The following is a 72,089-nucleotide window of genomic DNA, read 5'->3' on the forward strand; positions in this document are numbered from 1 at the left end:
TCCGGCGCACCGTTTGGGGTTTGGCTCTCGCGAGAGTTCCAAGAGCTCCTCCCGCAGGTCTCTCTCTGGAAATTCCGCTCGCTATGCATAACCACAGGCAAGAATGCGTAGGGCGAGTCATGTGTAGGTGGCAGGTATTTTTCCGTTTTAGCTAGGATGATTTTTTTCTTAAAAAATTTTTTTAAATTATTTTTTAATTGAAGTATAGTTGCCGTACAATATTATATATTACAGGGGTACAATATAGTGAACCACAATTTTTAAAGGTTATACTCCATTTATAGTTATAAAATATTGGATATATTTCTTCTGTTGTACAATATATCCTTATAGCTTTTTTTTTTTTTTTTTTTTTGCGGTACGCGGGCCTCTCACTGCTGTGGTTTCTCCCGTTGCAGAGCACAGGCTCCGGACGCGCAGGCTCAACGGCCATGGTTCACGGGCCCAGCCGCTGCACGGCATGTGGGATCTTCCCGGACCGGGGCACGAACCCGTGTCCCTTGCATCGGCAGGCGGACTCTCAACCACTGAGCCACCAGGGAAGCCCTTGTAGCTTATTTTATACTTAAGAGTTTGTACCTCTTTTTCCCTTGCCCCCATGTGGCCCCTCCCCCTCCCCTCCCCCCACTGGTAACCACTAGTTCTCTGTATCTGTGAGTCTGCTTCTTTTTTGTTATGTTCACTAATTAGTCATATTTTTTAGATTCCACATATAAGTGATATCGTACAGTATTTGTCTTTCTCTGTCTGACTTATTTCACTTAGCATAATGCCCTCCAAGTCCATCCATGTTGCTGCAAATGGCAAAATTTCATTCTTTTTTATGGCTGGGTAGTATTCTGTTGTATATATACACCACATCTTCTTTATCCACTCATCTGTTGATGGACTCCTAGGTTGCTTCCATATTTTGGCAATTATTAATAATGCTGCTATGAACATTGGGGTGCATGTATCTTTTTGAATTAGTGTTTTTGTTTTTCTTGGATGTATCCCCAAGAGTGGAATTGCAGGGTCTTATGGTACTTCTATTTTTAGTTTTTTGAGAAACCTCCATAGTGTTTTTCACAGTGGCTGCACCAATTTACATTCCCACTAACAGTGTAGAGGGTTCCCTTTTCTCCACACCCTCACCAACATTTGTTATTTGTGTTCTTTTTAATGATAGCCATTCTGACAGGTATGAGGTGATATCTCATTGTGGTTTTTATTTATATTTCCCTGATGATTTAGCTAGGATGATTATTGAGAAAGGGACACTGGAGCAAAGCCCTGAAGCTGTAAGGGAGTTAGAAATCTGGCTAGAGTGATCCATGCAGAGGAGGACCGCCGGTCAAATTGCCTAATTCAGAAGCACACCAAGGGAGTTTGAGGCTCAGCTCAGAGGCTGGTGTGGCCGGAGTGGAGTGATGGGGAGGGTCAAGAGTAGTAGTAGCGATGAGGCCAGAGAAGTTATGGGGGTGAGGCATGGAGGGGGTGACCGTGGAAGAGGAAGGGCATGGAGGGACTTTGGGGCGGCTTGGAAGGGTGTGGCTTGGATCAATGGGATATGGAAGAGGGTGGGGAATAAAGAAGGCAGATCTTTTAATTTCTGAGTGAAATGGGGAGTCATTGGAGTGTTCTGAAGAAAGGATGACATGATCTGACTTACTTATAAAAAGGACCTCTCTGACCACTTTGTTAGAATAGACTGAAAGTGAGGTTCAGAGGCAGAAAGAAAGCCAAGTTAAGAAGCTCCTGAAGCAAAACAGGAGAGGAGATGATAGTGGCTCAGCCTGACGTGATAGCAGTGGAGGGAGTGAGAACTGGTCAGATCCAGTGGATGGAGGGTGTGAGGCAGAGAGGAGGCAAGGATGACCCTGAGGGTCTTGGCCTGAGTAATCAGAAGGATAGAGTTGCCATTATCCAGGGTGAAAAATGCTTGGGTGGAGCTGGTTTGGGGAGAAGACCAGAAATTCACCTTTTGTCATGTTAAGTCTGAGGTGTTTATTAGACAAGCAAGTGGAAATTTCAAGTAGACAGTTGATAATAGTCTGGAGTTGGAGAGGGAGGGTCTAAAGGAGAGATGGATTTAGGCGGGGGACCAATAACAATAAGGGTCTCAAGCACCATCGCAAGTCAAGCTGCCACCCAGGAACTGTGGGACATGGATTAGGCATGTTTGTCATTTCATCGTGGCCTTCTCTAAAGTGTGGAAAGGGAGGTTTGGACTAAGGTAAGCCTTAGAAGCCACAGTCTTCACCATAGTTCCCTGTGTTTAGCCTCACATTGGCACAAGAAGCACTAGCTGAAAGTTGCTATTGAATTTTTTTCCTGAAACAGCACGGACAATTCTCCAAAGCTGTGTACCAGAAACCAAGAATCTAGAGAAGGTGGCAAGCACATCCTTGGAAAAGTTAAAATCTCTGAATGAAACCAAACCTTTACAAAGTTAGGTTGACCTTTTTTTTTTTAACATGTTTATTGGAGTATAATTGCTTTACAATGGTGTGTTAGTTTCTGCTTTATAACAAAGTGAATCAGTTATACATATACATATGTTCCCATATCTCTTCGCTCTTGCGTCTCCCTCCCTCCCAGTCTCCCTATCCCACCCCTGTAGGTGGTCACAAAGCAACGAGCTGATCTCCCTGTGCTATGCGGCTGCTTCCCACTAGCCATCTATTTTACACTTGGTAGTGTATATATGTCCATGCCACTCTCTCACTGTACCAGCTTACCCTTCCCCCTCCCCGTATCCTCAAGTCCATTCTCTATGTCTGCGTCTTTATTCCTGTCCTGCCCTTAGGGTCTTCATGACATTTTTTTTCTTTTTCTTTTAGATTCCATATATATGTGCTAGCATACGGTATTTGTTTTTCTCTTTCTGACTTACTTCACTCTGTATGACAGACTCTAGGTCCATCCACCTCACTACAAATAACTCAATTTCGTTTCTTTTTATGGCTGCGTGATATTCCATTGTATATATGGGCCACATCTTCTTTATCCATTCATCTGTTGATGGACACTTAGGTTGCTTCCATGTCCTGGCTATTGTAAATAGACCTGCAGTGAACATCGTGGTACATGACTCTTTTTGAATTATGGTTTTCTCAGGGTATATGCCCAGTAGTGGGATTGCTGGGTCATATGGTACTTCTAATTTTAGTTTTTTAAGGAAGCTCCATACTGTTCTCCATAGTGGCTGTATCAATTTACATTCCCACCAACAGTGCAAGAGGGTTCCCTTTTCTCCACACCCTCTCCAGCATTCATTGTTTGTAGATTTTTTGATGATGGCCATTCGGACCGGCGTGAGAAGATATCTCATGGTAGTTTTGATTTGTATTTCTCTAATGATTAATGATGTTGAGCATTCTTTCATGTGCTTGTTGGCAATCTGTATATCTTCTTTGGAGAAATGTCTATTTAGATCTTCTGCCCATTTTTGGATTGGGTTGTTTGTTTTTTTGATATTGAGCTGCATGAGCTGCTTGTAAATTTTGGAGATTAATCCTTTGTCCGTTGCTTCATTTGCAAATATTTTCTCCCATTCTGAGGGTTGTCTTTTCATCTTGTTTATGGTTTCCTTTACTGTGCAAAAGCTTTTAAGTTTCATTAGGTCCCATTTGTTTATTTTTGTTTTTATTTCCATTTCTCTAGGAGGTGGGTCACAAAGGATCATGCTGTGATTTATGTCATAGAGTGTTCTGCCTATGTGTTCCTCTAAGAGTTTGGTAGTGTCTGGTGTTACATTTAGGTCTTTAATCCATTTTGAGTTTATTTTTGTGTATGGTGTTAGGGAGTGTTCTAATTTCATTCTTTTACATGTAGCAGTCCAGTTCTCCCAGCATCACTTATTGAAGAGGCTGTCTTTTCTCCACTGTATATTCTTGCCTCCTTTATCAAAGAAAAGGTGACCATATGTCGTGGGTTTATCTCTGGGCTTTCTGTCCTGTTCCATTGATCTATATTTCTGTTTTTGTGCCAGTACCATACTGTCTTGATTACTGTAGCTTTGTAGTAGAGTCTGAAGTCAGGGAGCCTGATTCCTCCAGCTCTGTTTTTCTTTCTCAAGATTGCTTTGGCTATCTGGGGTCTTTTCTGTTTCCATACAAATTGTGAAATTTTTTGTTCTAGTTCTGTGAAAAATGCCATTGGTAGTTTGATAGGGATGGCATTGAATCTGTAGATTGCTTTGGGTAGTAGAGTCATTTTCACAATGTTGATTCTTCCAATCCAAGAACATGGTATATCTCTCCATCTATTTGTATCATCTTTAATTTCTTTCATCAGTGTCTTATAATTTTCTGTATACAGGTCTTTTGTCTCCTTAGGTAGATTTATTCCTAGATATTTTATTCTTTTTGTTGCAATGGTAAATGGGAGTGTTTTCTTAATTTCATTTTCAGATTTTTCATTATTAATGTATAGGAATGCAAGAGATTTCTGTGCATTAATTTTGTATCCTGCAACTTTTCCAAATGCATTGATTAGTTCTAGCAGTTTTCTGGCAGCATCTTTAGGATTCTCTATGTATAGTATCATGTCATCTGCAAACAATGACAGCTTTACTTCTTCTTTTCCGATTTGGATTCCTTTTATTTCTTTTTCTTCTCTGATTGCTGTGGCTAAAACTTCCAAAACTATGTTGAATAATAGTGGTGAGAGTGGGCAACCTTGTCTTCTTCCTGATCTTAGTGGAAATGGTTTCAGTTTTTCACCATTGAGAATGATGTTGGCTGTGGGTTTGTCATCTATGGCCTTTATTTTGTTGAGGTAAGTTCCCTCTATGCCTACTTTCTGGAGGGTTTTTATCATAAATGGGTGTTGAATTTTGTAGAAAGCTTTCTCTGCATCTATTGAGATGATCATATAGTTTTTCTCCTTCAATTTGTTAAAATGATGTATCACATTGATTGATTTGCATATATTGAAGAATCCTTGCATCCCTGGGATAAACCCCACTTGATCATGGTGTATGATCCCTTTAACGTGTTGTTGGATTCTGTTTGCTAGTATTTTGTTGAGGATTTTTGCATCTATGTTCATCAGTGATATTAGCCTGTAGTTTTCTTTCTTTGTGACATCTTTGTCTGGTTTTGGTATCAGGGTGATGGTGGCCTTGTAGAATGAGTTTGGTAGTATTCCTCCCTCAGGTATATTTTGGAAGAGTTTGAGAAGGGTAGGTGTTAGCTCTTCTCTAAATGTTTGATAGAAATCGCCTGTGAAGCCATCTGGTCCTGGGCTTTTGTTTGTTGGAAGATTTTTAATCACAGTTTCAATTTCAGTGCTTGTGATTGGTCTGTTCATATTTTCTATTTCTTCCCGGTTCAGTCTCAGAAGGTTTACGTTGCCCTTTAACTCCCTCCTTCACATGTGAGGGCTGGACTTGCAGTTCCCAGAAATCCTCCATTTCTCGAGCAGTTTTGTCACTGCCACACTGATATGCTTTGTATCTAGGAAGTCAGCTCTTCAGATTCCAATTTCCTTACCTGGAAAGGAAAGCGAATGGACTATGTAACTGTGTTGCGAATCTTTTTCTGTTTTGTTTGAAGCAGGGCAGGGTGAAGGCTGGTACGAGCATTGAGCACCCCTAGTTTGGCTCTCCTCAGCTCTAAGTCCCAACTCTGTGCAGGCTGCTTAGGGCACTGTAGGAGCACAGCTTGGAATTACTGGACTAGCTGGTCCCTTCCCAGCTCTGAAGGTCTCTTTTTCTCTTTACAGCCTTCGTGTATATGGCGGTAGGGTGAAGTCAAGCAATGGTGAGTATCAGGAAGGCAGAGAATACAGCAGCACGTGGGGGCCTTTGACAAAGGAAATATGGTTACCACAGGTAGGAATTCTCTAAAACAAAGTAACAAGCTATGTGGCATTCCAGACAGTTATGGAGATGCCATAGCAGGTGACAGAGTAATCTGGCCTGTGACACTTAGTGGATGGGGTTCTTCTCTCCTTTAAACAAAGGTACTTTGAGGAAAGGCTTCAAATACTAATTCAAGTTTGTGTTAATTTCTTACATGCCTATTGTGAATGCATGACTGATGGTTGGAGCCTCAGCCCTACATCTGGTTCATCATTCAGATCACACTGCCCTTAGCAGCAACTGTCCCAAAATACTTAATACAAAATAAATTCAAATTTTCCATGCATATTTTGTACTGAGGCTTCAAAAGGTGAGTCTCCTATTCTATTTGACCTTCACATTTTTGGGGTCTAGGTAATTTCAAGTGCCTACATATACAGAATTCTCAACATTTCATTTTGCAGATCGAAATGGTTCTCATGCCCCAAACAGAGGAGTACGGAGGGGGCATCTCCAAATGAGCTGTTGTCTCTAGTCGACTTCCCCACATAGGCAGCCAGTGTCAAGGACTATAAGAAGGGACCTGCCAAAAGGATTCACCATCCCCTGTACCATATTCCACCACCCTGACACCGCTTCCTGCAGCCACTGCAGAGTTACAGGAGGGTCTGTAACTCCCTTAGCATCTAAAACCACAGCAACCATTACACCGGTTCCTCCCACTTCCTCCTACATTTTTCCCAGTGCTGCAAACGCTGATCATAAATATGTAAAGAAACATCAGAAAAGAAATGCACAATTCCCTTGTCTTCATTTTATCAATATAACCACTTTGGCTGTGACCTAAGAATCTAAGTTGACTTCATTCCAGTGAATGTTCTCTGCCTTTGAGGTCAGAAGAATAAGTTGGAAGAGTGTTGAAACATCGTATTGATTTTCTTGATAACGCACTAGTGTTTGAAGTTGACACATTCAGACAGCTATTGGCTTTACTTCTGCACAGTGTATGAAAATGAATGAATTGACAAGTACTTAGTAAAAAGATGACCTACAAAATTACAGAGCTGCTATTATAAATTTCATACTGCAAAGAGATCTGGGCAAAAAATCTTTATAAAATCAATTGCTCAAACTTGAATGGGTTGTTTCATCTATGCTATATGCTTGTGAAGTTTAAATCTCTCTCTCTCTTAAAAAAGAGGTTGCTAAATTTATTTTTGTATTTTATAAAGCATTAGCTCATTTCTCATGGGCAAGCACACCAGGAGAGGAAGGAAAAAATCATGAACAAATTACCGGCCAAACAAATCACCCCTTTATGAAAGCTGGTAATATGTTCCTAGATCACTTTCCTCTACTCCTCCTTCCCTAATTAGAGGAAAATGACTCCTGTTCGGGAAAGTGTCTCCATGGAGTTGAACCTGGCTGGTGTAGCCAGCATCGACATTCCTCCCACCTGAGGGACTGGGGTGGAAGGGGTTGGAGTGAGGAAGAGTGTTAAAGGAAAAGAAGCTTCATGCAGAGAGTGCTGAGCTTGTCATTTTCTCCTGTCTCTTCTTAGCTCTCAGTTCTTCCCAGGTAACCATGCAGAGGAGAAAGAGCAGGGACGGCCCCAGCCATCAAGGCCACCAGGAGGACCTGACTTGGAGTCACTCTACTTATACACATGCCATGGCTGGCAACACTGCATCAAGGAGGTGACACATAAAAGCTAAGTGTTTATCTGAAGAGAAAGAAAAAAAAGAAGCATAGAAGTTAAGAGAAGGAGCAGCAACATGAGTGAGTTTCAAAAATATAATGTTGGGGAAAATAAATCAGGTACCAAAAAACACAGAGAGTATGATTCCACTTACATGAAGTTCAAAAACAAGCACAAGTAAGTTTATCATATTGGCGGTGGTGATGGAAGCTGGACCCACAAGAGGACTTGCAGGCAATGTAGTGTTTCTTTTTTTTGTTTTTGTTTTTGTTTTGTTTTGTTTGTTTTGCGGTATGCGGGCCTCTCATTATCGTGGTCTCTCCCGTTGCGGAGCACAGGTCCTGGACGCGCAGGCTCAGCGGCCGTGGCTCATGGGCCCAGCTGCTCCGTGGCATGTGGGATCTTCCCGGACCGGGGCACGAACCCGTGTTCCCTGCATCGGCAGGAGGACTCTCAACCACTGCGCCACCAGGGAAGCCCAATGTAGTGTTTCTTGACCAAAGTGCTGGTTGCATGTGCATGTTCTGTCTGCAGAAATCACCAAGCTGTACATCTGTGATTGGACACTTTTCTCCATGTATGCTATATTTAAGTGAGGAGCTAAAAGTTAAAAACCTAAGGGGTGGTAGCTAAAAACATGGGCAGAAGTAGATTGTGTCTGGTTAGAAAAGAATCCCATCCCAAAGCAAATATTTTAAGAGAAATTTGAAGATATCTCATGGGAAGGAAATTCAAGAGTTCTACTCCAGCCCTAAGTCATGACATTTTAAAACAACAATTAATCATAGGTTTCCCTTATCTTGTATGTGTTCCTGCTTCTCTCTGTTCTGTAGCTGTGTATTTAAGAACGCCTTCCCATACCTAGGCCAGGGAGGAGCTCAGAACTATAAACTTGTAAACCCATCTCCAATGGTTTACTTTACAACATTAGAGAAAGTACATTTGGAAGGACAATCCATCCTGGTTGACAGAAGTTTCTTCTTCTTGGTTCTGCTATCTATAACTCCTTACTAAGAGAGACAAAGTTGTCTCCCAGGACAATAATCGTCTGAGCAGTGCTGATTCTGGAGGAAAAGTTATCAAGGTACAGGAGACATTTAAAGGCTCTGCGTGAATCACTTGAGACCAACTTTACTAGTAATTGTTCTATTTTTTATTTAATTTATTCTTGACACTAACAGCTACAGCATACTGCATGCTTAACACCAAACAAAAACAAATTAAAAACTCTGCCTCTTAATTGTGCAATTTCCTGAAAAGACCAAAAAAAAAAAGAAAGGTGCTACGCTTTCCTTTGCAAATTGTTTTCTAGGTGATGATTTTAAATTTCTTAAATATCTTCATTGACCCTACATCCAAAGTAGGCTTTTGGGATGTGTGCTAATGCCTCGGCTGACATTCCATGAGTCCAGGCCCCCACACACTACAACGGGCCCACCTGGTACAGTATCCATTTAGCCTGCACATCAAAGCTTGCTCCCTTTCAGCAAGAGCTACTCCACACTCTGAACCAAGGAAGAATCTGAATTCAACAGGCTAAGATACTAAAACAATAGATTTACTGCCAGTAGAATGAAGCTGCGCATTCCTGAACCAAGAGAAGAGATGTAAACACCACCTGCTGAGGCCACTGGGTTTCTTGTTAATGTTTAAAAACAAAAAAACAAAAAACCCCTAGAACTCACTCTTGCGTGGATGTTTAAACTTCAGGCGCTAGAATGAGGTCCTGTCCTCAATAAAAGTAGGGGAAAGCGATTTTATGAAAGTTATGAAAAATCTGAGGACCAAGAACTGTTAGGACAGTGGAATGGGAACCACCAAAGGGGCTGAGTGTTGCCTTCTCTGGAAATATGAACGCACAATGTATACTCACCTCTTTAGCTCTTTTCATCTTGCTACTATGTACTCCTTAATATAGTCTGAATGAACAAATATTCTTTTGAATACTCATGATAAGGGCTGGGTTAATACAGGGGTGGGGAGGGAAGAGAAATATAGAACTGAATAAGAAACATTTAAATTATAAATTTTTTGAGGTCACATCTTTTTTATGTCTCTTCTGTATCCTAGTACAATAATGAGCACACAGTAAAGGCATAATTTTTGAAAATGAGTAAAAACTCATAAAAATAAGCATGGAGTAATAGTGTATGATTCCACTTATATGAGGTACCTAGAAGAGACAAACTCATAGAAAATAAAGGTTACCAAGAGCTGGGGGGAGAGGGGACTGGGGAGTTATTGTTTAATTGGTATTGTGTTTCTGTTTGGAATGACGAAAAAGTTCTGGAAATGGACAGTGGTGATGGCTGCATAACAATGTGAATATCCTTAATACCACTGAATTGTACACTTAAAGTGGTGAATTTTATGTTAGGTACATCTTGTCAGTGTAAAAAATTGTTAATAAAAATTTAAAATGAAAACGTAAGCAGAGAATACTTGGCTAGATAGGAACAGTGACCTGTGATGTCAGGAGGCTCTGATCACCTCTTTACAGAAGCAGCTGGGGCTGGGCACCTGGCACGTGGGAGGCTCAGAAAAGGAGGAGCAGCGCTGGCACTGGGGCTGCTGATGTGTGGGTGAAGAGAAGCCGCCTCTCCCATTTGAAGATGGTACATTTTCTTGTGTAGAGTTCTGCTTCAGGTGGAGGACTCGTTTATATACGTGAAGACAGTAATCACATAACTCTACACGGGAGGTGGGAAGCACCACAGGAGATCTGGACTTTGGTCTCAAATACCTCACTTGCAATCTGGGTAGCCTGCTTACCCTTCTCAGGTCTCACTTTGTATTTCTGCGAGTTAAAGCATTGAGACCACGTGATACGTGGCCTCTACCAGCTGTACAACCTCATCGTTCTACGTCATCCTTTCTTTTTTCCAAACAGTTCCAATTTAAGTTCAGTGAATAAAACACAGTTTTTCATCTCTTTAGCATTGCTATTCTTTTCTGGACTCTCCAGCATCTTACTATTCTGGTCAAAGGAACAGTGTTCCAAAGTGAACATATGAGTTTCACGAAGCTATGGTGAGTGCAGAGCATGAAGAAACACCACTTGTAACTTCTAATTATAACATAAAATCACCGTGGCCTTTTTTTTTTCTTTCTTTCTTTCTTTTCTTCGTTTTTTTTAAATTAATAATACTATACAGTTGAAAATCACTTTCAACCATTGATAAATTACGGTCATTAGGAATCGAGTTACATAGTAAAAGTGACCATTTTCCTTTTCCTAAATTGGTTGGACAATAAAAAGCAGCCTGATTACTCTTCATAGGAAAGGATGAGAATATGAGCAAAGAAACTTTTTATACTACCTTGCACTATTTAGAAGCAATAAGGAACATTCAGTGGTGTTTACCTAACCTTGTAGTTCCTCTAGTCAAATTCATTCATTCCATTCAGTTATTCAAAGCTGCTGTTAAAAAGTTCTAAAGATTTTTTTTGACATTTAAGAACTTTTTATGTACAATTCATACCATTTCAAATGAATCAAATGTGCATATAAAGTGGTTAAGGTAGGTTCAGTTTTAAAGGAGGTTTTCAGTTAAATGTCTGGGTTTTGCCTGAATGATGACAAATAATGTCTGATTGAGCAATTCACTCTTCAATCTATTGATTTGGTAATAAATAAAGTAGAAATACCAAACAGCCTAAAAGCACTTGAGTATTAATGGATGAAGTTACACTAAAGAATAAAATGGTATGAAAACTAGAAATCAGCTTTCCAAGGAGGGAAAAAGACTGAGATTAGAGCAACCAAGTGAAAATTAAGAACATATCTATCTAGTCCCCGTCCTGGGGAATTCCCTGGTAGTCCAGTGGTTAGGACTCGGTGCTTTCACTGCCGTGACCCTGGGTTCAATTCCTGGTCAGGGAAGTAATAAGATTCCACAAGCCAAGTGGTGCAGCCGAAAAAAAAAAAAACCCATAAAATAACATACCAACAATATTCCAACTGACATGTCTTCATTAGATTATTTTTAACATTTTCTCTTTTTTAAATACATAGTAGTCTGGAAACCTAAGTCAGGCTTCCAGTATATTATTATCAGGAAACCCAGAAAGTTCCAACACCGTAACATATTTTCTTTAGATGATGATATATCATATTTCAAGGATGCACAGAGGGAATCCAATAATGCTTCAAATTCATAAAACCAGGTTTCATTTAAAATTAAATGAGAAAATATGCAAAGATACACAAAATCTTTATTAAATGACCACATAGTAATCTAATATAACACTTCCTGATACAAGAAAAGGGATTATGAACTAGTTCATAGTATATTAAAAAATTTCCAAAGTAAAACAAAATTTGCAAACAAAATATGTTGACACACATTGCCATTTCCTTTTATGACCAATTCCCCTCTATCTGGACATCCACCTTTCATATACCTATTGTCCTGTGCCGTTCCCTGCATCATGTTCTTCTTCCTGGATGGGGACGCATTCCCTACAAGGTCTCTTCAGAACTATACCACCACCACAAAATTCCTTTTGCTACCAAGCTCTGATCTCAGCTGGCTCTCCTGGAAAATGGCAATAAGGTAAATACACAGTAAGGTGGTTTCAAGGGATGACAGGCCTTTTATGACCTGATTATGTACGTTATGTAGATGGCTACTTCCCCACACCAAAAGTGAGTCATTCCTAATTCTCATTGTCTTCTATATAGTCAATAGAGCTAGTTATCTAGAAGAGAGAGAGAGACACACACAGAGAGAGAAATACATACAGATTTATTTTTAGGTTAAGAGCAAACATCCTAAGATATCTAAAAATTCCATTATGTGTCAGGGAAATATAACTGAAAGAGGGTGGTGGTTCAAGGCATTAAAAAGTGTCTGTACTGACTGGGTTTTATATAGGGTAGCCCAGAACTGATGGTGATACCCAAGCAAAATGAAGGGGTACCAAATACCTATTAAAATAAATTGTAAACAAAAATCAAGCACAGATTAGATCTGAACAAATTCTTTTCTACTTAAGACAATGACCCCCAACTTAGAGACCACTAGCCTCTACCAGTTTTCAAGTGATGACAAGTAGTCCTCAAATTCATATACACACCCAGCCAATACACTAAATAAAACACATGCTTCTCAACCATAGGGATGACTATTCCTCAAATGTAAATAGTTCATGATGTGCTTAATAAAATCCAAATACATTCAAAGAAAGTATTGAATTCATAATTAGCTTGTCATTAAGTATTTTCTCAGCTAATATACAATAAATATTCAACTACTCGTATGACTGAGTCCTTGAAATTTTGGGCTTTATAAAAAGTATCTTCATGTCAACAAAAGGGTTGAGAATGGCTAACCTAAGGTTCTATACTAAACTCTCCAGACAAAGTTAGATGTACCCGGGTTCCAGTGCCTCCGTATGTACAACATACATAAGCTGATCTCCCTACTTCCTTCCACAGTGATGAATATAACCAAAATACAAGCACGGCACTAAGTTTCAGTGATATGCAAAAAAAACGGATTTTCCTCTGGAGTAATAAATTTGAAGTAACAAAAGGAAAATAAACAAATATATACACGTGATTAAAATCTACACAAAAATATATTAATTTAATTTATCAGATCCCCTCCATAGATAATCTGCACAGAGTACACTGAAATGTTCTCTTAGCATGAATTGACTATGATCTTATCAGCTAAATGAGCCCACAGGGCTGCTTCACACCTGCTTTCCCAATATCACTCTGTAAAGAGCTCCAAGCTCATTAGCCAAGTGGACCTTCTTTAAAAACAGCAAGAATAACATATGAAGAGCAAAGAATAGATATGAACTCATCAGCAAATCTAAGGCAGGTTGATTGCCTGGTCTTCCTTGAATTTGGGGATCTTCTTAAACTCACTTTGCTTGAAGAAAAGCTGGGCCAGGATGTGGTCTGCTGTGGCCTGGAGATAATCGTCCATGTCAAGGGTTTGCAACTTACAGTGGAAACAAAAAGAAGATGTATCAGCACCAAATTACTCAGGTTCCTACAAAGATCTTACAGCCATCAAGGCATTTTCAAGACTGTAGGTATAGCTGTGTAACATTAGGAGCTATGAAATCTCCTGCGAACGGTCCCCTTGTACACTTGTCTTCTCTTGCCATGGGGAGCTCACCATTTCGACTCTGGGAATAAGGAAAGTCTGACTGATAGCTAGAGATGCTGAGGCATCTGAAGCTTTATTTTTTTTTTATTTTTTTGCGGTACGCGGGCCTCTCACTGTTGTGGCCTCTCCTGTTGCGGAGCACAGGCTCTGGACGCGCAGGCTCAGCGGCCATGGCTCACGGGCCCAGCCGCTCAGCGGCATGTGGGATCTTCCCGGACTGGGGCACGAACCCGTGTCCCCTGCATCGGCAGGCGGACCCGCAACCATTGCGCCACCAGGGAAGCCCTGAAGCTTTCTTTAGAAGGGACCTCCATCCCACTGGGAGGTAGTTCTCTTTAAAGAGGGAGCAGGACCTTTTGTCTACTTGTAAGCAGGGACTAGTGGCAAAAGGGCCCCTCAGAGCTCCATGCCCACAGGCACCTGATGGAGGCTACCTGGCTGCCAGGTAAGTAGTCCTCCTCCTGCACAACCAGAGACAGTAGTTCATCTCTGCCTAACTGGCCTGGCTGTCCAGTTGGCTGGCTCCGACCCTGTCTGTCCTTGTGCCCTCTCTCTATCACGATCTTACTGTCCTTTCTGCACCCCTCCCCCTTGACACTACCTCTCTTTCTCAGCCAGCCTCTCAATTTCTGCATGTATGTGGGTCTCTCTGTGTCTCTCACTGTGTTTCTGTCTCTCTCTGTGTCTGTGTGTGTCTCTGAGCTTATCTGTCTCTGAATCTCTCTCCTAACTCTTTGTGTGTGTGTCTCTAGGTATGTCTGCCTTTCCCTGCCCCTCTGTGTATAGGTCTGTCTGTGTCTGGGTATGTGTGTATCTGTGTGTCTCTCCTTCTGTGTCTCTGTCTCTTTATGGGTCTCTGTTCCTCTCTGTGTCTATGTCTGTATGTCTCCTTCTATTTGTGTATCTGTGTTGTTTCTCTCTTTTTCTCTGTGTTTGTGTCATTCTCTTTGTAGATCTCTGTCTGTCTGTCTCTCTCTCTGTATGTCTCTATCTCTGTGTGTCTCTGGGCATGTATGTCTCTCTCTGTGTCCCTATGTCTCATTCTGTGTTTCTTTCTAGGCATGTGTTTCTGTCTCTCAGCCTCTCTCTTATTCTTCCTCCTTCCTCTTTCCCTTCATACCCCTATGCAAAATAAATCCCCGTTAGAAACATCCCTAATACCCCTTCTAATGGGTTAGTTGGGGTTATGCTCCCTCAAGATGCATATCAGACATTCCTGGCGGTGGGGGTAGATGTAAAAAAAATTCCTTCTACCCAAAATTCTGATTCATGTTTTCCTTCCCTGCTGTGGATCACTCCCTTAAATTGCTTCTTTTCATTAAAAAAAAAAAAAAAAGAAGAACCCCTCTACTTCTATTCTCTTTTCAAAAGATTTATATTCTTTAATTCTTAACTTGTATTTAATAATTTTCAATTGTTATCTTTATCCTTCTTTCATATTTTTAAGTTTTAATTTGTTGGTATTAGCCTTTCACGTCACATTAGTCTTTAATTAATTTTTAAAATTCCCTTTTCTTGATCTTAATTTTTTTAACTCTAATTTGCTGTTTTAATGAGTTTTTCCCTTCTTTTCCTATTTATATTTGATTGGATTTCGTTTTGCTTCCTGATTTGTTCTTATAACAGCTGCAGAGAATGATGACCAAGGGGGTGGCAGTAGTGGTGAGCCCCACACCAAAAGCAGGGGACACTGGAATCCTCTTCCCCCCGAGAGTCTACAGCTAGCTTTCCATTGCATCTCCTCCTCACAGAGCTCTTCACAAACCTCATCCCAGGCAACCCCAGGAAGGTTTAGAGACCCAGAGAAGCAGATGCTGGAATTTTCCAGTGTCCCTCAAAGAAGGAAAGTGTCATCATGGGAAATAAGCACCACTGAGCAGGATGGCGTAGGTTCTGTAGATGATACTGCTGAATTCATGCTGTGCTCTCCCGCGGAGATCTTGTTGGGTCTCCATGTAGGAAGAACCATGGCCAAGAGGAATGTCTATCTGTTCCTGGATTTGCCCCAGGAATACCCAGACTGTTATAATTCTCACCCAGTCTCAGCAGGGAACCTAGTCCTAAGGACTGTTCAAAAATCTAAATTCCACTATTTATTCTTGTTTTTCAAACACATTATTCATCTAATTAAGGAACACTGGGGTGAATTTTTAAAAGCAAACAACTATGTAATACAATAAACAATTCCTCTTAATGTATGTTTTATACTGCAGATCATGATATATCAGATTTGCTTAAAACAAAGAATGATGGGAAGGAATGCTACTCCTTCTTGGTAGCACTGCTCAATCATACTCAATGTTACTTCATGTCTCCTAAAGTTTCTTTTCATATACAAGAGACTCTTCTTTTCCTCTCTCTGCCAAGTAAATTCCAGAAGAATAAACTAGCCATGCTCACTTCAGCTTCTCCCTCTCTGTCTGGGAACTGGCAAAGCTTCAAAAATCATGCTCTGCTTCTCTACGATGTAAGGTAGTACAAGGGCCCACCTCAATGTCGGAAGGCCAGCCCAATTCTGGAGATAGATATTAGGAAACCCACTTGCCCACAGATATTAATCATATTCTCTTAAATACCTGCTTGATTAGTAATAGAAATGATTTCCTGGATCTCTATATACTGCTCTTTGGTCTTTTTTCTCAGCTGGTTGAGAATTGGGGGAATTAAGAGGGAATGTGATGTATTGGATCTCTTTATAACTGAATGAAAAGATTATTTGATTCTTCTCTTCACACATTCGTTCAGCCAGTTCAATCATTTATTCAACACACATATACTGAGGGCCCCCTATGATGCAGATACATTGCTTAGCAGAGTATCATGCACATCACTGGCACTCAGCAATCTCTTTTGAACTGGCTTATTCTCACCTGGTCTCCAGTGCTGAAGGCAAGAACGAGAAGCAATTCCTTATCGCATGTACTCTTAACGTAATGCTGGGTTCCAGTGGGGAAAAATATCACATCTCCAATGTGAACGCTGAACTCTATGGTACACTGAGCATTGATAATGCCCACCTAAGGCGGGGAAAAAACTATGCTGAGGGCTTTCCTGGTGGCGCAGTGGTTGAGAGTCCGCCTGCCGATGCAGGGGACATGGGTTCGTGCCCCAGTCTGGGAAGATCCCACATGCCGCGGAGCGGCTAGGCCCATGAGCCATGGCCGCTGAGTCTGTGCGTCCGGAGCCTGTGCTCCGCAATGGGAGAGGCCCGCGTACTGTAAAAAAAAAAAACAAAAAAAAAAACTATGCTGAAGTTAAGCAAATAAAATCAAATATTCATTAAGGCTAAGTATTCATAGTGAAGAACAGATGGATAAAAGCATATGGTTATAAAGGGACTTCGCAGAGAGGGTAAATAGCAGAAAAGAGGCAATCCTGCACATTAACTCTCCTGTTTCTGAGACAAAATCCCACAAAAATTAAAAGATGCTCTATTTAAAGTAAATGTCCCTCAAAATGCATTAGTGAATTCAATAGTGTAGAACATCATGCAAAAAGAGCATTAATCACATGTTCTAATTAAGGGTTATCAGTGACACTCCCTAATTAGGCAGAGGATTTAAATTGCAGTGTTTTACCGCCTCTATGCCCGCCTTTCTACTTGCTTGGGAAAATTCAGCCTTCTGGGAGAGCAGCATCCTAATGGTCTTTTAAAAAAGAGTTCGAGACTGAATGTGCACACAAACGCACACAGATGAGCACAAAGCACACCAAAAATAAAATCCGATCCTTGAAATTAAATCTGTGGAAGATGACAATGCCCTTTTCCAATTTATTAAAGCTTTCACTTCTAAAAACTTAAAACTTTTGCTATGGGTGACATAAAAGGTGAATTTCAGTCTGTTCTGATTCTTTCTGTCAAGACTGATTCAGGTACAAGCTAGAGAAGCCCATTTTACCTGTAGATCTCCCCAGGAGCCCTGTAGTAACATGCTACTTCGTGTGGTTTTTCCGAAGAATCAAAGGGGGTGATGTTAATAACTTCACCAAGATGACAAGTATGTGTCAGAAGGATCCTGGATAAATGGGGATATATGGCCACGCTGCTGGCGCTCCACATCTCCCCACCCCCCACTCATCTTACACTGAGAGGCAAACAGCCAATTTCACAGTCCCCAAAGTAGAGCACATTAAATGCTTGCATTACCTGAGAATGCAAAACTCTGAACATGTAAGCAGGTATTCCAGCCCCTCACCATCAGTGATAAACCTCTTTATCAGTTCTGAAATGTTCTTAGCCCCTTCTCATGCTAAGAGCAAACTTGGAAGTTACCTAGCAGGACCTGCATGGTATCCTCTGTGGAAATGGCCCAGAAAGCCATTGGCACAGAGTCCTATTATGCTACCAACAACTGAACCAAAACAAAGAAATACCTCCTGTTTGCTTCTTTCTGCACTGAAAAGGAAAGTTCAAAAAAAACCTGTTCACAGAGGAATTACCTTTGCACATCCACTTATTACATATCCTATTTCATTTGCATTAAAATGAAAATGTGGCTGTCTTAATCCATTGTTATAAATCTTGAGTGTACTCAAAGTGAGGGCATTTTTGTGCTTGAGAAAGAAAAAGAAAAATGAAATCCAGTTATTTAGCCAACATTCAACTCAGCAACTTAACAATTCATATAATCATAATAATAACTAATATTTATGAAGTCCTCACTGAGAACATGCAATTTTTTATGTTCTTTACATTTATTATGTCACTTGTCCTTTATAATAATCTTATAAGGTTGCCACCAACCTTATGAGATGAAATTAAATTCTAGGTTGGTTGAGTATACTAGGGTCACCCAGTGGCAGAACTGGGATTTGAATCAGGGAATTTGATGCCACAGCTGTGCTCTTAGTCATTAAGCAATACAGCCAGTTGAGCATTTAAAACAAATGAAAATGAAAAGAGAAATGAAAAGAGAAATCTCACGAGCATCCAGTCTCTTTGTTAATGTAACCACCCACGCCAAGAAGTTAAGCTCCCAAATTCACAATGAGGCCTCAATCAATAGTTTGCATTGATCAAATCAACCAGTGTTTGACTAGCTCTTTCCTTTTCCTTTGTCTAGAAAAATGATGAATCCAATCTAATTCTCATATTTCATCCATTTTAATAATAATTAAATAATAATAATTAAGTAAATAATATTTTAATAATTTCAAAACATTTTTCCTAATTACCTGATTCAGGAATTCACTAAAAATTTTTTCATTGTTGCTTAGTTCACTTCTGTTTTTCCAATATTGTGCCAATTGTATTATTCCTCCTGGAAATTGATATTCTTTTGAACCTGAATCAGATGAAGTTTAAAAAACAAAATAAGATAAAACTACTTCAAAATGGTACTACAAAAGGAGTGTCAAATGCAGTTCTAGTAAGGTACATAGCCCTTCTATAGTCACAGAACGTTTATGTGGTAGGAACTGCCAATACCACATCCTATGTTCCCCCAAGATATTGATCTGATACTGTCAGATACTATCCTAACTTCCCAAACTCTCTTGAAATTTCTAACATAGAGTGACCTCTTTAAGACAGGCATTCAAGTCAGGGGACCTGGCTGGAAAACGTGAGAGTCATCCTAAATACCAATCCCTACCTCTCCCCTCAATCCGTCAACGAAGCCCTGTCAGTCCTGCGTCTCTAAATTCTCTGCTTCTCAACAATTCTTTCCCTCTCACATAGTGCAGGCCACCATCATCCCCTACTGGAGGGACTGCAGGAGCCCCCTGACTCATCACCCTGCCTCTCACCTGGCCACTTCCAATTATTCTCCACAATCCAGCTGGATTGGTCATCACTTCAAAAAACAAAACTAACACCAACTCAAAAAGATATATGCACCCCATGTTCATCGCAGCATTATTTACAATAGCCAAGATACGGAAACAACCTAAGTGCCCAAGCGCACAGATACAGAGAACAGAGTGGTAGCTGCCAGTGGTGGGGGTGGGGGTGGGTGAAATGGTTGAAGGAAGTCAAGAGACACAAACTTCCAGTTACAAAATAAACACATCATGGGCATGTAATGTGGAGCAAGGCGGCTATAGTTAGTAATACTGTATTGCATACTTTAAAGTTGCTAAGATCTTGTAAGTTCCCGTGACAAGGAGAAACTCTGTAACTATGTATAGTGACGGATGTTAACTAGACTTATTGTGGTGATCATTTCACAATATATACGAATACTGAATCATTGTGTTGTATACCTGAAACTAACATAGTGTTATATGTCAATTATACCTCAATAAAATAAAATAATTAAAAACCTCATTGTGTCACTCTCCTATTTAAAGCCCCTTAATTGCTACATGACTGGCCTCTCCTCTCTCATAAGCCTCTTCTCCTACAGCATCCCCCAGCCCCAGCACACCCCCCTCACAATCTGAATTTTTTTTCCACATTCTCTTTTGTTTCCAGACCTTTTCTCACATTTCCTACTCTGTTGAGAAATGTGTCTTTTCAAACTTCTCTTGACTGTGACCCACTGTAAAAAACACATTACATCTCAATCCAATACACCTATATAATCATATATATAAATACTTAACTAAAAAGGCTTCACAAAATAACACACTATACCTTTCAGGTCATACAATTATCTCCACACAAGGCTATCTGGAGACTGTGAGTAATCAGCATTGACAACCAGTTCTGCCAAGCTGGGAGGAAGACTGACCCCCTCATCCTCTTTTTGCTTATGGAATGTTCTAATGAAACTAATTCCACCTTCAGGCTGAAACACATAAGAGACCATATAAGGTATTTGTGAAACATTCTACAAATTTTAACAATAGAAGGGGCGGTAGCTGAGGATAGGGCAGCATTGGCACCAGTGTGGTTTTCAGTGGCCCAGTCAAAAGAGCTGACCTCGATTAGCCTAAGACTTGTGATCTTTATGAAAATCTTCTAAGCATTCAATGTATGGGCATTAGTATTTTATGGTCAATATAAACGCCTGCAAAATTATACACTGGTTCCCATGCTTACCAACGCTCTCACTAATGACTCATTTCTTCTACTTCTCCCTATAACATTAGAGCAGGATCTGCTGCAAGATAAATCTCAAAATCTTATTATTTAGATTCCTAAATTTACCACAAAACCCCTTCCAGGTACCACTCACGGGCCATCACCAATTCTGATCACCCATTTGCACTGTCAGCATCCACATCTGACCCTCTATACCCAGCATTATCAGCAATCCCTCCAGTGATAGTATAACTACTGAAAGAGATCAGAAAGAGAAAAGCAGCCGTTCCTCAGGAAAACTGTGGGAACCTCTGCATTAGATTAGGAAAACACAATTACATTATCTGTAGCGAAGTTATCCCTGGATGAGCAAACGGCTTTTCAGAGATGAAAATTATAGTAATTTTTATTAACTATATCGTAACCTTTCTACCAATTCACTATACAGTAGCTCCTACAGCAGGCCTTCGTAAGGGACAATAAAGAGCAATTCAACTTCAATGCTCTTGAGCCCATTACCCCAATGTCACTTTGTTGACTGCTACCTTAGAAACCCGAATATTCATGCCCTCTTTGTACCCTCATGGGATTTGCTCTCAGCAGTGGTACAGACCTCAAGTGACCTGGAAGCGATGCCCTCAGGTATAGAAAAAATTACATCATCAGCTTCCAGGGTTTGAAGTTCATGATGTGTAGAAAAGAAGAGCAAGAAAAGCAGTCTTCACTCCCCACATTCTCTATCCAGTGTACTGTGTTTTTAGGGAAGAAGTTCACTTGGCCAGCTGTAACACTGTACGTGGTAACGACAGCACCATCAACCGCCCCAATCCACGCTGTCCCCTGAAACATAAACGGAAGAGCTCATCCAACACTACTTTAGAGCAATGCTCCTCAACCTTTTTTCATTACCTCCCTTCTAAGGTACCACGTTAGACTTTTTTTTCTAATCACCACCCTACGAAATGTTAACACATTATACATAGGTACTATAATGTTAACACATTATACAGAGGTACTATAGATCTGTATACTGTATACACATACTGCTCATGTACTACATGTACATCTATGCTTTATGCATTAAAAGAGTAATATCTTTACCCTGCTAACAACCAGTTTTTGCCCCCTTTTGGGCAATACCACCCCCACTGAGCATTCAGAGCTCTAAGTTCATGCTAGTTTGATAGTCTGAAAAGACTGCAGGCACATGTGTACGCACATGCATGTGTGTGCTTGCGTGTGTCTGTGTGTGTATGCATACAGAGGCATATGTATTTTCCAGATAAGAAAAAGTCTGCATATAATTTTGATAATAATAATAGTAATAACATAGTGCTTTACTGTGTGTCCAGGTATTCTTCTAAGAAGGGTTTCCTCTCATATAGATAAAGCTCTAATCTCTCTTCTTGCTGTAAATTCTAAAATCAAGTGAATTGTCCAAGTATAAAAAAGGAGTTTTATTAACAACAACAGAAATATGTCACACACAAAAAACTGGCTGATCTATTAATAAGATCATCAGGGTAAGACCAAACTCTGAAAGTTCTATGAGAGCTTAGTCACTTCAGCTTCCCCAGGGTCTGGAATACAGAAGCCATAAATACATTTCAGAATTAATGACTTATTTGAAATTCAAGTAAGCACACTAATTTCACTTCCAAAGAATTCTTAAAGGTCTAAACCACAAAAGGGCATCCAACTGGCTGATCTCAGAGACTCCAGGCTGAACATCAGCAAACCAGTTTGTTATTACAGGCACTGCTTTATTCCTTAGAGGGAAGCTGTAGTTTCTTTGATCATTAGATCAAGCTACCAGTTTTAGCTTTGGCTCAACGGACGGAACAGTGGGGATTTCCCTGGTGGCACAGTGGTTAAGAATCCGCCTGCCAATGCAGGGGACACGGGTTCGATCCCCAGTACAGGAAGATCCCACAGGCCACAGAACAACTAAGCCCGTGCACCACAACTACTGAGCCTGCGCTCTAGAGCCCAAGAGCCACAACTATTGAAGCCCGTGCGCCTAGAGCCCATGCTCCGCAACAAGAGAAGCCACCATTATGAGAAGCCCGTGCACCACAACGAAGAGTAGCCCCTGCTCGCCGCAACTAGAGAAAGCCCACGCACAGCAACGAAGATCCAACACAGCCAAAAATAAATAAATAAAATTAATTAATTAATTAATTAATTAATATATAAAAAAAGATGGAACAGTGATCTTAGCTTAACAATGTATGAAAAATGATTTCATACTGAAGAAAGAAGTTCAAAGTGATGCCAAGAATAATTAAAACAAACAGGTTAATGCTTCAAGGCACTGATAACTAATCTAATTGAGTACACAGCCAAAGCCTGGATGTGGTCTACCACTTATTTAAGTAGGTTTTGCAACAACCTAAATAATAGCCTGAGGACACACAGCACAAATGCTTAAGGGCAGAACGTGGGCAAACTGGTGATACCTGTACAAGACAGCCGTGTTCGGAGGCCGTTGCTTTTTATTCTCAGGGTCCCCAGAGTCATCTGTGAGCTCTGACTGTTCAAGCTGCTGCCAAAGGCGTCTTCTTCAATGCTGAGATAGTCTTCGGCATTGTTCCTGTACCAGGTCCACTGGATTGCACCACTGGGGAACTCAAACACCTGAAAAGCCATAAGCAAATCAGCAGCATGGAGGCCACCTCCTGAGGAACGTGAGGCCACCATGGCCTATGGGGTAAGCGGGAAGCACAAGGGAAAAGGCAAGGTGGTGTGGCGAGTACTGGAGCCCCCAAAAGGAAGAGAAAGAATAGGTCTGCAAGACTCCGGGAGACAACGTGGTACATGCAGTGCTATCAGTCTCCGTTTGACATAAAAAAGAACACCTGTCTTGGCAAGAGAACAGGGCTGTCCTGCACTTCTCCCCTCCAGCCAAATATAGAACTATCTACTAAAGAAAAATTCTGCCTGGAGCCAATATCCACCCAACTTTCCCCCTTCTCTATCCCTCACTTCCTTTCCTCCAAACAGCCCACAGCTGCTTCCTTCCAATGAAGACAGAACAAAGCTTAGAAAACAAGCAATGGAAACTTTGTTCTGGAATCACCATTTATAATAGATGATTCTTTTTCCTAATACGTGTGATCCATACGTTGGATTTAGGTAAATGATTAAGAAACTTGAATTTTGGATCAACACCCTTTTGCACCATGGGAATTGCTGTTTGCAGAGGCTGGGCTCCAGGTTCTGAATGGGGCTGAGAGTTGTTAACATAAACCAAGGAGAGAATCAGGACTCCAGATGCAGTGGTAATGGTGCAGCCAAGAGACACACCAGGAAAATGCTCGTCAGTGACCACTGCCTCTTCTTTTCCTAGGAGAAATTATGAAGCCATTATTCTCTACTCTTGATGCATGAGAAATATTGCCTCCTTTCTCAATTTGGTTTATTTTCTCTTTATTTAAAAAAATGTATTTGTGGGATAAACATACTGAGTAAAATACTACATGTGGGGCTTCCCTGGTGGCGCAGTGGTTGAGAGTCTGCCTGCTAATGCAGGGGACATGGGTTCCAGCCCTGGTCTGGGAGGATCCCGCATGCCACGGAGCGACTAGGCCCATGAGCCACAAGTACTGAGGCTGCACGTCTGGAGCCTGTGCTCCCCAACAAGAGAGGCCGCGACAGTGAGAGGCCCGCGTACCACGATGAAGAGTGGCCCCCACTTGCCACAACTAGAGAAAGCCCTCGCACAGAAACGAAGACCCAACACAGCAAAAATAAATTAATTAATTTAAAAAAAAGAATAAGGTCTTTGAATGCAGAGAATGTGCTTTAAAAAAAATACTACATGTGTAAATAAATACACACATACGTACACTCACAGTATGGTCAGGCCCCATAAGACGGCTGCTCTCTTGCTCCCTGTACACCCCCTGCCCTCTCCCCAGCCCTGCCTCATGCTTACTTATGCACATGACTGCCTTCCCTCCTAAGTGGAAAGTTTAATCAGTAACCACCTGCCTGATCGCTGCCCGCCACAGCCACCTCCGCTAACCATTGTTCTAGCCCTGGGACCAGACCAGCTCCAGTATGTTCAGTCATCAACAGGAAACCAGGCACTTGCGTTGGTTGCTAACCCAGAGAGCTGTGCGGAGATGTGTTCCACAGTCCCCCTGGCAACCAAGGAGCCCTTTTGATGTCATGCCCCCTATAATTGATAGCCTCTTCCTCCCCTACGCAGGGAAGATTGCTGTCTTGTCCTGCCTGCCTGCCTGTACATGGTGGGTGTCACTCCAGGACCTCGGCCTCTGACTTGTAAGATTCCGTGTCCGGTGAATCACTGATGTCTCTGCCGCTGACTCAGGCTCTCTCTTCAGTCTAGCAGCTGGGCAAGTGCAAGGACTGCAGGCTGCGGGGCACAGCCCCACACTCACACACACCCCATATACCCAGATGACATCCAAATAAACAAGGATAAAAATAAAAATACAAGGAGCTGGGGCACAGAATAATACTAGAAAATTAAGTACCCAGTTAAGTTTGTATATGAAATGCATTCCAAGTCAGTTAGCCCCTATTTACCAGTTTCTTCACCTGAAAATCAAAGAGGTAATAAGTAGTATTTTCTAAGAACTTTTTGGTTCCAGAATGTACAAATGCATTTACATGTACAGCTACATGCATGGGAATAAGCAACATATCAGTAGTCAATGGGCCTGACAGGTCTCTCTCTCCCGCTCCCTCCTTCATTAAATAGCTTCATTAAATTCCCTTCCTCCTGTGTATTACCTAAATGAGCTTCCAAGTCACCACCCATCTCCAAGTCACAATATTTCCATGTATTTCTATGTTACTATTTCCTGGTTTCATATCACAAATATATGCTAGAAACAGCAGTATTATTTCTGAGTTACAATCCACATTACTGAAAGCTGCCAAGAAAATACACACCCTAACCTTTGGACCAATTTGCCCTCACGCCTCTGACCGCTAAAATGACCTGTATAAGCAATGATGTCCAGGACTCCTTTTCCACTGGTCTTTCTCCCTGAGCAAGCAAATCTTTGATCACTAATAATTCTAACAGACATTCTTACTTTAACATTCTTAAATATTCAAAAGAACACAAATAACAAATGTTGGTGAGGATGTGGAGAAAAGGGAAGGTTGGTGGGAATGTAAACTGGTGCAGCCACTGTGGAAGTATGGAGGTTTCTCAAAAAAACTAGAGATATAACTACCATATGACCTGGCAATTCTACTCCTAGGTACATAATAATAATTTTAAAAAACACTTATTCAAAGAGGTACATGCACCCCAGTGTTCACAGCAGCATTATTTACAATTTCCAAGATATGGAAGTGTCCATCAACAGATGAATGGATAAAGAAGAGGTGGTATATATACAATGGAATACTACTCAACCATAAAAAGGAATAAAATTTTGCCATTTGTAGCAACATGGTTGGACTTGGAGGGCATTATTGCTAAGTGAAATAAGTCTGACAAATACTGTATGATATCACTTATATGTAGAATCTAAAAAATACAACAAACTAGTCAATATAACAAAAAAGAAGCAGACTCACAGATATAGAGAACAAACTAGTGGTTACCAGTGTGTGTGGGGGGGAGGGGCAAGGTAAGGTGGGGCAGTGGGAGGTACAAACTATTGGGTGTAAGATAGACTACAAGGATGTACTGTACAATACAGGGAATATAGCCAATATTTTGTAATAACTAAATGGAGAGTAATCTTTAAAAACTGTATAAAAATTTAAAAAATTATCAATTCTTAAATGGTACATTTTGTATAACATAATCATTTACCAACATATTCAATTTAGCATTGTATAAGGGTAATATATTGAACAATAAACAACTCATTAATGCCATGAACAACAATTCATAGAAAGCTGGGCCATTAAGTAGCTACAGGAGTTAAGAGTTTATGAGAGATGGCAAGTCAGGAGATATTCAGAGCAGGAGATGCTACCTTTCTGAAGAAGGTCACTTGAAGAGAGCTGGTCTAAAGAGGGACTGTTTCCTGACCTCTGCATAAAGGTTATGGGGGGAACTAATCTCAAGACTTAAGTCCCCATTTACATTCTTACCATTCTGGATATGGTATTCATCTTCCCCCCAGACACAATATTCTGCTTTGCATCTTCATGCATTTCAAATGCTAAGTTGTCCATTGGCATAGATGGGCAAGCAATTCACTGAAAAAGAAAAACGGGGGAGGGATGTAGCTTTAGCAAATGGAGAGATCCCTGAGAGGAGAAGAATGATAATTCTTAGGGAAGGAAGTGCTTATATAGAGCTGAAAGTTAAGGAAATGAAAGAAGGAAGTTGTTTCTTAAACAATAATCTCAGTTGAAAAAAAAAAACCGTTGAAAGCATTGCCAAATTAGAGACCAACAAAACACTTCTTTTGGTCCCCAACTCTTTGCTCACTGATGGCACATACACAGATAATAACAACAATAGCTAATTAACATTTATTTCCTCCCTTCAACAAAGTACCAGGCACAGTACTAGGTGCTTTCCATACATCATGGGATTTAATTCTTACAGCAATCCTGTCAGGTACTATGATGATTATTCCCATTTTGTAAATTAGGAACCTGAGGCATGAAGAGGTGCGATAACTGCCTGAAATCACACAACTAGTTTTAGTGTAGAAGCAAAGCACCCTTTATCAAAAGATTCTTCCATGGCATTGGTTCTCTGCAGAGTTTGATGGTGGGTGCTCAGTCTAGCATAACATTTTATCACCCAAATCAGTCCTGCCTCTAGATAATGTGACTGATTTTTCTATGTGGTTTACTTATTAGATAATTTTGTTACCTGAAAGTTAAATCTTCATTTAAAATTCATCTTGCATCAGCTTTCCTGGTGATGAGCTGTGGCCTGAGTAAGCTAAAAACTACTACTGTAATCCACAAAACAGTCACCCATCCTCTTTTCCTTTCTATCTTCCTACCTTTATTCCTTCCATAAACATGGTTGAATGCCTACTCTATTCCAGGCTGTATACCACTCTACACATTACAAAGCCTTTTATTATCTTATAATCTAGTAGGAGAAATGGAAAAGAAAGCAAATAATTTCCCCCCAAAATGTGCTGTGTTCTGATAGAAGTATGTACAAGATCTTGTGAGCACAGAAAGAAAAATTGTGTTTGAGATAGGAAGAAAAGGCAAGCCCTCTCTGAAACCATAATTTTGAGCTAAGTCTTCGAGTCCCAACACTGTTTCACTTGGTAGACACACTTAGTTACATTCTATTTGATATTTCTGACTTGCCTGTAAGTAGTTTAGTAACAGACCATGTGGTAAAAATATAGATTCTATCTGGGTCAGGCAGCTCAGGCTCTGACAAGGCTGAAGGTTAATCTATGCTCAAGTGATGGGGAGTGACTTTGTGGCTTTCCTAACATATCTCATCAAATCTAAGATGCATCAGTGACTCATATCAATTTAGCCTTTTCTCACAAAGACCTGGAATTTAAATGTATGGCATTGATTTTTGAGGTAATAAAATATTCAAAATAATTTATCTGTGGAGCCAGCAAGGTGATTTTCTCATCATGCTATCAGAGTACCATAAAACATATTTTTCCTATTAAATTTTCCTTGTGCATTTGTTAGAATGAATTCAACATTTTAACATCTCTAAAAATGGGATGTGCTTTACAATGAGTGGTCTCTAAGACTCAATGGAAATATAGGTGGTGTGGTCACACCAGTATATACTAGATGAATATCAGTCCTGCCAGTGGCTATAACCAGGGCAGAAGTTTATCGTGTGTGATTAAGAGTGAAAATTCTAGAGCCAGACCACCAAGGTTTGAATCCTAATTCTGCCACTTATTAGCTGTGTGACCTGGGGCAAGGTATTTAACCTCCCTGTGCCTCAAGTTCTTTATCTTTACAATGGGGCTAAAAATGTTGCCCTCATAAAGGTGCGAGAGGACTGAACTAGTTAATATAAGTAAAGCACTTAGCACGGTGCCCATACATAGTAAATGTCCAATGAATGTCAGGCTTTTCCTTTTTAATAAGCACAAGTAGACTCACTACTTTAATAACACCCTTATCTTAATATGGTAGAAGGACATCTGAATTCATAAACCACCTATTATCCCTCCTAGTAAGTCAAATTACTACATCCTCACCCATTACCTTGAATCATTTATAGAATTGTCCTTATTTTGCAAATTAGAAAATCGGAATAAAAGACCTGCTTATATAAAGACAACAGAATTGTAACTAAAACCCAGGTTTTCTTATTGCCATTACAGTGAACTTCCTATCTAGACCATACCTAAGTACTACTGGCAATATATTTCTTATCTTTTAATCCCTTCATCTTCTTCTAACCCACCCTTTCACCATTTAACATCATTTAAACCATGGTCACTTTAGTCTCCAAAATGGGCAGTGCTGGTGGGAAGGCAGAAGTCCTTAATATCTATGTAAGATATTCATCAGATACCCACCAAAAATATATTTTTTAATGAAAGAAACAGAAAATCACCATTAGATTATCATAATAATAATTGCTTCAAGCAAGATCCCTTGGTGGGTGCTTTTAACTTTTTAGTAATTTTATTACTGGTTGAAAGGTTAAGCAGAAAACAGAATATATGCATATTGTTTCTGTTAGAAAACCTGAGCCAACAGGATTCTTCCTTTATGCCATGCTGGCATAGAAGAAAAGGCAGTGCTTCTTTGTTTCAATAAGAACATTTCCCCAGCGGCCCCCATCTCCAAGTTATCTGCCTTCTATGATTCAGGTAGAAAAAGCTAATAAGATAAAGTTGGCAATTATTTGATTACTTCCAGACACTGGAGACTGTTACAGTATCATAGAAGATATAGACCCTTGTCTCAAAGACAATAATGTAATGATTCGCACCAGTAACAAATATACAAGGAAAATTAAACAAGAAAAAAACTATGTTTTATAGTACCCTGGTAACAAGATGAGGAAATCCCCTTACTGGTCCCACAGATAAAACTTAATTTATTTTAAATATTTTGTCACCTCAAAATCAATGCCATACATTTAATTTTCAGACATTTGTGGGAAAAGACTCAATACATGTTCCCACTGCTGCCATAGTCCACCATTACCCACTGCAGAATGTTCTCAGGAAGAATTCTAACACTAAGAGGTGTTATGTGGGTATGGGCTCCTAAAATAAGTGTCAGAGAAGGGAAAGAGCTGGGAAGGAGCTCTGAACTTGTGAAGAAAATGAAAATATTCTATTCACGCAGCTCTACATGACAATCTGATCTTGGACAAGTTCCTTAACCTTGCTAAGTCAGTTTTCCTCATGTGTATAAAATTAAGGCTAGATTAAATAACACTTAGGACTGTCTAGCTCTACCCACTTGAATTAGAGATATAATTATTTGGGGAAATAACACTGCTGGATTCCCAACACTCCCATTTTTTTCAAGATTTCATTGACATAATAATTCAAGATATTCAACATTCCAGCTTTTGTTTGTTCCCCAATATAAGTGCTTCATATGTAATTTTTAGTGCCAATCCAACAGCATTTTAGAACAGAAGGCTATTGAGTGGTGATATGAACAACAAAATCAGCTGAGTCCAACTCCAGAGAACTGTTACAGCTCATGTGCATTCATTCAACAAATATTGACTGTAATGGTTTATATCAGTGATATATCTGTTTAGAAGGGCATAGTTAACTTCTCCAAGAAGCAGACAACAGATAAATCACGAGAGATAACAATGATCTTAAGTTAGTTAGTATGAGCAACACTCTATTGCTCCAATGCAAAAGAAACACAGAAACATTATACCTAGTGACTAATAACAATTGTAATAATGTAACAGTTAACATTTATCGAGGCTTTCTTTATGATCTATTTTACTGTCCCATTAAATGCTCATGACAATCCTCTGATGTAGGTACTATCACTAGCCCCACTTTACAAATGAGAAAGGCAAAGTGTAGAGAAGTTAACTAAACCAGGGTCATATAGCTAGCATGTGGTAGAGCCTCGAACACAGACAGGTCTGACTCCAGAGTCCCCACTTAGCCCTTGGAAACAAACACCCAACTTTTCTTGTCACACACAACCTTTGTTTTCTGAAATATATGTAACTATGAAGATATCTTGGTCAGCATTTAAGGATGAAAACATACAATGTAACAGAGGCTGTCAACTTCTTTTTGTCTCCAGACACTGACACTTGCAACACATTATCCCTCATCACAACCCAGTGATGGAGTTGAGGAAGAAATACCACCCAGCTAATCCTGATATACCCACCCTGAGAACTCCACAGTATACATACTCATATCTGTATTCAAAAGCAACACTACATATGGCTCCACCTAAATCTTGCTTGTGGCTCCAAAAGATTTTTAAATAAAATGTATATTCAAAGATTTTTGCCACATTTCTCTCATGCAAGACTCGTGTTAAAAAAATTTCATCATACTTCAATAGCAGCTTATAATAAAGAAAACTGAATTAATTAAAAAAAATTAAATGATATATCTGTTTATAAATTACAGGTATATTTCTACATAGATACTGCAGTAAACTAGGGAAGAGAACAATGAGTAAGATGAGTAATCCAGGGAGAGCAGATAGTGAACCCAAATCAGGAAGGACTGAGACATAGTCACATATAACTGGAAGGAAGAAGGTTCAACAATTAATCAAGCTAGCAGAAGTATAACAGGGCTTCCCTGGTGGCGCAGTGGTTAAGAATCCGCCTGCCAATGCAGGGGACATGGGTTCGAGCCCTGGTCCGGGAAGATCCCACATGCCGTGGAGCAGCTTAAGCCCGTGTGCCACAATTGCTAAGCCTGTGCTCTAGAGCTGGCGAGCCACAATTCCTGAAGCCCGGGCGCCTAGAGCCCATGCTCTGCAACAAGAGAAGCCACCGCAATGAGGAGCCTGCGCACCGCAACGAAGAGTAGCCCCTGCTCACCGCAACTAGAGAAAGCCCGCATCCAGCAACAATGACCCAATGCAGCCAAAAATAAATAAAGTTTTTAAAAATGTTATTTAAAAAAGTACAACTTTATTAAAAGGATGACTACTTCTACTAGACTGTTTATAAACTAGTTCCTGTACAACCAGTGGTTGCTCACTTTTTTTTAAACATCTTTATTGGAGTATAATTGTTTTCCAATGGTGCGTTCGTTTCTGCTGCATAACAAAGTGAATCAGCTATACATATACATACATCCCCATATTTCCTCCCTCTTGCATCTCTCCCCAACCCTCCCTATCCCACCCCTCTGGTGGTCACAAAGAACTAAGCTGATCTCCCTGTGCTATGCAGCTGCTTCCCACTAGCTAGCTATTTTACATTTGGTAGTATATGTATGTCAATGCCACTCTCTCACTTCGTCCTAGCTTACCCTTCCCCCTTCCCATGTCCTCAGGTCCATTCTCTATGTCTGCGTCTTTATTCCTGTCCTGCCCTGGTTGCTCACTTTTAAAGCCAGTAGTGAAATTAGTCATCTCTAATTTCACCCCTTATCTCAACTCTGCCAACATTAAAAACATCCCTAACTTGCCCTCCTTTTATTCGAGGTCAGAAAATGTGGTGGTTTTTTTTTTTTAATTTTATTTATTTATTTTTGGCTGCGTTGGGTTGTTTCTGCACGCAGGCTTTCTCTAGTTGCGGTGAGAGGGGCTTATTCTTTGTTGCAGTGCGCGGGCTTCTCATTGCTGTGGCTTCTCTTGTTGTGGAGCACAGGCTCTAGGCACATGGACTTCAGTAGTTGTGGCTTGCAGGCTCTAGAGCAGAGGCTCAGTAGTTGTGGTGCACAGGCTTCGCTGCTCCATGGCAACGTGGGATCGTCCCAGACCAGGGCTCGAAGCTGTGTCCCCTGCATTGGTAGGGGAGTCTTAACCACTGTGCCACCAGGGAAGCCCAGAATATGTGATTCTTGGACAAGATACTGTTTAAAGTACTGAACCAAAGCCCTCATTTGTGTCATTCTTGCCAAGTGAGGCCTTCCAACAGTCAGAAAGGCCCCTGCTACACAGGTAATGCTAAGAGTTTGGACTTTCCTACTTGAACCTGAGACTATGGGTCAGAGAATGCTATAAAAACTCCGTGCTATAAAATCTAGACATTTCTAGATCCTAGAACTGGGATACAGAGACATCAGCTCCTACTTTTACAATTCAGAACTTTACAAAGATGACTCAAAGGGGAGTCCCCCCTTCTATCCCTACTAGACAACAGAGGATTCCTACCCTTCCAATCATCCCGGCAGATGTCCCCTCTACTCCTCACCCCTCACCTCTATACCTTACTCATCCTTTCATACTTGGGGGCTCCTCTTTGTGACCATGGCTAAGTAGAGACCTGACACTGAACCCCTCAAATTTGACATTCTACTGTATACAGAAAACAAGTCACATGCAAACCAGGATACAGATGTTGTAACATCCCCTTGTAAAGTTACTTTGTAGGCATGGTCACCAGCTAGGAATCTGAAACTTCTATTAATCCATGAAAAAACTAACCAAAGCAGGGTCTGTTAGTTCAAAATAGTGATGCTATCAAAGTTCGTATTTCACCTCGTTGTCCCTTTCTGTTTTTACTCGTTCCCCACCTCACACCTTCTCTTTTCTCCTACTAGAAGTGAGAGTGTTGGGGAGGCTATGGCCACTGGCTTAGTCTACCAGCTAAACTTGCTTTAATCATATGTGCGGTGAAGAGGTCTAAAGGATAAGTAACAAGTGTACTTCCCTTGAACCTCCACTCCCAACTCATGATGTCAAGCCTATACCTTGCTGAAGACCCAAAGCGAAGTATTCTTCCAAGGGTCACCACTTTGCAATGGCAAAAGCATTGCCTAGGCTCAAACACCCTCCCATTATGTGAGTGTGGGGATGGTAACTAGGAGAGACGGAGCACAAAGGACATCAGTGGTCTAACAGGAACCCTGGGCTGAAGCATCCTGAAGAGGAAGAAGAGAATTGGGATCTTAATCATAATGCTTACAGTCTAAAGAATGTATGTGGACTACAGAATGGAGACAGATGTTTCTTTCTCTTCAAAACAAAAGAGTTATACCTTGGTGTGGGAAGAGACGGAGATAAGAGCATTTCTTAATATATTCCAGCACAGTTTTCAAGAGTTGTAACTGGTGAATGAATGCCAGGGGCTGAGCTCAAAGCCTCCCCCCACCTAGGTGTATTAACATTATTAGCTGCTAGTGTTTACTGAAATCACGTGAGAGGCATTACCATTTAATTCTTGAAACAAAACTGCCAAGTACCTACTACAAACGGAAGGGAAAATTTAAATAAAGCCTCAGGCAAGATCAAGGAGCTTGTTTACAACAAAGAGCTAATAAATGGTGGAATCATAAAACAAGTCTGCCCCATATTAAAGCACTGGTTTCTTCCACTAACAACACACAACATACCCTTCCAACTCAGTAATTTTGTATCAGACCTTTTTAATGACTCAAGTCTTTGCACGTCTTACTCTCTGCCTAGAGCAAACAACCTTCCATCCAATTTCTTTGATGGCAACTTTGTTCATTTTGGAGATCAGCTCAAGCATTCCCTCCTGAGCGAACTCATTCCTGATTCTTCCGGCCACTTAGCTGCTCCATCGCCTGTGCCTTAATAGCAGTCGCTCCATCTTCATTTCTCTGAAACAATACTTACCTGGGGTAGCGTAACTGTATACACTTATATATTTCCATCGAGTTCCTCACGATAGCCATACTTTGTCATCATCTCTCCCACCCTTACACTCCTCTCTCCTCCCTCCACCGCCACGCAGAGCCAAATAAATGAATGCTGAATGGAATAATAAATTATCAAAGAACAATATGTAGATCCTTTATGATCTACTCTATGCATCTTGGACATCTGATGCCACATTTCTTAAAAAATGAAAACAACTCACCAAAATAGAGAGAGATAAATATGAGGTGATGAATGTATTAACAAGATGGAGGAATCTTTTCACAACATGTGTATATCAAATCATCACGACATACACTTTAAATATCTTACAATTTTGTCAATTATACCTCAACAAAGCTGGGAAAAAATTAGCTATGGGTGGCAATAAGAAAAAATACAGTTGATGGATGTTAACTAGACTTATATACAAATATCAAATATACAAATATCGAATCATTATGTTGTATACCTGAAACTAATATATGTCAATCATATATCACTACGAAAAATAAAGTGCATACTCTAGAGTTTTGCTGTTAAGTAGGGCTCTGGATCATTTGTATAATATAGACATTTAAACAACACAGGGAAAGCTAGACAGCATTCAAAAAAAGTGAGACAATAATGAACATAAAACTTTGTCCAAAAAAATAATTTAGAAACTAGAAACAGCCTGAAAAATGGAAGTAGCATTATTTTTGTTGGTTCCAATATTAGGAAGACCAAAATGTGAGATTGTCTTGAAAGGCAAAATTAAGAGTAATATGTGGAAGACACAGAAAAAATCATGGCTTAATTGAAGCAATATACTATAAAACAAAGCATTCCAATTGCAGGAAACGCTCAATTTCCAAAAACACTCAAAAGTTATGTGGCACCTTGATGAAACACAATTGAAGGAACGCAATCTACTCCCCTGATATTCTGATCTTCTTTCATATAATTCCAGAATATTTACAATAGTCCCAGATTTCTAGTTCAGATCCATTTTCTTTTACAAAATTATCAAATTCATTAGATTTTGAAAATATTGGCCCAAGGTTTCTTACTGGGCCTGTTTTCCAAATGACCTGATATTTTTGCTATTTTATCTTTATTCCAGGTTCTTGGCTTGGACAGGCTACATAGTATATTGCAAAACAGGGAGGTCAGAGTTGGACAGGTGAAGCATTTTTTAAATTTCCCTTATGATGTTTTCTCCCACCAAAACCTTTCTAGAACCTGACAAGTTTCCATGCCAGTCATCAATTTATAGTCTCTCAGCTCCAAATTCACCCAGACGGGGCTCACCTGCTGCTTTCTGGCAGCTCCACCATCAGTAAACAAGGTGGGTATAAAGACACCAGGTAGTTCTCTGCCCCAGTCACAGTCTCAGAATGTATGGTTCTCCTTGGCGACCTCACAGACCTGGCCCAGGCTGGTGATCACCTTCCCAACTTTCCCAATACAAACCCCTTACGCTCCAGGTGTCCAGCCAGCACTGTCCAGCATGCAGAAAGAATCCTCACTCCCTCTCCAGGCCCACACCCAGACACCACCTGCAGCTTCCCTGAACCTTGGAGAATGGCTTCCTGCTTGCCTAGTAACTGAAAACCGACTCTGGTCTGGACAAACCAGTAAACTGTGCCATCAAGTGACTGCAGCTACAAGCTCTGACCCCAACTCTTAGCTCCTTCTTAAAAGGTTGTCCTTCCTTGAGCACTCTCCCTTATTTCTGGGGTACCATATAGAGCTCTCTTATATATCTCTTTTGTCACAATTTAAAACTTTTTTTCCCCCTGTGGAACCCGGGAGAGAGGGAGGCAGCCAGGTCCAGGGAAACACCACTTCTTCAGCTGCTGCAAATGCTGAACTCCTGGGAGTCTGACCAGTTTAAACCTTTTTTTTATATTAAGCTTCTCTTGTTTACAATCACTGTGTGGTTTCTGTTTCTAGATTGGACCCAGACTGATAGTTTCCCATCAAGCCAGGCTCAAAGAAGCAACACAATGAAAACCAGCCACTGAAAGTTTCCCTAGACTTAGTCCTAGATCTGTAAAATAGTTCATGTACCTGATGAAATGCAGAATATATAAAAACTCAAAAATCTTAAAAGTTTTCAGGGCTCAAGAGGTTAGAAAGCTTATAACCAAGTCATCCAAAATACAAAAATGTTAATCTTATTTGATAAACTGCAATATCAAAAAAGAAATCTCTTCCATAATAGGTTTAATTTACCTCATTTTAAAAAGGATTTGCAGGACATCACATAAATAAAAGACGTGGTTTCTCCTATCTTGAGCTTACAACCTTATATAGGAAATCAGGCTTAGAATTATCAATTAACACTTTAAATTTACATGTTTCTGGTTATACATCATTATGTAAGAGACACTATCAAGGAGACAAAACAAAATCAATCATCTAATACTTTTTGAGACATTTTCTCCCCTAAGGATACAAATTTGCTACAAGAGGAATATCAAAAACATAAACAAGAAATATAACAGCTAAATGAGTGATGGGGAAGGAAAATGGAGAGCCAACCTACCAGAGTTTGGAAGGTGAGAATGTTTGGAAAAGTAAGCATAAACTCTGTCAGAGCTTTAAAGAAATGGCAGAGTAAGCTTTAAATAACCAGAATGAAAGAAAACTGAGTATTTCAAGTATGAGAAATAATATGCATAAAGGTGAGAACATACACAGAAAGTTTGGGAGAATCTGAGTAAAGCAATTTAGCTGCAGCAAACTTGCTGAAATAAATCAGTAAGATTACAGTGGCGGTGTGTACAACAGTATCTTGTAAACACTAGTCAGGATGTCTTTGGATGTATGAACTGAAAATGAGGGGAAGAATGGTCATGGGTGAAATAAATATTAGGAGGCAAATGGACTAGTCTCCGTTAATGTAACGAAGTTGCTACGTTGTAAAAAAAAAGTTGTTACGCAGACATGTCTGGTCTACCATAAGGACAATGTAGAATAAACTGGGAGGGTAAAAAACTAATACTTTTGTTCAAAAAAGGAAAATGATCTTAGCCACAGATGAATTTTGTTCCCTTTCATGCTACTTGCCTATTGTCAAGTTTACTTCTTGAGAGCACTTCTAACAAAGAGGTTTTGAGACATAGTGAAAGGTGGGACAGGAAAAAAGGAAACAAATTCAAAGTAATGAGTGATTCCACATATTCAAAACATAGGGGGGAAAAAAGAAATCTTGTCATGATTTATCTTCAGGCAACATTTTGGTATAACTGCATATGATTTAACAAGACATTATCCGAAACATTAAATACAAAATAATAACCCCCCAAATCCACATTTATAAATTTCAACAAGAAATAACATAACTAGAGAGACATATAACCCAAACAAACCCAAGAAGACAGAGTTCCTCAGTTTGATCAGAAATCTCTATGAAGCTGAAATGAATTGTCCCAGAAAAAACTGAGAGTTCTTACTGATAACAAAGAAAATACAGTTGAGTTTCAAGTCTTCACATATGCATCACACTTTTATCGCTTGATCTCAAATAATTTTTGGAATTAGGTTAAATTTTTTCATGCTCAATTAAAAATCTGAAATGTCTTATTAAAATTTTATCACTTTTTCTATTTAATATTTTTCAATATACCTAAAAGAGAGAAAAAGGTTGATAAAACTTTATATTCACAATTCTATTTTTAAAACTAATTGTTCTCATCTGCTTTAAATTCCCAACTCAGCAGTCTCAATACTGTTGTCTCCTTTTTTTCCTCTGGAAATCTCAAAATAAAAAATACTGAAATACTTAACAATTAATTAAATCAATTCCTTAAAGAATTTATTGAACATTTATCATTTACATTTTTTTCTTGTTTGAATCTCCTATATATTTTTTGAAAGGTTAGAATTAATCATTTAAAGTTCTCTTTTTTGCTAAAAAACTTAAACTTCCATATTTAATACAAAAGGAAAAATACTCTGGGGTAAGTATAATCAAGTTTCTTAAAATACTAGTTATAACAAAATTTTAGAACAGGCTTATCTTATTTAGTACTGGATATATGTTCTTGCAAATGGAAGAACTAACCAAATCAGTGCTACTCAGAGTCAACACAGCATAATAATCCCTTTGGAGATGCTTTCTAGGTATACTAAACATATTATATCTGATCAACAGATAATATGTAATTATCTGCTATCTTTGTCTGCTCTGCCTTTAGAATTCGTTGGATACTGGATTTCACTGGAACATGCTCCGCTCAGATCTATGTTCATCCACTTAAAATCTATCTGCACTTTTAACAACCACATTTCAATCATCAAAGTAATGTCTTGTTTGATTGTATGCAAACTATCTCCTGTGAAGCAGAAGACCATAATCAGAAATAGAATGTCTGCGGCAAAAACACCTCCACAGAGTAAACACAACAAACTTATTAGCAAGTGACTCTCAAACTGGGCAAAAAGAATAGTACAGTGACTGACTCACTAGGCAAGGAAAAGAAAGACAGGATTCACTCCACAGTCTCTGACATGTAAGTTCTATAACAAAGGCCTTAGATAGTGCTTTAAATTGGGGGGAAAAATTCTTTGACCCAATGTACTTAGAAATTCCTATTTGACAGTGAAGCTACTTATTAGCAAAAACGCTCCAATTTGGGTAGTGTTAATTTGTACTATTTGTATACATACCAATTCTTTAATTTCATCAGGCTTTTTTAATATGCTTTGCCATGTCTTATGAATTATTCCTTCATTTTGTTGGTAAAGATGCTTCCTGCTTATTAGACGCTCATTTGGTAGAAGTTGCAAAATTATAGAGCTCTGTTCAGTCCTAGCTAGTGACAAACCTTAAAGAAAGTTCAGCACTTACAAAACAGCTTTAAAATACAGTTACTTTCTAATTTTCCATATTCATTTAAGTTTAGTTATCAAATTCCATAAAGCAACTGGCCACTGATATAGTTTTTACTAGTTTGAGCTAACCTCAAAACTTAAATCTGGGAAATAATATCAAAATATTAAAATCTCAAATATCCCCCCCCAAATATTTTATAAACTGTCAAGTACTGTCAAGATTATCTTACATATAGAATCAAAGCATTAATTAAATGAGGTTTTCCTGGAATTCACAATATAAAACATCCTTTTAGCACTGCACCAATTAATGTTATTTGCAAATATAACATATTCTTAAATGCTTGCTTTATGAAACTTGAAAGTAACATACTTCCATATGGATAAGATACACCATAACAATTTTGACATTCCTCAAGCTCCTTAAGTGGATACTAACTTTATAAAAGAGTCTATTTAAGAGATTTTGGATAGAAACCAGGAAAAGCTTCTTAATGATCCAGAATCAGATGATAAAATGATGAGGATGCTGAAGAAGGTTAAGTCCATGTAAGCTTCAAGAACGGAAATCATCCATCTTTGAATATTAGACATTTGACAGCCTGAAGACCAAAGTCAGACTAGGCCATATAGTGTGGGTCCTTCTAGTTCACCTCCTGGTATTTTGGCACAAAATGAGGATAGACCACAAAAATCTATGGACATTTTCAAGTCTGGTTTTTAAAAAATATATAATACTTGAACCAATCACAGAATAATATATGGCTTCTAATTACTTTGTCAGTTTAAGCAATAGGAAAAAAAATACATTTTTGTTCTGTGGTGACTACTTATTGGTTAGACTTTTATTTTCCTCTTCATATTTTCGGTGACTGTTTCCCACTGGAATCATCAACCAGGTCTCTCAGGCGAGATAAATGGTGCAAAGCCCTTCATTAAAAAGTATAAAACACATTATAAACCAATATTAAGGACTGAATAGGTAATGCAAAAAGAAATGGTGATTATATTGTTTCTTAACTTCAAAATTAGTATGAGAGATAAGTTTATGGAATAGTTTTAGTATCAAAACTGAAAATTTTTCTTTACAAAACCTTGCAATCTGAATAACTGAGGGTTAAAATAATTCATCTAAAATTCTATAAACACTTACTTAAAAAAATTATATGTTTCACATTTAAGGGTTTTTTTTTGAAAGTGTGCCAAGTAGCCTAATAAGAAACAATAATAGGTATCACTTGTGTCACACTTAAAGCATCTTTTTCATGTACTTTGCAGAATGAAATGATACCTTCTGATATACTGTGTATATCATTTAAGAAATAAAGGACATAATTCATTTTTAACATGTACAATCAAGAGAGCTAAATTTAAATAGCACTAAAGAATCAGTTACAATTGAGGAAAACTCATTTTTATTGAGCATGGGGGAAAACAAATGACAATTACATTGAATAATGCAGTATTATACCAACAACCTGGTTTTTCTCAATCATCCCTCAGACAAACCAAGAAGATAGGAGCCCTTAACTTTCCAGTCTTCCTCTAAAAGTATTCTTCCAGCTTTCCTTCTCCCTTACCCTTCAGATCCTTGAGGATCACTCAAAAATATCAGTTAATCAACCATATTTCAGATCTCTGATAAATAAGAGACCAAGAAAAACAGAAATAATATACCAGTAATCTCTAAGGTGAGAAATTAGTAAGAAGTTACTGAAAGGTGGTGACTACAACACCTTATTCTACAGTCTCCAACACAGGTTCAATTGATGTATATTAAATAAAATATATCTTCCACTTTACCAAAGATAAGGAGAGGGAGGAAATTAGTAGTGTTAATTACTGCATTACGTCTATTTCCCTGTACTCTATTTCTTAGACACTTCTACTCAAATGTATTAAGAATCTGAATGCCATCCTTTTGGCAGCTTCTGTTAATTTCTGAGATTGTCATCTTCATTAACTAAATGACAATAACTCATCCAGAGTTACTAAGCAATCAGAGGTAAAATTAGACTTTATTATTTCTACATCCTAATATCTCTCTACTTAAAGAATTATTTTCTTCCTACAGACATATTTATGAGGAAGAAGATAATCTGTAAATATACTTGGGGCTTATCTTCCTTTTTTCTTTTCAGGCTGTGACTCAAGAGAAGGAAGATGACAAGTGGCTAGAATCTGATGTTACTGTTTACAAATCGGAGGGTCAACAGATCCTTTAGACTTAGAGGGTCTATGAAATTGGATGGGGAAAAAATCATCTTTATTTTCACAAAATGCTATCTCTAAATTAGTATTTCCTTCCATTATGAATGTAAGCAACAGCCAAAATCTGTGACCTCATACGCCATAGAAATCAGAGGTATTTTCATATCACATTATAGTCATTGCAAGTATGTTTTATACTCATCACTACTTCAAAATTACAATAGTTATATAATAGTTACAAAATTACAACAGTTATTAAACCCACTGCTAAAACATATGTCCTCTAAGTCTTTCTGTCTACAGTCCAAAAGTTCATATGACATAACTGGCCAACTATTAGACAACTTTAAGTCTAGTTTTCATCCTCCAAATAGTGAAGTCTCACTGGTAACCCAGACATCAATGCCTTCCAATATTCCCTTTCTGTAATTGTTTGCTGATCAATATGTGAAAGGTAAGTAAAAGAGCACACCATGGTTTAATGCTTTTATTCAAGTTATGCAAAAGGCCTTCACACTAATACATGTTTTTACAAAATGAATTTTAACTTACCTGTATTTTAAATGTATTGTCTTATTTTAAATGCAATAAAGAGAAGCATATTTTACTAATTAGAAATGTATTTTAATATTTTCATGGTTAATTCACTATAACTGGTTTCCTTTCTAATCCCATGTAGTATATTTTATGTCTTTAAAACAAAATGTCAGGTAGAAAGGGGAGTGGGTAATAATGGGAAGGAATAAAAAAGCTAAGTAGAAGTGTGAAATCTTCAGTCTCCCTACCTCAGCTACGCAATCATTTGGCAGTTCCTTTCATCTAACCTCTATCTCCCGTTTTGAGAATAAAGCAATCTGTTTAGAGAAGAGTCTATCAAAAGTGATTGGTATTTCAAAGTTAAGTGTAGGGAGAAGGAAAGGATAAAATTGTAGAAGGAAATTATTCTTGATTTTCTTCTCTCAAAAAGTGAAAAAGCAGGCTAATGGGGAAAACATCAACCTAAGGGTTGTATTACAACATTGAATAGTCATTCACCTTAAAAACTGAAATTAAAAAACTCATTTCTTATTGTGACAATGTATCTATTGATGATCATTCAAGTAAATACTAATCAACCCACAGAAACTCAGTAACACTGATTATGTGATGGCAATTTAGCTATACTTTACCCATTGACATCTTACATTTGTTTTTCTACTAGTACTACTATACTGGCTGTTCTCTTAAATACTATGTTAACTGGCCTATATTCAGCCTAGAATCCAGCAAGAACTGAATGAAAGGCTTTTCAGAACAAACTGTCCACTATTTCCTAGATCTAAGTAAAATATGAGCACATTAGAATAAAGAAAAATGTTTGGTTTAGGGTCAAGTTTTGCAAGTCTGAGAGCTAATTCTGTCTATCCCTAGTGTAGAACGAAGACCAGAAAATTGAGCAAGAAAAGAGATCTGAGAAATGAGACAACTTCCCAGCTATCGTTAAGTTTGGTTTTCACAGCATGGCCTTTAGTATTGAGAATTACAAAATCTTACACATTCATATGTGTAAGGGCGCTTCATATTCACACAATCAAATCTATAAAATAAATACCCGTCTCTTCTACCAATATCATGACTATAGGAAATTCTTCCCAACTTTTTAAGATATGTAACTAAGAAAATAAGTAGATTAACACCTTGGGGCATTTAGACCTATCTTTATATCCAGGACATTATATCCACTTAAATTTCTGTGGCGATATGTCAAATAATGATATACTTAATTAGGATTATTTATCTCTTCTAGAGGGAATATATGACAACACATTTCACGTACAAGTTGTTCTTCCAGAATATCCACACCAATACTATCTCAAATTGTTGGTATTACTCAGAAATGAAAAGATATTTTCCCTAGGCCATTCACATCTATTATATTTTTAGTGTCTACAGTTATCTCATTAGGTCCTAAGAACATTTTCAATAGAAAATAGCACAAATTTAAGAGAAAATCTCAGGATTAAAAATTATGCTCCAAGAATCTTAAATATACCTAGCACACTTCCTCTTCCAGCTACTTTAATTCCATTCTGTAACCTTCTGATTTCAATCAGAGATGTTTGTATCCATAACATACTCAGAAATTAACAGAGAACACTTACTTTTGAAGTGACCTATTAACAGGAGCCATATTTTCCTTCAACTGTAATTTAGAGAAATCATCTTCTGAAACCTATTATTAAAAACACCAAATATAATAGAACAGTGAAAATATTATATAATTATAAACTTATATGCTATTTACTATGTGTGATTAATAAGAACATTAAAAATATTGTCCGCATTCCCAAGGAAATAATTCTAAGCAAATAATTTTCAGGAAAGCATTAAATATATATATATATATTTTTTATTCTAAAAATACTACAACTTTTTCATCTTGCAACTGTCCTAAAGTATGCTTCAAAATGTTTGTTCATTAAATATCAAATCTTGGCTTGAAATTATGACTTTACTGAACAAGGCTTTATCTCAAGAATGTTTAAAAGGGGAAGGAAAAGAAGGATGGATTGCACTGTATGTTAGTGTCATGATCATTAGAATGTAAGGAGAAAAATTAAGAAATACAACTTAAGTGAGTAGCATGTGATAGTTCCTAAAATCTAGTACACTCACTTGTAATGAAAACTGAATTTTGTAAAGCTCTACTGAATAACAAAATAAACAATATCAATTGAAATGTATTAAGTATTTTCCAGGTATTACGTTTTACCAGGTGCCAAGGACTATAATAAGTACTTTCTATAGTTTGTTTCAATTTGTCTTCTCAACAATCTCATTTTACAGAAGAGGAAACTGAAATTAAGGAGGTTAAGTGATCTGTACAAATACTGCACTTGCTAGTAAGTGGCAGAATTAGAATTCACAATCAGGCTTGGAAGAACATAAGCTAGGTTTGTAAACACTATACTACTGTGAGGAAAATTCGACCCCTATGAAATATCAGCCCAAAGCAGAAACAGATTTCCAAATTCCTAGGAAATACACAAAAACACAATTACTTTAAAATAAAACTTTACATAACCGTATTAAGAGTCAATAAACACATGGTAACAAAATTAAACTTCAGATGACAAAGGTTATGGGGAGAAGTCTAATGTTGAAAGGTTCTCTAGGCCACCTCAAATATAAACACAGGAAGTTGGACTACACAGAATAATTTTGTAGGGCATTAAAAAACAACTCTTACAATCCTTTCATCTACAGTTTTAATAACATCATATCTAAATACGATGTTGTATTTATAACCATAAACTTAATAGAACAATCCATTCAGGGGTACACAACTGCAAAAATCTTACAGTATTAAATCTGAGTAAGTTACTTTCTAAAAAAAAGAATAACAACAGTACAACTCTACGACATGTGTTATATACCATGCTTATTAACATAAAATTAGAGGTGAGGCTAAGAAAGATCTAGGAGGAAATCTTATCCTTCACAGATCTCAATTCACATTCATAGATTTCAATTCATAAATTAAGTTTGTGCTTACTTGTTTAATTTCGCCTTTTGGCTCTGTGGTTTTATTCTGATTAAAACTTTCTTGCACTGCTTGAAGATTAAATAACATTTGTTTCAGGGCTTCAACAGGACCATGGTGTTTCCCTCCAGAAAGGGTACAGCTCTAGAAGTTAAAACAGATGAATGATGAACCATCCAAATTCAGAAGGGGAAAAGTTCTATTTTGTATTATTTCCCCACAATATAAATTAATGCAAAATCCAAACAACACATGTCAATAAAGTGTTCCAACAAATCAAAACTGTAACTCATAAACCTCTCCTTACCCAGTCACTTAAAGACAATCACTATTAACAGCTTGGCACATCCTTCCCAGTCCTTGTTCTTTTAAAATGAATGGTACATGTTTACATTTGCAATGCGTTCACTTAGTACATTTAAAATTATAGATTTTTTGAACTGAAAGGTCCTCAGAGAGCAGGTAAGTCAATATGCTCTTTTCAAGTGTGTAAATGACGCTGGTTATCAGCTGAACAAGGACTAGAATTTCAAATATCATATTCTCTGCACACTTCCAAATACGTTTTCACACAGGGAATGCTGGTTTTTCACCTCTTTATGGACCACACATTCCTTGCTACCTTAAAAACACTCACACCTCGATTACCACTGATCTTATCTGCATCCAAAGAAGGCAACAGCACTTAGCCACATAAAGTAGTCAGTTAAGAGAACCTGTACAGGATATTTTTAAACTTCTTTTTTAAAGTCTTACCTTTATTTTTACATCTTTCAAATGAGTTGCTGTGTCCTGATAATCATCCACAAAGTGGAAAATAGGCCTCTTAAGATGTCTATAATTTAAAATATTTCAACATGGACAGTATAACATATATACGAAGTTAAGCACAGTGGCCAAAAAGATTTTAAAGGCACTCTCCACAGTTATATGAACAGGGTATAAGAAACAAGGTGTGGGAACGTAATAAAATGGTGCAGCTCCTGTAGAAAACAGTATGATAATTCCTCAAAAAACTAAATACAGAATTACCACAATGATCCTGCAACTCCTCTTCTGAGTATATACCCAAAAGAAATGAAAGCAGAGATTCAAGCAGATATTTGTATACCTATGTTCATAGCAGCATTATTCACAATAGTCAAAAGGCAGAAGCAACCTAAGTGTCCATCAACAGATAAATGGATCAACAAAACATGATACATACACACAATGGTGTATTATTCAATCTAAGAAAGGAAGGAAATTTTGACAGATGATACAACATGGATGAATCTTGAAGACGTTATGCTAAGTGAAATAATCCAGTAACAAAAGGAACGATATAGTATGAGTCTTCTTATAAGATGCTATGGATTGAATTGTGTCCCCCACCCCAGAATTCATGGTGAAGCCCTAACCTTGAATGTGGCTGTATTTAGAGATAAGGTTATAAGGAGGTAATCAAGGTTAAGTGAGGTTATAAGGGTGGGACCCTGAAACCATAGGATTAATATCCTCATAGAGACACTTAAGAGCTCAAGGAAAGGCCATGTGAGGACAAAGTGGGAAGGTGGCTTGTATGCAAGCCAGGGAGAGAGCCTTCACCAGTAACAGAATCAGTCAGCACCTTGATCTTAGATTCCCCCACCTCCAAAACTGTGAGAACCAAATATCTGTTGTTTAAGCCACCCAGCCTATGGTATTTTGTTATGGCAGCCTCAGCAGACTAAAACATATACGGTTCCTAGAATAATCAAATTCATAGAGACAGAAAGTAGAATGGTGCTAGCAGAGGCTGGGGGTAAAGGAGGATGGGGAGTTAGTGTTTAGTGGGTAGTTTCAGTTGGTAAAGCTGAAAAAGTTCTAGAGATAGACAGTGGTGATGGTTGCACAGCAATGTGAAGGTACGGTACTTATTGCACAGAACTATACACTTAAAAATCGTCAGGGCTTCCCTGGTGGCGCAGTGGTTGAGAGTCCGCCTGCTGATGCAGGGGACACGGGTTCGTGCCCCGGTCCGGGAAGATCCCACATGCCGTGGAGCGGCTGGGCCCGTGAGCCATGGCTGCTAAGCCTGCGCGTCCAGAGCCTGTGTTCAGCAACAGGAGAGGCCACAACAGTGAGAGGCCCGTGTACCGCAAAAAAAAAAAAAAAGGTCAAAATAGTAAATATTATATATACTTTACCAAAATTTAAAAAAAAAGAAAGAAAGAAAAAGAAACAGGGCATAAGGATCCAGTTCCACTTATACTCCTATAACCTTGGAGACAGCACCTCAGGCATTATCTCTAAATGATCTGCATCCAGCCACTGGTTTAGAAGAAATTCAGGTTGCCTAATGCCAACCATAAAAGTTACAAAAGCTTGCCTCTGCAATTTGCTATGTCTGCCTTAAGTGAACTTTTCAGGCAAAATTCTGGTCAGAGTACCAAAAAAGAAAACTACAAAACAGATTATATGAACTGTTCTGTGCCACTCACGAATGAATGTTTAATAAACGTTGGCATGTTTGATAGAATTTGTTCTGAGACTTCTCATTAAATCCTTGTAGTGAATGTCTCTGAGTATGTCTTTTTGTATAGTATAGCTCTGACTCTCGGAACTATAGTAATGTTTCATGTATTCAAAAACCAATTATTTAAACCACATAAAATGTGGGAATAACCCAATTTACACAATAAAAAAAATGAGCCACCTAACAGCATTACAAATGAACAACATGACCACACTGAAAGGAGTTGGGCAGAAAATAATTAACCACGGTAACCTTGGAAAAGAGTATTTTGACTGGATATTGCAAGGCAAAAGACAAAAAGAACCATACACAAATAATATAATCTAATTAGTAAATGTGTTTCTTACAGCAGTATGGGTTAGCAATTCTGAAACTATGCATATGCTAAGACTGAAAAAATAAGTAAACCTATTATAGATAATAAGAGTAAAGATTCTCACCAGATGAGAAAGAAGTTACAAATAAGGAACAGAGGGGCTAAAACAAAGCCTGTGGTATTGGACTCGAATAAGTAGTATCAGTATGAACTCATGATTTTATACCTACATATAAAATATATATATGTAAACAGATATACAAATAAGTATGTGTGTATACGTGGCTTAGTAAACTTATGTTTCCTAAGTCTGCCTGCTGAGAAAGTCTAGAATAAAAACCCAGCAGTAATAAGCACACCTAGTGCCTAGATCTTAGTTTCTAAATACCATTTTCCAATAAAAAGAACCATGGCTCCTCAGAGAAGTGCTCAAAAAAGCATAGGGACATGTCAAAAGGACACATGGAGCCAAACTGAAGCAACTCTTTATGGCCTAAACTAAAACAATTTAAGCAAAAAAATAAGTAATAATATTGTATTGTGTTAAACCTAGAATAAAATAAATATCTATGAGTCCTAATAAAAATAGTTTAATAAATAAATGGGGGAGAAGGAATAGCTCTTCATTACACAAGAATTTCAATTAATAATGCAGACAAAAAGTCAATATCCACCAATGGATACCAAATTAGTAGATGAAAGTTTGAGACTACTTGCATAGTCTCACAGCATCTCCCCTACGATATTTATTAATTACAAGGGGAAACCATGATTTTACTAAAGAGAAAACCAGTAGGCACCACATGTTCAAGACTAACATCACAAGTATTAATATATTATAATTTTATATATTACATATTATTTTATTAACATATTGCTCTGGACTGAATGTTTGTGTCCCCCTACAATTCAAATGTTGAAGCCTAATCTCAATGTGACAGTATTTGGAGGAGGGGCTTCTGTGAGGTAACTAGGTCATAAAGGTGGAACTCTCATGAGTGGGATTAGTGCCCTTATAAGAGAAACAGAGAGCTTTCACCCTCTCTGCTCTTGGCCATGTGAAGATACAAGGAGAAGATGACCATCTGCAAACTAGGAAGCAGGATCTCACCAGACACCTTCATCTGGACTTCTCAGTCTCCAGAACTGCGAAAAATAAATGTTTGTTGTTTAAGCCAACTTGTCTAAGGCATATTTATTACGGCAGCCTGAACTAAGGAACATATCAATATTACCAATGATATCAATATATCATGAACCCTCTGATATGATGCACTGAGAAGGGCACAGCATGATTTCTGTTGCATTCTTGCCAAAAATTCATAACCTCATTCTAATCATGAGAAAACTTCAGATAAACCCAATTCAGGAACTATCTACAAAAAAACCAACGACCAGTAACTCTGAAAAAGTGTCAAGGTCATGACAGACAAGGAAAGATTGAGGAACTGTCAGACTGAAGTAAATTAAGAAGACATGACAACTAAATGCAATGCTGGATCCTGCAACAAGACATTGGTAGAAAAACTGGTGAAATCAGAATAAGGTCTGTAATTCAGGTAACAGTATTGGGCCTATGTGATCATTATGATATAAGATGTTAACATTAGGGAAGCTGGGAGAAGGGTGACAACTTCTTTGCAACTTTCTGTACATCTAAAATTATTTAAAAATAAAAAAACACCGTGGTAGTGAGGCTGTGTGTGTAAAGGCATAAGAAAAGGGATTAGTTGGTTAGTATTTAACAGTCATCCATCTCAAACTCTGAAAAACTTATGCAAATTTGTGCCTCTACCAGCTCTCCTTACCCAAGTAAATTGCACCACTCAATCCTTTAGTTGCTTGGCTCAAACATCTTGGACTCATCCTTTGAATCCTCTCTATCTCCATCCTACGAGGTCACCTTCAAAACACATCCCAAGTCTAACTATTTCTGACCATCTCCAATGTACCCACCTAGCCCAAGCCTTTACAATCCCTATCCTGGAACACTGCAAAAGCCTCCTAACTGGGTTCCCTGTCCTTCTCTAGCTCCTTTCAAGGTCTATGTTCCATACAGCTGCCTGTTTATATTTTAAAATGTAGATCTGATAATTTCATTCCTCCAAAGTACTCCAGTGACTTCTCATCTCGCTGAAATAAAACATAAAATCTTCATTCCATTACTTACATAGCTACATGATCTGACTCCTGGTTACCTCTCCATCTTATCTCTTAACCATTCATCCTTGTTCTTTCTGATTGAGCTACACTGACTGGACTCTGATATTCCTTGAACATGCCAAACACTTTTCTGCGTTGGGGTTTCTGCACTTACTATTCCCTCTACATGTAAAGTTACTTCCCTATGGGTACACACAAGGCTTATTCACTCATTTTAGGTTTTGGCGCAAATATCACCTCTCTAGAGAGGCGATTCCTACCTACTCTAGTTAAAATTTCTCTATCCCAAGTAATTTTTCTTTATAACATTTTGTAGTATCCCCTTATATATTACATTTTGATATAGCTTATCTCTCCAATTTGGAATAAAAAATCCAAGATGCAAGGTTTCTTCTCTCTTATTTACTATCAGGAATACAGTTCCTAGAAAAGTGCTTGGTATCCAAATATTTGGCAAATAAATATTTGATAATTAAGCTTCACTTAATCAGCATCTGCTATAGTATCTTATACAGAGCTCTAAGGTCAGGGACTTCCCCGGTGGTCCAGTGGGTAAGACTCTGCACTCCCAATGCAGGGGGCCAGGGTTCAATCCCTGGTCGGGCAACTAGATCCCACATGCATGCCACAACTAAGAAGTCTGCAACCCTGCATCCCACAACTAAGACCAGGTACAGACAAAATAAATATTAAAAAAAAAAAAAGAGCTCTAAGGTCAGACATATTCTGACAGCCTCTACTTTCTCTAGTAAATTTCACTGAAGGAAAAGATATATATTGTATTAAAATTTTTAGCTAATTTTTGTTTTGAGTGTTCAATCTCTCAAATCTTCCAGATGTTAAAATATCAAAAGTGTATTTCAATATTTAACAGCCATGGCTTATACTTCTAAATCATATTATATATCATTCCTTATGTGTATATATACACATTTACACTTCATTTCAGGGTTACTTGCAAGATATACATACACTGATTTTATAAAACTGGATAATAAATTTCCCATTTTAAATCACAGGGGTGATAATTGCATCTTAGAAACATAACTCTCAATAAGCAACCGCCCTATGGGAAAATATAATTTACTCTATAAGATTCTGTTTTGTACGTTTTTCACAAAAAAAAAAAAAAACCATTGTAATAACAATTTAGGCTCCCTGTAGAGTTCAATCCCAGGTCACTCTACTTTAGAATACTAAAATAAAATTATCAATAATTCTAGGAGTGATGGTTTTATGGAAGTGTGTTGAGGAAGAAGGGATTTTAGTCGTTTTTTGTTTTATACTATCTAAATAACTTAGAAATTAATATCTATATATATTAGTCATAAATATTCTTTTAATAAGTTAAAAAGATTTAACATCACCCACCTGATTATCATTATTTAAAAAGTCTTCAAGGAACCCGTCAGCATACTTTGCCCTTGAAGTTTGTTGAACACTATCATCAGAGTTAACCGGAACAGGAGATTTGCTAGGATTTAAGGATACGAGACAGCAAATAAGTTCCCAATTTACAAAAATTAGACAGTATATAACTGATGGTTATCATTTAAAGTGGTCACCACTAAATAACCATTAGGATTCATATTGATGCTGCTTAGTGATTCCTTCACCTTCTCCCTAAACTTCTTCCTTCATCCCGCCCTATCTCCTTGCTTCTCCTTTAAAGCTTTAAGGAAAAACTATATAGAAACTGAAGACATTAGTCTTCAACTAAACAAATAAGCCTTCAAATATAAGTATCCTCCAAAAGCTCATTTGCTTGAAATAAGCAGTGCATTTTTCCAATTAAACATTGTTAGTTACTCAATATTAATACACAAAACTGCCAGAAATTTATTAACAGTTTCTACTGGGATGGCAGTTACATGCTCTTCTACGTCAAAGCAATAGGACAGACTTCTCCCCCAGAACTGGCACATGTTAATATAGAGGACAGATTAAAGTGGGAGAAGGATCAATTTTGAAATTAAAATTCCTGAGTTCAAATACCAGTCCCACTCACTTATATGACTTCACAAAACTTTATCTTCAGTTTCTACATTTGTAGCCCCACTTATGTCACAGAAGTATTGCATAAATTAACTCAATATACCTGGTACATTGAATAGAGCTCAATAAATAATAGTTTCTATCTTGATGTTCAAGCAGAAGGAAAGGGGATCCCCAGCAAGAGTAAAAATTTTCCCCAAACCAAATTCTATTAGTTACAGAGAATAAAGAAACTCATTTTATCTTTTTCATTTATATATCAATATAAGATGTATCTCTAACTCAAATACTCAGATATCTAAGAATCTTCTTAAAATATTTAAATGTAATAATGCTTTTTTCTCAATAATTAGCAGCACTTCATTATTGACTCATTTGATTTGTAATTTACTAGGAACTTTTTCTCGCTTCCAAGTAGTCTTTTCTCCCATTCTTTACCAAAGAGTTTGTACATCCACCAACTATCAACAAAAAAGCATTTACCTCATTATAGAAGATGGGTGCTGGATACACAGGGAATCATTATACTATTCTTATACTTTTGTATTTGTTTGAAATTTTCCATTATAAAAAGTTAAACCAAAAAAAAAAATTGTCTGGTTGTAGTTATTCTATCTCTCAGTACACTACTTGGAGTATTTCCCAGTCAATTTTGTTTCTGATGACAGATTGATAATAATTTGTCATTATCACAGTGAAGTAAGGTCTATCCCTTCTTCTCACACCATCATTAATTTAATGTAAAACATATCCATCATAATATGAATTTAATCTTCCAAAAATCAACTACTGTACCATAAGGTACTAGGGCAAACCATTAATAATAATTATACAAGTTAGAAGTCATAGTATCTAATTACAAAATACATTTGATGCATTCAAAAATTTTACTCTTAATTTAAGCATCTCTGATATGATTTGCTCACCCATTTTGGTTCCATTTGATAGCAAAGTATTGCAGCTATAGGACTTTACAAATACAGATACAAATACAACCAACTGATAAGAAGATAAGAAATAAGTAAAGATGAAAGATAAGTTTAAGAATTAAGTGAGCTAATTACTAACCAAAGTTTTTTTTTTTTAAAGATATTAATGAACCAACAAGTGCGAAATGAAGCTAAACAAACAAAAAATACTCTGGATGATCATCGCCACTATTAAAATTTTTAAGAGAGCATCATATATCAGAAACTGTCCTAAGTACCTTATATTTACTTATTTTTTTTAAGATCTTTATTGGAGTATAATTGCTTTACAATGGTGTGTTAGTTTCTGCTGTATAACAAAGTGAGTCAGCTATATGTATACATATATCCCCATATCCCCTCCCTCTCGCGTCTCCCTTCCACCCTCCCTATCCCACCCCTCTAGGTGGTCACAAAGCACCAAGCTGATCTCCCTGTGCTATGCGGTTGCTTCCCACTAGCTATGTATTTTACATTTGGTAGTGTATATATGTCAATGCTACTCTCTCACTTCGTCCCAGCTTACCCTTCCCCCTCCCCTTATCCTCAAGTCCATTCTCCACATCTTCATTCCTGTCCTGCCCCTAGGTTCATCAGAACCATATATTTTTTTCTAGATTCCATATATATGTGTTAGCATACAGTATTTGTTTTTCTCTTTCTGACTTACTTCACTCTGTATGACAGACTCTAGGTCCATCCACCTCACTACAAATAACTCAGTTTTACTTTTTATTATGGCTGAGTAATATTCCATTGTTCATATGTGCCACATCTTCTTTATCCATTCATCTGTTGAAGGACACTTAGGTTGCTTCCATGTCCTGGCTATTGTAAATAGTGCTGTATATTTATTTTCTAATCAACTGAATCCTCACAACCCCAAAGTAGAAGTGATTTGTACAGAGTCTCAGCAAGGAAGTGACAGAGCCAAGATTCCAAACTAGAATTAGTCAGTGTCCACTTACAAAAGAATAAGATGTTCAACTGAGAAGGAATCAAAAAAAGGATTCAGGAATTAACAGACTGTCTGTAACAGAATGAAGGCTTAGACAACTGAAGATAATAAATTATCAGAGCCTAAGGCAGGACACAGGATTACCAAGAATGCATTTCTGATGAATATACGTGTAATAATATCACTAAAAGAAACTTTCCTACCTAAGCTCTCGATTCCTCCTCTATACTCACATTCACGGGTATCTAGGCAAACACTTTTTAAATTATTCTGAGAAACTATGGCATAGAAAGGTTAAGTACACAAATGAAAACAATCTTAGAAACTGCAAACATTCACCATACAAGAAAATGCACCATTATTTACAGAAAATAATGACTAAGAAAGTAAACTGTAAATGAAAAGAAATGAATAACTCTAATACATGGAGAGAATACAGAGGAAGAAAAAACTTAAAGTAAAAAAAGTAACAAGAATTTCAAGCCTTCTCCATTTGCAAAATAGTTGCTTTTGGTTCTAATTCCTCATATTTAATATATATTAATATTTTACAGTGCAACAAAAGGACCATGTAACAAAGACAAAAATTATATAATGTACCTAAGATTATGAAATATTACACCATCTTGTGGTAACAAATGAAAAATGCAATTTAAAGCAAGCAACACTGAAAGCTATGCTCTACAGAATTACCATGTTATTACCACTGTTAATTATCATTGTTATTTAAAAGATAAATCTGATGTTCACATGACATTCTTCATTTGGAAAACTGAATAGTTTTTCTATTGTAACTTACTTACAAAGTAACAGGAATATTTTCCCATGATCTTTCTGCTTCAAGTTTATCTAATGAACAAGGACTGTCATCCTTCATAGACTTCGGTAATTCTTCAGTACAATGCTCTAGATTTCTCTTGGCCTTCAGGATAAGCAATTCAATTCTGTCACCTAATTTAAAAGATCACATTAATTCTTTAAGAAAAGAAATAAATGCAAAGCACAGCAAAACCTCACAAAGGCAACAAGAATTCAGATAATTTGGAATACACACATATCTGTAATAGCAAGCTATGTTAAAATGTGACATCTGGGGCTTCCCTGGTGGCGCAGAGGTTGAGAGTCCGCCTGTCGATGCAGGGGACATGGGTTCGTGCCCCGGTCTGGGATGATCCCACATGCCGCGGAGCGGCTGGGCCCTTGAGCCATGGCCGCTGAGCCTGCGGGTCCGGAGCCTGTGCTCCGCAACGGGAGAGGCCACAACAGTGAGAGACCCGCGTATCGCAAAAAAAAAAAAAAATGTGACATCTGTTGTGACACAAAGAAAAAAAGAAAAGACATTTTCCAGTCACAAAATGCTATGTAAATGAAGACCATTAAGAGTTCAAAATAGATATATCACTTGATGGTTACATCAAGAATATGACACAAAAACTCCTAGATGTGAGGTCAAATTTATAGCACTTTCTTTGGTTCTTAAAAACAACAACAAAACAAAACAATTACCACTGAATGGCTTTTTGGATCCTGGGAGAAGTGGATTGTCACACTGACATTGGCTATGTTCAGAATCACATTCATAGTCATTAACTAATCCTTTATCATCACTCAAGGAATGTGAACTGTTTGACGGTTCAAAAGAATATTCAAAACAATCTAATTTATTCATTAGCTGAGAAGTTCTTTGTGCCTGGTAACTATGCCTAGGGGAACAGTGATCTTCTTTAAATATTTGATAAATCCTTTGACTATTTGTATCGGGCAGCAAGTCTTGATTGTAGAGCCAGACTGGGTATTTGAAATCCGGTATACTCGTTATCCCTGAAACATTAAGGTCAGACTTCTGGCTAGTGAGCCATCTTGGGTAATTCTTTTCAAGTTTGTGTTCTGAACTGTCCCTAAAAGATGATTTCTTGTTAAAAGATAGAGATGGTACAGAAACACATTTATTAACCTTATTCACAAGTTTTGGGTTTTTCAGCCTACCACACTGCTTTCCTTTTACATTTGTGTATACAACCGGGGTAACTAAGTTATCCTTGCCCAGGAGAGTGGCTGGTTCTTGAAAATTTTGATTCTTTTCACTGTTGGATGAACTCAGTCTTCCAGTATGTTTTTTGCTTTTCTTGCTAATTCCATGACCTGCTCCAACATAAGTGAAAGAAAATGATCCATCTGCTGGAAGTTTTAATAGATCATCAGTTGTTAGGCTAATGGAGTCCATGTCATTAATAGTCTGTCCTCTACAGGATAAGGACAAATCTTTTTTGTCATCAAGATTTTCAAAAGCTGAAAAACAAAGCATAGTTCTGTTTACCTTCCTGTATCACATATAAAAATACTTTATAATATTCAACAGTAAATGAAAATTAAGAATTAAAAATCATGTTTGCCATTTTCCCTTCTGGAATATATTCTCCACTTCTAAGAGTAGAATGTAACCTTTTTCCACACTAGGGGCCATTCTGTAAGTGCTCAGTAAAGTGTTAACTGGATTATCAACAGATGCATTTTCCAAACTTGTATTCATGGAAACCTTACCAAGGAAAAACCCTTAACATCTTGTGAATATTACTGTCCTACAGAATACAGATCAGGAAGACTAATATAGCCATAGCCCATCAATTGGAACTGATCAAGTATAAATTCTGAAAGGCTGAGATTTGTTTAAAGTCATTAAGCTAGTTAATGGAAGCTAGAACCACCAAGTCAATGCTATTTCTGTTATGCTATAATAGAACGGCTTATGGGTTTAGGATCAGCCATCTACTATTATTAGTTACATTTCATGAGCTTCTCCTCTAAGGTCAAAAGGGGATCTTACCTGAAAACCCCTGAGAACCAGAAAATTACAGAATCATTTAAGAAATATAACCAGATCTCAATATTACAAGTCATTTTTACCCCAAAAGAAGCATTTAGTTTTCCAAGGCTACAATACATCTCTCAAAATGCTTTAAATCGGTAGGCAAAAAGAAAACAAAGAATAAAGCATACCATTCTTTGGTTTATAAACATAGTTGGAGAATTCTGGCATATTAGCAGAACATTTATCGATGTTAATCTTTCCAGTGCTTGCACCAAGATACATACAGCTTAGATCAAAATCATCAATATAGGCCTGTAGAGCCTGAGATGCAGAACCGTACAGTCTATCCTTATACTGAAAAGAGCCATCAGAGTTAGAGGAATTACTACCACTCAGGTTGCAGCTTGCTAACAGAGAAGATACTGAAGATTCCCGAGAACAAACTCTGCGCTTTGTATTTAATTTTGCCATGGCTTCCTCAAAATGGGTTATTTCCACTCATTTCTCTTAGAAACAACTGTAATACAAAAACAAAAGGTTAAAGTTCCAATTAAAAGGAATAATAGCTATACACAGAGAAATTACTAAATTTGTAAACGTTTTATAACTTTCTTTAAAAAATAAAATCCATTATCTATAAATTATTTTTAGGTAATGCACATTATAGATTATCTGTTTTAATTACTGTGAATTCCTTCATCATCAATTTAGAAAACATTTATTGATCACCTATTATGTGCCTGGAATTATGTATACAAAAATCATCTAAGACTATGTATAGAAAGTACCAAGGAAAGAATACTCACTTTTTTTTTAAAGTCCTAAAAACTACGATGTACAGTCTTTTCTTATGCTGATATAGGCTATGACATCACAATACCTAACATTCCCCTATACAAAATATTTTTCAATTCTTAAGCCTACCACCACGTGCTGCACATAGTAGGTGCTTGATAAATTTTTAAAAGGCATCAAATGACATAGCTGAAACAAGAAGGAACAATGGAGAATACCCACCTTCAACATTTTAAATGCCAATTTGTAACTTTAGCCAACCCCCAAGACTTGAGAAAACAAAACAATTTACAATATTCATTTATACAGAAATAAACTGCAAGTCTTACCATATAATGAGCTAGCAAAATGTTCTTTTCCTAAAATAACACTGTCAATAATCATTTTCTGACATTCATTTTTGATACTATCCTCACTATTTTCAATTCTTATGTAAAATGGATTCAGCCCACCTCTCTTTCAAAGAAGACAATAGTTTGCAAATTGCTTTAATGTATTCATCTGTTTTTCCATTATTAAAATTGAGAGAATTCCAGTCTACCTTAATATAGCAACAATAGGATCTATATTTGAAAACCTAAGAAATAACAGAGTGAACAGGTACTACTTCAGTAAATAATATGACATTCTTTTAGAATTAAATCAATGGATTTTCTGAAGTAAAAATGAAAGCTTAATGTCTAGGACTTAACACATGCTATGATGTTATAAAATTAATGTTTAATTTTTGGCTATAATTTTTGGAATGTTAAAGTTTTAACAACTTTTAATGTAATCTTAATAACTGTCAAATTTGACTTTAAAATACTGAGAAAGTTTTCCGTTTACGAAGAAAAGAGTAAAAGATCAGAGCTGACACTAGTCAGTGCAAAGCAGCAGCAGAACATAAGATAATGGTTATTTAGCCTCTGCTTTCCCTGAATGCTGTGATGCTATTGGTATACCTCTAAAGAATGGCTAGGCCAAGTCAGCTCTGCCCTTTCTTCACCCCTCTCACTAATGATTTTAACTTTTCTCAAGTAAATATTGCTTGGATAACAAACTTGACCAAACGTTTCCTCCCTTATTCCAACACAGGACAGGTTACCGATTTTATAATTTTACAAAACCTTGAAAACGAAAACAAAACCCTAAAAAGGAAAGCTGCTGGATTACAGTTCTCAGTAAGTGGGTAATAACATTTATTTTAATTCACAAAAGGCAAAAAGAAAATCCACAACTGAATTTTTATTGTGCAAAGTTTCCAAAAGTACACCAAAGAAGAAAGAAAAGTTTAATCAACTCCTATGCACCCATCATCCTGCTTCAACTACCAACACGACGAAACTCTATCCACCCACTTCTCACTTCTGCCACAGAATTATCTGGAAGCAAATTCCCTGCATCTTACCATTTCTTCCGTTAACACTTCCGGGTGTATCTCCAAAAGGAAATCCATCATTCCGACGAATAGAACGTTAGCACGAGTGGCCAGAGATCTCTACTACCTTTCATTCAAAAACAGAACGTAGAGCGTTAAATTACCAATGAGAATAGCTCACAGGAAATGAAGAACAACTCTTAGAAATAACAGCTCTGATTTATGTTATGAAAATGAACATGTGCTTGTTCTGCAGCAAAAAGACAAGAATTAATGACCCTGGAAAGCGAAGATCGCTGGCGCCCCTGCAGCGGAGCATCTTCGGCTTCAAAGCTTCCGCCCTTAACTAGGAAACACCTCCCTCGGGGATTTCAGCACCCACCCACCCACCCCCCACCGCAGTCCCAGACACAGGCTTCTCACAAACCATTCATCAGACAACAAGAGCGAGCAGCCAGTTTTGCCGAGGTGACGGCCCCTAAAGCCCAAGACCCTGCCTCCCCGCCCGCGTCAATCGCCGACAGCGCCTCGAAGTCCAGGTCAGGTCCTCTCCTTCCCGTTCCGCGACCCTCCCCCTAAAATTGCCCGCTTTCCACCGGGACTCTCATCCCGCCCCCTCCCTCGGGAGACAGCCCACCCCTCCCCTCGGGCTGTCAAAGGATGGGACGCCTTTCGAAAACACACGCCCTTTTCCGGCCAAACTCACCGACGAAGGCCTGGAAAGAGAGAAAAGCGCACACGTCCTCAATTCTCCACCCAAAGCCCTGTCCTGCCACCCGACGGGAGACGTGACAAAGCACCCAGACCCGGACGCCGCCCGGCCTCAGGTTCCGCTAGCTCGCAGGTTCCTCCGCCGTCAAAGCCGAGCGCGGATCCCGCGCTCCCTTTCAAACTGACCCAACATGGCGCTGGCTTGCGGTGCGCATGCGTGGCGCTCGGGGGCTGGGGCTAGCAGGGCGAGGGGCAGGGGGCGGGGCGGGGCGTTAGGTCGCTCTCCCTGCTGGGAAGTGTAGTTTCTCCCTCCCGGTCTTTCTTGGGCGGGGAGGTTCTCGACTACCTCCGCGTCGCTACCCCGCGTGCCTTCCCCACCTCGGTCACGGCTCTGCGCGGCCGGTCTGCGCGTATGACAGGCTGAGCTTCCTTCGGCCAGTTTCCCGGGGCTTCGAGACGGGACGGGGCGGGGATGGGGACCTGGGGCCCCGGCGGCTGCCGTTTCGGTCGCTGAGAGCCAGCCCTACAGCCACAGTCCTTCCAACACGCTCGGCCTCTCCGCTTTCAGAGCACCCCCTCCCCGGATAAGACACCGACCCGGCCGGGGGGGGGGCAGATCCCCCGACCACTTTTTTCCCTCCTCTTCAGGGCCTTCCCCTTCCCATCCCAGAGCCCGGCCTTCCTGGGTTTCCAGCCGGCCCCTCACCCTCAAAGCGGACGCGGGATTGGAGGAGGGAGTTTGGCCAGGGATGGGACTTAACAAACTCCTTGGGGACCTTGATTCCCAGGGAACAATGGCAGTGACCCAGCACGGATTGGGAACCCAGTCAGGCAGCCCAGAAACAGGGAGATTATACAAACAGATGTAAAGACCCACTTAACAACATGTGTGAACCTGTCTACAAGGCTGGGACGGGATATGAGTTGCGAAGAATCCAGTTTCAACCGAGTGGTGTATCGGAAAAAGATGCCATCTCAGTGTTGGTTTGTGTTGATTTTCCACTGACCCTATGGGTGAAGATATCCTTGACCATTACTCCATCTGAATATGTTCCAGCTCATCCGATGTTACATCACCAGGTAATACAACTGTAGTCTTGCTGTTTGCTCTTTTCTACTCTTCACCCTCTCTAGCCCAGTAAGCTTAACCTTCCCTTTTTTTCTTAGCAAATGAAAAAGTCCAGAAGCTACAAAATTTAGTTGAGTGGTTCAATTAAACACATGTTTATTTTGGCAGTAAGTAGTGCTAGTGATTTGAAAATGAGTAAGACAAAGTCCCTGCAGGAAGTTTACATGCTAGTGGTTTGTTCCAAAAATCTGCAATTTCTTGAGCCTTCAGTATCAAGTATGTTGCTGGTAGGAAATAAAGAACCATGTTATATATGCTGGGACAAGCCCAGGTCAGGGACCAGCCAGGATTGTTAATGGCGTGACCTTAAAAACTTCGACATTTTTATCCACATTCCACATAAGTATCTTTTTAACCTATTCTTTTAAAAGATAATTTCTTAAAGGTTCTTTTTCATTAACATTATCTTTAATGTATCTCTTACTACGTTTTTCCTTCATTGAGGAAAGATATATCAAATGTTTCCAAATGAGTACATAGAGTGTAAATAAAGGACACTGAGAAAATATTAAGGAAATTATCAAATATATTTACCTAATTCATGGATCAAAATAATTCTACTTCCACTTCATTCCTTCACAGGTTGAAAGCTATGGAGATCTCCACAAGGATTTGGAGAAGAGTCCTAATAATCATTAAAATTCTGGACTAGATCTACTAGGAAAAGTGAAGTAACCATGAGTCTACTAGGAAGGAGAAATTATAATGGTTTACTAATGCTTTTCAAATATACATGCTTTTCAAATATACTGGAGAACTAAACACGAGAAAATAGATTTATGATCCCACCTAAAGGCCTTTAGGTGAGAGCTAAGGAAGACGTGTGCTGATAATTAAACTTTAAGAAGGTTTATTCAGGCAGGTCTTAGGAGAGGTTTTTTTAAGGTAGATTTAAATGTGTCCATTTTAAGAAAAAAAACTAACTTTTTGATCACCAAGAAGGGGCCTGACACTGTTTCAATCACTTCTACATATATTAACTCACTCAATCCTTACAATGACCCCATGAGGTAGGTATTACTATCCCCAATCTATAGAAGTGAAAATTAAAGTTCAAAGTTTAAGCAGTTTACTCAGAATGATAAAGCTGGTGGTGAGTGGCAAAACCAAGATTTGAATCCAGCTCTGTGTTGTCATATTCTTTCCACCACACCAGCCAGCTTCCCTTAATTGAAAACTGGGTGATGGGCCAAAGGACCAATGAGACTCCACCTTCCTGAGCTCATTCAAAGCAGAAACAGCATCTTACTCAACCTTTTTTGCCACATCTACCACAATATCTAACCCTTAGCAAGGATTCAGTAAATGTGTTTGAGTTGAACTGATGTGAATTTGATCCTCTCTGAAGAGGTAACATTTAAGCAAAGACACCAATGAAGAGGAGTCAGTCCTCTGAACATATTGGGGAAGAACATTAAAAACATAGGGAACAGCAAGTACAAAGACCCTGAGGTAGGAAGTTGCTTGGTTGTATTTGGGGAACAGCCAGGAGGTCAGTATGAGTGGAGCTAAGTGGGAGAGAAGGAGATAGGTAGGAATTGTCTTTGGAGAGGAAGGCAGGGTCAGATCATTTAGTGCCACTGCCACTCACTTTAAAAAGATGAATTCCCAGTAACACATGATCAACAGATTATGCTGCTTTACAAGAGAAAGGAAGCATGATTTAGCTGTTAGAAATAACAATTTATTGAATAACTATTATGTGCCAGGCAAAGGGGTAAGACATTTAAGTGCATTATTTCATTTAATCCTCATATCAGTTCTACCAGGTTAGGTATTGTCCCAGCTTTACAACTTGAGAAAATGAGGAAAGAGAAATATGAAATAACATGGTTCACAATTAGTCTGTGGCAGAGACAGGATTTGACCCAGGTCTCTTTGACTCCAAAGCCAAAGCCTGCTCTTTTTACTATATCACATTTTCTCACTTGAAAGACTATGAATAAAAAGGAAGAGATTCATGCATGCATGCATTCCAAAAGTAGTTATTGTTCATTGCTATGTGACAGACATAGAAATAGTATTAAAATGTAACACAGCATTTAAAAAAATTTTGTATGATTACATTCTCATCAGTCATTTGTTTTTAAAACTTTGCAGGTAGATGGACTGTAAGGCACTTGCCCAATAAACTGCTCAAGAAATTTTAGGTTACTATCAAGATACATCAGGCTGGAAAGTGGTTAAGACTTCAGTAAGAAGAGAAGTTAAATATGTTTCAAGAGTTTGTTTTTTAATGAGAAAATTCATTGCAAAGACATTTTTAAAAATATTTTCTTCTACAAACCAAAAAAAAGTTTTTACTTTTGCTTTATTTTTTGTTTTTCATTTTTTCTGTATCTGACAGTTAATTTATTTGTGGATTTTTATTCCCCTTTGAGAAAAAGGTAACTGTTTCCAGCAAGGCTTCTAAGAAATTCCATGGAAATCTGTAAGTACAATCTCCTATTTACAATCATTGTTTTGAATTCAATGACATTGATGTATCTAGAGTTCAATGCTACTTCATTAGCTATAAAACGTTATTTGATAGTGAACAGGAAGTAGAAATTAATTATAAAGTCACTTGTTTGAAATGTAAAATTAATAAAATGAGCAATATGTACCATCTAATTTCCAAATCGGAAGACAATCAGAAAAGAAAATCACTTCTAGTGAATAATTCCCTAAGATAGGAAATTTCCACTTCAAGAAATAATTACTATAAAATTAGATTGATATTTTCTTTCTAACAGTATTTCGTGGTCTTTTAAAACTTCACCTTTCCATTAAATGAACCACTTAAAGACAAAGTTTATTTTCCCAATATATTCCTCTTGCTAACATATATAATTTATTCTGTAAGCTGCTTTTAAGGATATTTTTGAGGATCCTGTTATTTCAGATACAAGTACTCTAAGGGAAATTGTGCTGACATCTTTAACCTTCTTTTTAAGAGTTGTTCCTTTGTTGCTCGTGATATCACATTAATGCCATCAGATCATCATATGCTATTGAGAAAACCAAATATTATTTAGTTTATTTTTGAGGGGTAGGGGTCCACTCCTTCTTTTCACTACTCTGTTTTGTGCTTATTGCTCTTTTTTTCATCTGACTATAATTATCTATCTTGTGTTTCATTTCAATTTTTTTACTGTAGGACAAAGCTGGTATACTTTCTCCTATTCATTTTAATAATTATCAGGAAGGTAATCCCTACCTTTGTTATCTAAATAATTAATGATTCTAATAGTGGCACTTGAAAAAATAGATTGAGCAGGGAGTGGGTAACGTCAAGCCCAGGCACACTATGGGAATAAACTTTTGGATGTTGTAGTTTTTTGGTGCCTTCCAGGTCAGACCAAGTGTGGACAGCAACCTATGCCTCAAAGAAACCTTGGAAGGTATTTATTCTACAAATACTTGCTGGGTACTTTTATACAAGGTGCTCTACACAATGCCTAGAGCCATTCAAAAAATAGCCTCAATAAGGCTGTTTTAAAGCTTTATTCAAATTTTTCATCAACGATATTGTACTCTTACATGCCATACTACGCAGACAAAAAAAGTTGAAACTTTTTGCACTTGCTTTAAGAGAAATTTATATGCACTGCATACTTTATTAATTTATTTATTTATACACAGTATAAATATTGTGTATAAATAAATAATTTTATTTATTTATTTATTTATTAATAATAAATTTATTTATTAATACACAGTAATATCTTAATACACAGTAATTAATACACAGTAATTAATACACAGTAATATCTTATCCCAAATCTTAGTGATTTAACAGACACTGTCTCATGGTTTATGCTATCAGGAATCCAGGTGTAGCTTAGCTTGGTGCCTGTGCCTCAAGGATTCTCACAAGGCTGCAGTCACGGTGTGGTCTGGGGCTTAGGTCGCATCTGAAGGCAGCTCTGCTTCCAAGCTCACTTACACAGTCACCGGCAGTCAGTTCTTCGTGGGCTTGTTAGACTGGGGACCTCAGCTACTTGCCAGCTCTAGGCTGGAAGCCTTCCTCAGTTCTTGACGTATGGGCCTCTCCATAGGGCTGTTCACAAATGCCAGTTTGCCTCCCTCAGAGGGAGGGATTTAGGAAAGAGCCAAAGAAAGAGCAAACAAGATAGGAGCCAGGGTCTTTCTGTAACCTAATCTTGGAAGGGACCACCCCCCCATCATTTTGGCAGTATTCAGTTTATTAGAAGTGAATCACTAGATCCAACCCTGACTCAGGGGAAGGGGATTACATAAGTGTGTCAATACCAAGAAGTGGAGATCACTGGGGGCCATTTTAGAGGCTGCCTATCACACGATGATTTTGGCAAACTCTCTTTTAATTCTTTTTTTACAGTTGAACTATCATCCAATAAACATCAAGCACAGCTTCAAAATTAAGACTGCTAGAAGATACACGAATCTCAATTTTGCATGCTGCTTTTGTCAAGCACGGCCCACTGATCCTTCTAAGTTTAGCATGTTTATGTACAGAAGGAGAGTGTGACTGGAGCAGTTAATATTTTTCAAAATATTTATATTATTCTAAATCAGCTGGGGCAGATATTTAGGTTCTTCCAAAGGAAATCAATCTGAACATGTTGATCAGGTTGGTCTGCCTCAGTCGAAACGTTTACCTCCCCCAGCTTGGAATGAGAAGAAGGTAGGATTGCCGTCAAATAAATCAAGGGAAAAAGCTAGGGAAGCTTAAAATTTTCCAGTACTTCAAGCTTCACAGTTTTATTTATAGGGTTATAAATAATCAAAGCAAGAAACATATGCATGTTAATTTAGACTGGACAACCAAGTGTAAACATTGCACACTTTGGGGTTATGTAGCATGGTCTAATATGGTTTGCCAAGCTAGTGTCTGGGAGAAATTATCCTTCAAAATGCCCTGTGGGAAAAATGGGTTGCATTGTCAAGTTTCTCAAAACACTCTAGACTATCTTCTCTTCTCTAAGGTTCGGAGAAGTCCTAAAGTAAAGACATCTGTCAAACTGTAATTCAGACTCTTCCAAATGTTTTCAAACAAGAACATGCTTGCAAAACATTGACCTAGATAGATAATGGGTCACTCATCTCAGATTTGGATTCTAATAGAAGCTCTAATTGACTAGGTATGTACAGAGAGAAGTGATTTATTTTTCATTATCTCCCTACTATCATTCTCTCACATCTCATGGATTATTTCAGTAACTTCCTAGTGGATTCCTCATATATACCTTTACTCAACTACATCCTATTATTCACACAATGGTTAAAGTAGATTTTTGAAATATAATTCAGTGTTGCTCCCCTGCCTAAACTCTTCTAAAGGCTTTATAATGCTCTGCAAGGCACTATCTGGCCCCCACCTACCTCTCTGGCCTCTCCTACCACTGCGTCTTTGCTCTCCTTATGCTACAGCCATGTAGGACTACTGTTGGCACGAACGCACATCTCAGAGCCTTCGTAGTTGCTCTTTTCTTGCCTAGCGTGCTCTTCACCCAAATGAAGGCTGATGTCATTTTTGTTTTCAAGATCTCAGCTTCATTGCTTCTCTTCAGAGTGACCTTCCTGGCCAATTGGTCAAAGTTCTCAAATACACCAAACCACTGTTTACTACCCTATTCTGCTGTTACCTTCTTCATAGCATCTATCACTAGATGAAATTTATCTTCTTCATTTGTTGTCTTATTTATTATGTCTCTCTTATTAGAATATAAACTTGAGAATAGGAACTTGAACAAGAAGCAGACTAGAATAAACTCTTGTTCATCGTAGTATCCTTAACACCAGAACAGTGTCTGTCATATAAACACTTAATAAATATTTCCTGAATGAATTTATGGACTTTAGTTATGTTATATTGGCTGCCAAATAGAAAGCATTTAAACATATTTGTTTCCATTATAACTACAGAACAACAACAACAAAACCTGAAGATATTTTCTCAGCACTTTCACCTTTTCTTATTAATTTCCCACCCAAAAAGCTCCTTTTGTGGTTAGCTTTGAGCACTTGCCTATATGCATGAGAAGGGGGCCAGTTCTTTGGTTGGAATTTTTTTCCTTTCTACCCTCAAGAGATGAAATACAGACCTAACAGCACACAGTTCAGCTGACACATTCCCCTATGTTCCCTATTAATTCCCCTATTAATCTACTGTATGTCACACACTAAGCTAAATAATTTCATTTTTAAATTTAACCCATATATCCCACAAATACTTTCTATTGCCTGTTGTTTTCCCTGTGTATAGATCACACTTTCCATGTTTCTCTGCATGCATGCCTCACAGTTTTCTTGAAAACTGGACATTTTAGGGAATTCCCTGGAGGTCCAGTGGTTGGGACTCTGCACTTGCACTGCCGAGGACTCAGGTTCGATCCCTGGTCGGGGAACTGAGATCCTGCATGCTGCATGGCTCGGCCAAAATCAATCAATCAATTTTTTTTTTTAATCCTTAAAAAAAAAGAAAACAACATTTTAGGTAATATAGCAACTCTGGATACAGATCCCACCCGCTCACCCAGGGCTGCTTATTGCTTGGGCATTTATTTGTTTAGTGATTTGTCTGGACTAATTCCATGAAGTCTGTTCCCCCCCCAGTCTGCAGCCTCAGATATACCTGCCCTGATTTTTGTCCTTGTTTTTATCTTTCAGCCTGGCATCCTATAGGTCATCCCTAGGTTAACACAAGCCATTATTGGTCACAAGTTGTGCTTAGCACCCAAAGGCAGTAAGATGTTTACCCTTTACTGTCAATTCTGTGTGTGGCTTGGAACCTGTTTTCACAGTTCAGAGAGTTTTATGGTTTTGCCTTGCATGTAGCCAGGGGGCCGGTAGCTTGGAAGTTGTGTCACCAGTCATTCCCCAGAGGACATAGCCTTGGGGTGCACACATTCTTCCAAACCACCAGCGATGAGTATGATTTTATTTTAAAGTGGTCAGAATAACTTATTGCTCAGTCAGTGATGACTCAGAGATTATGCTTAAGTCTCTTGAACCAGTAAGACTTCAGCCCTTCGCTACTTAATCTGTGTATGGCTTGGGGAATGCTTGCAAGTCAGTGAAGCCACATATTGGACTGATTGCTCCTAAGTAGGGGCAGCCTAGCATATCCAGTGTGATTTGTCTGAGTAAGGACAGCCTAGTACAAAGCTCCCATTGCTTCTCGGTTAGGGACAGCCTGGTACATCACTCTGAATGTTCCTTAGTAGGGGCAGCCTAGTATACCCACTCTGATTTCTCCTGAGTGGGCAACCTCGTATATCTACTCTCATTATTCTGATTAAGGGCAGCCTAACATTCACTCTGATTGCTCTGAGTAGGGACCTATGCACTAATACACTGAAGCCAAGTAACACTTCTACTCCATGAGCAAGTGGGTAGCATAGGGGAAGGATGGTACCATGACTTTCTCAGTTTGCTCCTGTTATTCTAGGGGTGAGGGGCAGTTTAGGCCCCAGGATTCACAGCCTACTGTTCCTTAGGCAAAGCCCTCACTCTACCAGTGAGATCAGGGTGTCAGGAAACCCTAGTCTTCTGAGCAGTGCATGCAGGGAATAGAGCTTCTACAACATGAGCTGAGAGTTTCGGTGATGAGAGATGTCGGTGTCCTGCTGATCCCAGGATGAAACCATAGCCCTAGCCTGGATCTCGTGGGGAGAGGGAGCCCCTGTCTTCTAGTCTGCACCCAGCTGGAGCAGAGCTACCGTAGAGGGAGGGGGGTGGCTGGAAGGAGGTCGTGGCTCAGATGCTACAGACTCTGACTTTTCCTACCTAGATTTAGTAGATTTTCTTGAATAAATGTTTCTTCATTTCCTGTGTGCTGTTAGGTCAATTTCTAGGGAATTTAAGTAGTTTTTAAAAGTAATGTTCACCAGTTCAATGACTGTAGAAGAGGGTTTCCTTAGCTCCTCACATAGCCACTCTGGAAGTCCCACTCCCAACTCTAATTATCACATAGGAAATGCCAAAAATAAGATCACTAAAAAGCCTATCATCTTACAGGTGCTTCCCCAGGTTTAAATTTCTAGTATGTAAAAACAGGCACTTTCCACCGTTTTTCTCCTCCCTTATCCTCCTAGTTTACTGTTCAACAGTACTCATTCACAGAAGCCGTAAAAGGCTATAAAATGATTTAGAGATGCATGCTCAAATTAGCATGTTGAAACAAATGCACATTTACTAAAAGGTGTTCATTGCTTCATGAACTAATGATCTGTAAGAAACATAATTTCATGTATCAATTATCCCACATACCAGCTAAAGCTTGTCAGAAACTGTGAGAGACAAGAGAGAATAATTAAAATATTTTTAATTTGACTTGGTCACTTTATTCATAATAAGCATGAAGCTTTATTATAGATCTTAGTAAAATATCCAAAGAACCAATCATTTTAATGATGAATAGATATAAAAATATAGTTCTTAGATTCAAATATGACAAAACTGATATCTCTGAAGAGTCTTGAACACAGTAGATACTGAATTGCTCATTCAGTGATAGATTGAATTATTCAAGACATAGAGATGTTTTATGTTTTCAAAGAGGCATGATATTTACATATTTTTTAAAAGCCAGTAACTCCAGTACACCTCTAACTAGTGAATTAAGATAAGGTATTTTTTTTTTAAAGATAGATTTTATTCATTTTTTAAAATTTGGTTTGTTTATTTTTGGCTGCGTTGGGTCTTCTTTGCTGCCCACGGGCTTTCTCTAGTTGCGGCGAGCGGGGGCTACTCTTTGTTGAGGTGCGTGGGCTTCTCATTGCAGTGGCTTCTCTTGTTGTGGAGCACGGGCTCTAGGCGCACGGGCTTCAGTAGTTGTGGCATGCAGGCTCAGTAGTTGTGGCTCGCGGGCTCTAGAGCACAGGCTCAGTAGTTGTGGCGCACGGGCTTAGTTGCTCCACGGCATGTGGGATCTTCCCGGACCCGGGCTTGAACCTGTCTTCCCTGCATTGGCAGGCGGATTCTTAACCACTGTGCCACCAGGGAAGGCCAAGGTAAGGTACTTTTTAACTAGTAACCTACCCTCTACCCAAGACACAACTTTAATTATATTTCATAATCTTATAGGAAGCAAAATAAATAATTTTTGCATTGCAGTCATATAATACCAATAACTCAAACTTCTCTCACCTTTACAAATGACTGGAAAATGAACAATTAGCCATTGAGTAGACAGTCTAAACCAGGAGTTGGCAAGGTTCAGCAAGCTATCTAGACTTATTTAAAATGATGTTGTTCATTCATTATATTCAGTTATTCATTAATCACTTTCTAGGTGCTGGTAGTATAGTGGTGATCAAAACAAAATGCATATACTTGTAAAGGTTATAATCTTGACATTCTCAAGAAAAAAAACCTCTTAAAGTTAATTTTTCATGATTTTATCCAGCAGATTTGCTCCTCAAGGAGTTTTTAGTCTTTGTAAGAGAGAGAAGTACATAAATACCTATAATACAAGGCAGAGTGGGATGACTATCATAAAAGACTCAATATATGTGAAATAATAATGGCTAACATGTATTGAACAGTTAATACATGCCATGTACTACCCTGTAAATATATTAATTTATTCAGTCCTCATGACAGCCCTATGAGGTAAATATTACTCTCTCTACATATGAGAAACCCAAGACTTCGAATAAGTAACCTGCCTAAGGTCAGATAACTGGTAAGAGCTAGAATTTGAAAACAGGTGGGCTGACTCTATATGCTACTCTCCTAACATTTTAACTTTATTGCCTGTGTGTACTAGCAACTATGAAACATCAGCAAAATCAAATATTAAGTATCTCAGTGTAAAGAACTATGCAGATACAGGTGTAAAGTATTATTAGAATTATTACAAGCCAACTTCAATCAAGAGAGTTTTTAATAAGTTCCTGTCTCTTTTAGGGAGCTTCTTTCAAATGTCAGGGAGGCTCTGCAATAATATATGGGTATGATCAGGCCCTGCACATGTGTGGAGACTTGATATGTAACAGATAAGGCATTACAAAAACATGGAAAAGGATGAACTATTTATAATCAGTTGTGCTAACATAAGTGATTATTTATATGTAAAAAGTAAAATTAGATGCTGACCTCACACTATACACAAATATCCATTCCAGGTAGATTAAAGTCCTAAATATGAATACAAACTATAAAATTGTAGAAGAAAATGTATGAAAGTAGCTTAATGATCTTGAAGTAGGGAAGGATATCTTGTAGAAGACATAAAAAAGCACAAACCATAATGGAAAATATTGGTCAATTTGACTATGGTAAAGTGAAACACTTCTGTACCAAAAGAAATAAGTGAAAAGGTAGGCTGTAGCCAGAGATACAATATTTGCAATATACATAATTAATAAAGGATTTTAATTAAAAATATAGAGAACTTCTATACTAAACATTAAAAATATTATACAAGAAGGATAGCTATCCATATGCATAAAATTTTAAAACAAAGTTTTGAAAGAAAAAAGCAAAATGCTTTTGTAAATTATATGTAATGTGTGTACTGTTACTTAAAGTTAAAAATCGAAACTTCCTCTCCAAAATAGAAGAAACAAAGCAGCTGATGCCTAAATGTCCTCCATTTCAATATTGTCCATCCCTAATTTTATCGTGAATAACTATGAAAGGGTTTGGGCAAACCTTCCAAAAAGAGCTTCAGCACATTATTCCCCTTCTTACCTTGATTTTTTTTTTTTTTTTTTGCTTTCTGTCTCTTCAACACTTATCAAACCATACAATAATTTTTTGATTATATGTCTGACTCTCTGCTAGGCTGAAGTATATATATAGTTAACCCTTAAACAACACGGGTTTTAGCTTCGTGGATTTTTTCTTGATAAATACATATTACAGTACCGCAGGGTCTGCAGTTGATTGAATCTTTGGATGTGGAACTGTGGATATGGAGGAACCACAGACACATAGATCCGACTCTAAAGTTATACACGGATTTTTGACTGCATGAGGCTCAGTACTGCTAACTTTCATGTTGTTCAAGCATCAACATAATAAATAGTAAATGTTTGATCACTCAGTCAATAAAAGAATACTATTAAAAGATTAAGGGTAGTCATTATCAGTAAATATATAGTAAGTGCTTAATAAAAGATACCTAATTCGATGTTAGTTAGAAATACAAAAAGGTCAAAAACTCTTTATCCTCAAAATTTACAATATAATTAGAGAACAGATTAATAAAAAAAAGCAATCTAGGGAGGTATATACAAACCCCTTAACAATAGTTTTGTGCTTAAATTTTAACTGTTTTATATCTGCCTTCTTTTTCAGAGGACTTGATAATTATTCAGGTTGTTTTGCCACTGTCTTCTATAGAGTTTAATAATAAGCTCTTAAAAACTTTGTAGATCTGAAGGAAGGAAACCTTACATACTAAGAAAATTTTAGGATATCTCACAGAGAAAACTAGGGACCAGTTGAGCTTTTAAAGAGAGACTAACATACAAAAAAATAGTCTAATGACTTACTTGTTTACCAAATCATAAAAACAAGGTTCAGAGGAAGAACTCTTCATAAATATAACAACTATTTTCTGTAATAATAGCATTTAGTTTTTAC

The 72,089-nt window shown here is 38.2% G+C and overlaps 2 protein-coding genes and 1 pseudogene across 2 annotated transcripts in view; 1 reads left to right on the plus strand and 2 right to left on the minus strand.

The window, feature by feature from the left end:
- Positions 1 to 11,740: 11,740 nt before the first annotated feature.
- On the minus strand, positions 11,741 to 26,753 carry LOC132503832 (uncharacterized; annotated as a pseudogene).
- A 12,824-nt stretch (positions 26,754 to 39,577) lies between these two features.
- On the minus strand, positions 39,578 to 57,028 carry C14H18orf54 (chromosome 14 C18orf54 homolog). Its single transcript, XM_060120653.1, has 7 exons — positions 56,724 to 57,028; positions 55,233 to 56,015; positions 54,530 to 54,677; positions 51,177 to 51,279; positions 44,842 to 44,973; positions 43,448 to 43,518; positions 39,578 to 40,025 (listed from the first exon to the last, which is right to left on the minus strand). The coding sequence occupies exons 1-7, from the start codon at positions 57,004 to 57,006 to the stop codon at positions 39,953 to 39,955; spliced, it is 1,593 nt and encodes a 530-aa protein (XP_059976636.1). The 5' UTR covers positions 57,007 to 57,028; the 3' UTR covers positions 39,578 to 39,952.
- A 5,606-nt stretch (positions 57,029 to 62,634) lies between these two features.
- The window catches only part of STARD6 (StAR related lipid transfer domain containing 6), a 20,692-nt gene continuing 11,237 nt past the window's right edge, over positions 62,635 to 72,089 (plus strand). The window contains 2 exon segments of the mRNA XM_060120742.1: positions 62,635 to 62,728; positions 62,883 to 62,961. Of these exon segments, the coding sequence (XP_059976725.1) occupies positions 62,635 to 62,728; positions 62,883 to 62,961 (173 nt within the window).

This window comes from Lagenorhynchus albirostris, chromosome 14, assembly GCF_949774975.1.
Source record: "Lagenorhynchus albirostris chromosome 14, mLagAlb1.1, whole genome shotgun sequence".
In the NCBI taxonomy this organism is placed as follows: domain Eukaryota; kingdom Metazoa; phylum Chordata; class Mammalia; order Artiodactyla; family Delphinidae; genus Lagenorhynchus; species Lagenorhynchus albirostris.

Bases quoted from the DNA above. Each gene is read 5' to 3' on its own strand.
- C14H18orf54 (XM_060120653.1), bottom strand. From the start codon at position 57,006: ATGGCAAAATTAAATACAAAGCGCAGAGTTTGTTCTCGGGAATCTTCA. The intron at 54,678-55,232 runs GTAATTGTTTTG...CTTTTAAATTAG, and splicing joins ATCCAAAAAGCCATTCAGTG to GTGACAGAATTGAATTGCTT. The intron at 43,519-44,841 runs GTAAGCACAAAC...TTTTAATAATAG, and splicing joins CAAAAGGCGAAATTAAACAA to GTTTCAGAAGATGATTTCTC.